This window comes from Oncorhynchus gorbuscha, unplaced genomic scaffold (genome assembly GCF_021184085.1).
Source record: "Oncorhynchus gorbuscha isolate QuinsamMale2020 ecotype Even-year unplaced genomic scaffold, OgorEven_v1.0 Un_scaffold_1409, whole genome shotgun sequence".
NCBI classification, from domain to species: domain Eukaryota; kingdom Metazoa; phylum Chordata; class Actinopteri; order Salmoniformes; family Salmonidae; genus Oncorhynchus; species Oncorhynchus gorbuscha.
The window spans coordinates 70,625-142,713 of NW_025746195.1; the positions used below are offsets into that span (position 1 = coordinate 70,625).

The following is a 72,089-nucleotide window of genomic DNA, read 5'->3' on the forward strand; positions in this document are numbered from 1 at the left end:
ACGTGCTGGACCGTTCGCTCATCGATGATTTCCTCCGTTGCCGCCAGGATTCCTCCTCGAGTGCGCCAGGAGGCGCTCGGTGAGTGGGGGGTACTGTCATGTTTGTCATTTATTGTCATGTCTTGTCCCTGTGCTCCCCATGCTATTCGTTTCCCTCTGCTGGTCTTGTTTGGTTCTATCCCTCTCTCTCCCCCTCCCTCTCTCACTCTCTCGCTCTCTCTTCTCTCTGTCGTTCCGTTCCTGCTCCCAGCTGTTCCTAGTCCCCTAATCATCATTTAGTCTTCCCACACCTGTTCCCGATCCTTTCCCCTGATTAGAGTCCCTATTTATTCCTTTGTGATCCGTTCCTGTTCCGTCGGTTCCTTGTATTGTATTCACCATGCCGTGATTGCGTTTCGCCCTGTCCTGTCGTGTTTTTGCCGTGATTGTGTATCACCCTGTCCTGTCGTGTTTTGTGCCTTCATCAGATGCTGCGTGTGAGCAGGTGTCTCAGTCGACTACGGCCTGCGCCTACCCGAAGCGACCTGCAGTCTGTGGCCGCTTCTCCAGTTGTTTCCCCTCTACAAGTCTAGAGGAATTCTGTTATTCCGTTTTGGACTTTAATAAACTCTGTTTCTGTTAAGTCGCTTTTGGGTCCTCTTTTACCTGCATGACAATTTCAATGAAACATGGTGAAGCCCCAAAATTGCCCTCGCTAGAAGCATGTGTTTCAGACATAAGGAAGTGGATGGCTGCGAACTTTCTACTATTAAACTCAGACAAAACAGAGATGCTTGTTCTAGGTCCCAAGAAACAAAGAGATATTCTGTTGAATCTGACAATTAATCTTAATGGTTGTACAGTCGTCTCAAATAAAACTGTGAAGGACCTCGGCTTTACTCTGGACCCTGATCTCTCTTTTGAAGAACATATCAAGACCATTTCGAGGACAGCTTTTTTCCAAATACGTAATATCGCAAAAATCAGAAACTTTTTGTCCAAAAATGATGCAGAAAAATTAAACCATGCTTTTGTCACTTCTAGGTTAGACTACTGCAATGCTCTATTTTCCGGTTACCCGGATAAAGCACTAAATAAACTTCAGTTAGTGCTAAATACGGCTGCTAGAATCCTGACTAGAACCAAAACATTTGATCATATTACTCCAGTGCTAGCCTCTCTACACTGGCTTCCTGTCAAAGCAAGGGCTGATTTAAAGGTTTTTACTGCTAACCTACAAAGCATTACATGGGCTTGCTCCTACCTATCTCTCTGATTTGGTCCTGCCGTACATACCTACACGTACGCTACGGTCAGAAGACGCAGGCCTCCGAATTGTCCCTAGAATTTCTAAGCAAACAGCTGGAGGCAGGGCTTTCTCCTATAGAGCTCCATTTTTATGGAACGGTCTGCCTACCCATGTCAGAGACGCAAACTCGATCTCAACCTTTAAGTTTTTACTGAAGACTCGTCTCTTCAGTGGGTCATATGATTGAGTGTAGTCTGGCCCAGGAGTGGGAAGGTGAACGGAAAGGCTCTGGAGCAACGAACCGCCCTTTCTGTCTCTGCCTGGCCAGTTCCCCTCTTTCCACTGGGATTCTCTGCCTCTAACCCTATTACAGGGGTCACTGGCTTACTGGGGCTCTCTCATGCCGTCCCTGCACGGGGTGCGTCACCTGAGTGGGTTGATTCACTGTTGTGGTCATCCTGCTTGGGTAGGCGCCCCCCCCCCTTGGGTTGTGCCGTGGCGGAGATCTTTGTGGGCTATACTCAGCCTTGTCTTAGGATGGTAAGTTGGTGGTTGAAGATATCCCTCTAGTGGTGTGGGGGCTGTGCTTTGGCAAAGTGGGTGGGGTTATATCCTTCCTGTTTGGCCCTGTCCGGGGGTGTCCTCGGATGGGGCCACAGTGTCTCCTGACCCCTCCTGTCTCAGCCTCCAGTATTTATGCTGCAGTAGTTTGTGTCGGGGGGCTAGGGTCAGGTTGTTATATCTGGAGTACTTCTCCTGTCCTATTCGGTGTCCTGTGTGAATCTAAGTGTGCGTTCTCTAATTCTCTCCTTCTTTCTTTCTCTCTCTCGGAGGACCTGAGCCCTAGGACCATGCCCCAGGACTACCTGACATGACGACTCCTTGCTGTCCCCAGTCCACCTGGCCATGCTGCTGCTCCAGTTTCAACTGTTCTGCCTTACTATTATTTGACCATGCTGGTCATTTATGAACATTTGAACATCTTGGCCATGTTCTGTTATAATCTCCACCCGGCACAGCCAGAAGAGGACTGGCCACCCCTCATAGCCTGGTTCCTCTCTAGGTTTCTTCCTAGGTTTTGGCCTTTCTAGGGAGTTTTTCCTAGCCACCGTGCTTCTACACCTGCATTGCTTGCTGTTTGGGGTTTTAGGCTGGGTTTCTGTACAGCACTTTGAGATATCAGCTGATGTACGAAGGGCTATATAAATACATTTGATTTGATTTAATGAACTTATCCTCTGCAGCAGAGGTAACTCTGGGTCTTCCTTTCCTGTGGCGGTCCTCGGGAGAAACAGTTTCATCATAGCGCTTGATGGTTTTTGCGACTGCAATTGAAGAAACTTTCAAAGTTCTTCAAATGTTCCGCATTGACTGACCTTCATGTCTTAACCTGTTAGTCCTACCCACACCGTATTCGGTAGCGTAATCATAGCCTCAAGCTCATTACCATAACGCAACGTTAGCGATTTCTAAAAATCGCAAATGAAATGAAATAAATATGCCTATCCTCAAGCTTATCCTTTTCTTAACAATCCTGTCGTCTCAGATTTTCAAAATATGCTTTAGAACCAGAGAAAATCAATAATTTGTGTAAGAGTGGTGATAGCTAGCTTAGCATTTAGCGTTAGCATTTAGCACGCAACATATTCACAAAAACCAGCAAAGGGATCAAATAAAATAATTTACCTTTGAAGAACTTCAGATGTTTCAATGAGGAGACTCTCAGTTACATAGCAGATGTCCAGTTTTTCCTGAAAGATGCTTGTGTAGGACACAACGTTCCGTTTTGTTACTATGCATTTGGCTACCAAAACTAACCGAAAATTCAGTCACCTACACGTCAAACTTTTTTCCGAATTAACTCCATAATATCGACTGAAACATGGAAAACGTTGTTTGAATCCATCCTCAAGGTGTTTTGTCATATATCTCTTCATTGAAATGCCATTCCTGGAAGCCTGCATTGTTCTCAGATTCGGATGGAAAAATACTGGTACCTGACTTTTGCGCACCAATTTCCACGCAGACACCGTGCGGGACCCTGGTAAATGTAGTCTCTTATGGTCAATCTTCCAATGATATGCCTACAAATACGTCACAATGCTGCAGACACCTTGGGGAAACGATAGGAAGTGTCCGTTCATTCCTGTCGCATTCACAGCCATATAAGGCGATCATGGAAAACGTTGCCATCAGAAATCCTGTTGATTTCCTGGTCGCTCAAACATCGTGGTTTTGCCTGTAGGTTTTGTTCTAAGGCACTCACAGTAAACATCTTTGCAGTTCTGGAAACGTCAGAGTGTCTTCTTTCCAAAACTATCAATTCCAAGCATAGTCGAGCATCTTTTCGTGACAAAATATTGCGCTAAAAACGGGCACGTCTTTTTATCCAAAAATGAAATACTGCCCCTAGAGTCTTAACCGGTTAAAGCAATGATGGACTGTCATTTCTCTTTGCTTATTTGAGCTGTTCTTGTCAAATAAATGGACTTGGTCTTTTACCAAACAGGGCTATCTACTTTATACCACCCCTACCTTGCCACAACACAACCTCATGAATCTGGATAAGAGAATGCCAAGAGCGTGCAAAGCTGTCATCAAGGCAAAGGATGGCTACTTTGAAGAATCTTAAAATATAAAATATTTTGATTTGTTCAACACTTCTTTGGTTACTACATGATTCCATATGTGTTATGTCATAGTTTTGATGTCGTCATTATTCTACAATGTAGAAAATAGTAAAGAATAAAGAAAAACCCTGGAATGAGTAGATGTGTCCAAACTTTTGACTGCTACTATATATATGTGTGCTCTTTACTTGTCAGTGTTCCAAATGGGGACCTTATTTGTATTTTGACCTAAACACGCAAACACCATCAGATAGAATTAATAGCAAGCAGTGCACTGGGTTAGTCATTTACATTTACATTTAAGTAATTTAGGAGACGCTCTTATCCAGAGCGACTTACAAATTGGTGCATTCACCTTATGACATCCAGTGGAACAGCCACTTTACAATAGTGCAACTAATTATTTTAAGCGGGGGGGGGGGGGGTGAGAAGGATTACTTTATCCTATCCTAGGTATTCCTTAAAGAGGTGGGGTTTCAGGTGTCTCCGGAAGTTGGTGATTGACTCCGCTGTCCTGGCGTCGTGAGGGAGTTTGTTCCACCATTGGGGGGCCAGAGCAGCGAACAGTTTTGACTGGGCTGAGCGGGAACTGTACTTCCTCAGTGGTAGGGAGGCGAGCAGGCCAGAGGTGGATGAACGCAGTGCCCTTGTTTGGGTGTAGGGCCTGATCAGAGCCTGGAGGTACTGAGGTGCCGTTCTCCTCACAGCTCCGTAGGCAAGCACCATGGTCTTGTAGCGGATGCGAGCTTCAACTGGAAGCCAGTGGAGAGAGCGGAGGAGCGGGGTGACGTGAGAGAACTTGGGAAGGTTGAACACCAGACGGGCTGCGGCGTTCTGGATGAGTTGTAGGGGGTTAATGGCACAGGCAGGGAGCCCAGCCAACAGCGAGTTGCAGTAATCCAGAAGGGAGATGACAAGTGCCTTGCAATATGAATATACAGTGAAAAAACATCACAAAATGGACATGATGAAGTCAACACAACGAGTGATGGAAATGTACAACTATCACTGCTCGGCCATCCTGTGTTCATCAGACCAGTCAATTTTGCATTTTTGAGCAAGGTCAAATTTCATATGGTAAATGCACATTGAAACATATTGCAAATGCACCTGCATTTGCAATATGTTTCAATGTGCATTTACCATATGAAATTTGACATGCTCAAAAATCATGCAGAAATGCAAAATTGACTGGCCAGATGAACACAGGATGGCCTGACAGTGATAGTTGCTCCTTTTTCCATCCCGAGTTCATCTGGCCAGTCAATTTTGCATTTCTGCAGGATTTTTGAGCATGTCAAATTTCATATAGTAATTGTCCATTGAACCATATTGCAAATGCACGTGCACTTGCAATATGATTATATAGTGAAAAAACATCACAAAATGGACATGATGAAGTCAACACAACGAGTGATGGAAAGGAACAACTATCACTGCCCGGCCATCCCGAGTTCATCAGGCCAGTCAATTTTGCATTTCTGCAGGATTTTTGAGCATGTCAAATTTCTTATGTCATTTGGCCCACAAAAAAATTCCTTATGCACAATTTAAAAAAATATATAAAAAAATATGATAATAAAATTGGACAAAAGTATATTCATACAGTTCTTACACATGTGTAATTGACAAAAAAATTGAAAGAATTTCAAAAAACGGTCCAGAAAGCACTTTTTTAAGGGTGTGTGAAGTTTTTTACAAAATTTTGACATTTTTGACTTTTGACTTTTGACTTCCTATGAAATCATATTGAAATTGGACAAAACATATTCCTTATGCGCATGTAAAAAAAAAAAAAAAAAATTATGATAATAAAATTGGACAAAAGTATATTCATACAGTTCTTACACATGTGTAATTGACAAAAAAATCGAAAGAATTTCGAAAAACGGTCCAGAAAGCACTTTTTTAAGGGTGTGTGAAGTTTTTTACAAAATTTTGACATTTTTGACTTTTGACTTTTGACTTCCTATGAAATCATATTGAAATTGGACAAAACATATTCCTTATGCGCATGTAAAAAAAAAAAAAATTATGATAATAAAATTGGACAAAAGTATATTCATACAGTTCTTACACATGTGTAATTGACAAAAAATCGAAAGAATTTCGAAAAACGGTCCAGAAAGCACTTTTTTAAGGGGTGATACGTTTTTGACAAAAATTTCATTTTTTCAAAATTTTACTTTTGGACATTGACTTGGGTTACATTTCCAATATGAAAAACCCCGGTGGAGCGCATTCGCCCCCTGTTGAATTTTTTAAGTGTTACAACTGGCAATTGCCATATGGCATTTGCAATACACTTTGCATGAATCAACGCCGAATTGGGTGGTATTGGCCAATGTGTATATGGTTTGTCCGATGCCAATGACTTGCCATTCATTTTTGTCCAATACAGGGGGGACTTCCCTTACTAAATTCATGAACTTCTTTGAGGAAAAGATTCTGATTATTAGAAAGCAAATTACGGACTCCTCTTTAAACCTGCGTATTCCTCCAAACCTCAGTTGTCCTGAGTCTGCACAGCTCTGCCATGACCTAGGATCAAGAGAGACGCTCAAGTGTTTTAGTACTATATCACTTGACACAATGATGAAAATAATCATGGCCTCTAAACCTTCAAGCTGCATACTGGACCCTATTCCAACTAAACTACTGAAAGAGCTGCTTCCTGTGCTTGCCCCTCCTATGTTGAACATAATAAACGGCTCTCTATCCACTGGATGTGTACCAAACTCACTAAAAGTGGCAGTAATAAAGCCTCTCTTGAAAAAGCCAAACCTTGACCCAGAAAATATAAAAAACTATTGGCCTATATCGAATCTTCCATTCCTCTCAACAATTTTAGAAAAGGCTGTTGCGCAGCAACTCACTGCCTTCCTGAAGACAAACAATGTATATGAAATGCTTCAGTCTGGTTTTAGACCCCATCATAGCACTGAGACGGCACTTGTGAAGGTGGTAAATGACATTTTAATGGCATCGGACCGAGGCTCTGCATCTGTCCTCGTGCTCCTAGACCTTAGTGCTGCTTTTGATACCATCGATCACCACATTCTTTTGGAGAGATTGGAAACCCAAATTGGTCTACACGGCATGTTCTGGCCTGGTTTAGATCTCATCTGTCGGAAAGATATCAGTTTGTCTCTGTGAATGGTTTGTCCTCTGACAAATCAACTGTAAATTTCAGTGTCCTCAAGGTTCTGTTTTAGGACCACTATTGTTTTCACTATACATTTTACCTCTTGGGGATGTTATTCGAAAACATAATGTTAACTTTCACTGCTATGCGGATGACACACAGCTGTACATTTCAATGAAACATGGTGAAGCCCCAAAATTGCCCTCGCTAGAAGCATGTGTTTCAGACATAAGGAAGTGGATGGCTGCGAACTTTCTACTATTAAACTCAGACAAAACAGAGATGCTTGTTCTAGGTCCCAAGAAACAAAGAGATATTCTGTTGAATCTGACAATTAATCTTAATGGTTGTACAGTCGTCTCAAATAAAACTGTGAAGGACCTCGGCTTTACTCTGGACCCTGATCTCTCTTTTGAAGAACATATCAAGACCATTTCGAGGACAGCTTTTTTCCAAATACGTAATATCGCAAAAATCAGAAACTTTTTGTCCAAAAATGATGCAGAAAAATTAAACCATGCTTTTGTCACTTCTAGGTTAGACTACTGCAATGCTCTATTTTCCGGTTACCCGGATAAAGCACTAAATAAACTTCAGTTAGTGCTAAATACGGCTGCTAGAATCCTGACTAGAACCAAAACATTTGATCATATTACTCCAGTGCTAGCCTCTCTACACTGGCTTCCTGTCAAAGCAAGGGCTGATTTAAAGGTTTTTACTGCTAACCTACAAAGCATTACATGGGCTTGCTCCTACCTATCTCTCTGATTTGGTCCTGCCGTACATACCTACACGTACGCTACGGTCAGAAGACGCAGGCCTCCGAATTGTCCCTAGAATTTCTAAGCAAACAGCTGGAGGCAGGGCTTTCTCCTATAGAGCTCCATTTTTATGGAACGGTCTGCCTACCCATGTCAGAGACGCAAACTCGATCTCAACCTTTAAGTTTTTACTGAAGACTCGTCTCTTCAGTGGGTCATATGATTGAGTGTAGTCTGGCCCAGGAGTGGGAAGGTGAACGGAAAGGCTCTGGAGCAACGAACCGCCCTTTCTGTCTCTGCCTGGCCAGTTCCCCTCTTTCCACTGGGATTCTCTGCCTCTAACCCTATTACAGGGGTCACTGGCTTACTGGGGCTCTCTCATGCCGTCCCTGCAGGGGGTGCGTCACCTGAGTGGGTTGATTCACTGTTGTGGTCATCCTGCTTGGGTAGGCGCCCCCCCTTGGGTTGTGCCGTGGCGGAGATCTTTGTGGGCTATACTCAGCCTTGTCTTAGGATGGTAAGTTGGTGGTTGAAGATATCCCTCTAGTGGTGTGGGGGCTGTGCTTTGGCAAAGTGGGTGGGGTTATATCCTTCCTGTTTGGCCCTGTCCGGGAGTGTCCTCGGATGGGGCCACAGTGTCTCCTGACCCCTCCTGTCTCAGCCTCCAGTATTTATGCTGCAGTAGTTTGTGTCGGGGGGCTAGGGTCAGGTTGTTATATCTGGAGTACTTCTCCTGTCCTATTCGGTGTCCTGTGTGAATCTAAGTGTGCGTTCTCTAATTCTCTCCTTCTTTCTTTCTCTCTCTCGGAGGACCTGAGCCCTAGGACCATGCCCCAGGACTACCTGACATGACGACTCCTTGCTGTCCCCAGTCCACCTGGCCATGCTGCTGCTCCAGTTTCAACTGTTCTGCCTTACTATTATTTGACCATGCTGGTCATTTATGAACATTTGAACATCTTGGCCATGTTCTGTTATAATCTCCACCCGGCACAGCCAGAAGAGGACTGGCCACCCCTCATAGCCTGGTTCCTCTCTAGGTTTCTTCCTAGGTTTTGGCCTTTCTAGGGAGTTTTCCTAGCCACCGTGCTTCTACACCTGCATTGCTTGCTGTTTGGGGTTTTAGGCTGGGTTTCTGTACAGCACTTTGAGATATCAGCTGATGTACGAAGGGCTATATAAATACATTTGATTTGATTTAATGAACTTATCCTCTGCAGCAGAGGTAACTCTGGGTCTTCCTTTCCTGTGGCGGTCCTCGGGAGAACCAGTTTCATCATAGCGCTTGATGGTTTTTGCGACTGCAATTGAAGAAACTTTCAAAGTTCTTCAAATGTTCCGCATTGACTGACCTTCATGTCTTAACCTGTTAGTCCTACCCACACCGTATTCGGTAGCGTAATCATAGCCTCAAGCTCATTACCATAACGCAACGTTAGCGATTTCTAAAAATCGCAAATGAAATGAAATAAATATGCCTATCCTCAAGCTTATCCTTTTCTTAACAATCCTGTCGTCTCAGATTTTCAAAATATGCTTTAGAACCAGAGAAAATCAATAATTTGTGTAAGAGTGGTGATAGCTAGCTTAGCATTTAGCGTTAGCATTTAGCACGCAACATATTCACAAAAACCAGCAAAGGGATCAAATAAAATAATTTACCTTTGAAGAACTTCAGATGTTTCAATGAGGAGACTCTCAGTTACATAGCAGATGTCCAGTTTTTCCTGAAAGATGCTTGTGTAGGACACAACGTTCCGTTTTGTTACTATGCATTTGGCTACCGAAACTAACCGAAAATTCAGTCACCTACACGTCAAACTTTTTCCGAATTAACTCCATAATATCGACTGAAACATGGAAAACGTTGTTTGAATCCATCCTCAAGGTGTTTTGTCATATATCTCTTCATTGAAATGCCATTCCTGGAAGCCTGCATTGTTCTCAGATTCGGATGGAAAAATACTGGTACCTGACTTTTGCGCACCAATTTCCACGCAGACACCGTGCGGGACCCCTGGTAAATGTAGTCTCTTATGGTCAATCTTCCAATGATATGCCTACAAATACGTCACAATGCTGCAGACACCTTGGGGAAACGATAGGAAGTGTCCGTTCATTCCTGTCGCATTCACAGCCATATAAGGCGATCATGGAAAACGTTGCCATCAGAAATCCTGTTGATTTCCTGGTCGCTCAAACATCGTGGTTTTGCCTGTAGGTTTTGTTCTAAGGCACTCACAGTAAACATCTTTGCAGTTCTGGAAACGTCAGAGTGTCTTCTTTCCAAAACTATCAATTCCAAGCATAGTCGAGCATCTTTTCGTGACAAAATATTGCGCTAAAAACGGGCACGTCTTTTTATCCAAAAATGAAATACTGCCCCTAGAGTCTTAACCGGTTAAAGCAATGATGGACTGTCATTTCTCTTTGCTTATTTGAGCTGTTCTTGTCAAATAAATGGACTTGGTCTTTTACCAAACAGGGCTATCTACTTTATACCACCCCTACCTTGCCACAACACAACCTCATGAATCTGGATAAGAGAATGCCAAGAGCGTGCAAAGCTGTCATCAAGGCAAAGGATGGCTACTTTGAAGAATCTTAAAATATAAAATATTTTGATTTGTTCAACACTTCTTTGGTTACTACATGATTCCATATGTGTTATGTCATAGTTTTGATGTCGTCATTATTCTACAATGTAGAAAATAGTAAAGAATAAAGAAAAACCCTGGAATGAGTAGATGTGTCCAAACTTTTGACTGCTACTATATATATGTGTGCTCTTTACTTGTCAGTGTTCCAAATGGGGACCTTATTTGTATTTTGACCTAAACACGCAAACACCATCAGATAGAATTAATAGCAAGCAGTGCACTGGGTTAGTCATTTACATTTACATTTAAGTAATTTAGGAGACGCTCTTATCCAGAGCGACTTACAAATTGGTGCATTCACCTTATGACATCCAGTGGAACAGCCACTTTACAATAGTGCAACTAATTCTTTTAAGCGGGGGGGTGAGAAGGATTACTTTATCCTATCCTAGGTATTCCTTAAAGAGGTGGGGTTTCAGGTGTCTCCGGAAGTTGGTGATTGACTCCGCTGTCCTGGCGTCGTGAGGGAGTTTGTTCCACCATTGGGGGGCCAGAGCAGCGAACAGTTTTGACTGGGCTGAGCGGGAACTGTACTTCCTCAGTGGTAGGGAGGCGAGCAGGCCAGAGGTGGATGAACGCAGTGCCCTTGTAGGGCCTGATCAGAGCCTGGAGGTACTGAGGTGCCGTTCTCCTCACAGCTCCGTAGGCAAGCACCATGGTCTTGTAGCGGATGCGAGCTTCAACTGGAAGCCAGTGGAGAGAGCGGAGGAGCGGGGTGACGTGAGAGAACTTGGGAAGGTTGAACACCAGACGGGCTGCGGCGTTCTGGATGAGTTGTAGGGGGTTAATGGCACAGGCAGGGAGCCCAGCCAACAGCGAGTTGCAGTAATCCAGAAGGGAGATGACAAGTGCCTGGATTAGGACCTGAGCCGCTTCCTGTGTGAGGCAGGGTCGTACTCTGCGGATGTTGTAGAGCATGAACCTACAGGAACGGGCCACCGCCTTGATGTTAGTTGAGAACGACAGGGTGTTGTCCAGGATCACGCCAAGGTTCTTAGCGCTCTGGGAGGAGGACACAATGGAGTTGTCAACCGTGATGGCGAGATCATGGAACGGGCAGTCCTTCCCCGGGAGGAAGAGCAGCTCCGTCTTGCCGAGGTTCAGCTTGAGGTGGTGATCCGTCATCCACACTGATATGTCTGCCAGACATGCAGAGATGCGATTCGCCACCTGGTCATCAGAAGGGGGAAAGGAGAAGATGAATTGTGTGTCGTCTGCATAGCAATGATAGGAGAGACCATGTGAGGTTATGACGGAGCCAAGTGACTTGGTGTATAGCGAGAATAGGAGAGGGCCTAGAACAGAGCCCTGGGGGACACCAGTGGTGAGAGCGCGTGGTGAGGAGACAGATTCTTGCCACGCCACCTGGTAGGAGCGACCTGTCAGGTAGGACGCAATCCAAGCGTGGGCCGCGCCGGAGATGCCCAACTCGGAGAGGGTGGAGAGGAGGATCTGATGGTTCACAGTATCGAAGGCAGCCGATAGGTCTAGAAGGATGAGAGGAGAGAGAGTTAGCTTTAGCAGTGCGGAGCTCCTCCGTGATACAGAGAAGAGCAGTCTCAGTTGAATGACTAGTCTTGAAACCTGACTGATTTGGATCAAGAATGTCATTCTGAGAGAGATAACGGGAGAGCTGGCCAAGGACGGCACGTTCAAGAGTTTTGGAGAGAAAAGAAAGAAGGGATACTGGTCTGTAGTTGTTGACATCGGAGGGATCGAGTGTAGGTTTTTTCAGAAGGGGTGCAACTCTCGCTCTCTTGAAGACGGAAGGGACGTAGCCAGCGGTCAGGGATGAGTTGATGAGCGAGGTGAGGTAAGGGAGAAGGTCTCCGGAAATGGTCTGGAGAAGAGAGGAGGGGATAGGGTCAAGCGGGCAGGTTGTTGGGCGGCCGGCCGTCACAAGACGCAAGATTTCATCTGGAGAGAGAGGGGAGAAAGAGGTCAGAGCACAGGGTAGGGCAGTGTGAGCAGAACCAGCGGTGTCGTTTGACTTAGCAAACGAGGATCGGATGTCGTCGACCTTCTTTTCAAAATGGTTGACGAAGTCCTCTGAAGAGAGGGAGGAGGGGGGGATTCAGGAGGGAGGAGAAGGTGGCAAAGAGCTTCCTAGGGTTAGAGGCAGATGCTTGGAATTGAGAGTGGTAGAAAGTGGCTTTAGCAGCAGAGACAGAAGAGGAAAATGTAGAGAGGAGGGAGTGAAAGGATGCCAGGTCCGCAGGGATGCGAGTTTTCCTCCATTTCCGCTCGGCCGCCCGGAGCCCTGTTCTGTGAGCTCGCAATGAGTCGTCGAGCCACGGAGCGGGAGGGGAGGACCGAGCCGGCCTGGAGGATAGGGGGCATAGAGAGTCAAAGGATGCAGAAAGGGAGGAGAGGAGGGTTGAGGAGGCAGAATCAGGAGATAGGTTGGAGAAGGTTTGAGCAGAGGGAAGAGATGATAGGATGGAAGAGGAGAGAGTAGCGGGGGAGAGAGAGCGAAGGTTGGGACGGCGCGATACCATCCGAGTAGGGGCAGTGTGGGAAGTGTTGGATGAGAGCGAGAGGGAAAAGGATACAAGGTAGTGGTAGGAGACTTGGAGGGGAGTTGCAATGAGGTTAGTGGAAGAACAGCATCTAGTAAAGATGAGGTCGAGCGTATTGCCTGCCTTGTGAGTAGGGGGAAGTTGAGAGGGTGAGGTCAAAAGAGGAGAGGAGTGGAAAGAAGGAGGCAGAGAGGAATGAGTCAAAGGTAGACGTGGGGAGGTTAAAGTCGCCCAGAACTGTGAGAGGTGAGCCATCCTCAGGAAAGGAGCTTATCAAGGCATCAAGCTCATTGATGAACTCTCCGAGGGAACCTGGAGGGCGATAAATGATAAGGATGTTAAGCTTGAAAGGGCTGGTAAGTGTGACAGAATGGAATTCAAAGGAGGCGATAGACAGATGGGTAAGGGGAGAAAGAGAGAATGACCACTTGGGAGAGATGAGGATCCCGGTGCCACCACCCCGCTGACCAGAAGCTCTCGGGGTGTGCGAGAACACGTGGGTGGACGAAGAGAGAGCAGCAGGAGTAGCAGTGTTATCTGTGGTGATCCATGTTTCCGTCAGTGCCAAGAAGTCGAGGGACTGGAGGGAGGCATAGGCTGAGATGAACTCTGCCTTGTTGGCGCAGATCGGCAGTTCCAGAGACTACCGGAGACCTGGAACTCCACGTGGGTCGTGCGCGCTGGGACCACCAGATTAGGGTGGCCACGGCAACGCGGTGTGGAGCGTTTGTATGGTCTGTGCAGAGAGGAGAGAACAGGGATAGACAGACACATAGTTGACAGGCTACAGAAGAGGCTACGCTAATGCAAAGGAGATTGGAAGGACAAGTGGACTACACGTCTCGAATGTTCAGAAAGTTAAGCTTACGTAGCAAGAATCTTATTGACTAAAATGATTAAAATGATACAGTACTGCTGAAGTAGGCTAGCTGGCAGTGGCTGCGTTGTTGACTTTGTAGGCTAGCTGGCAGTGGCTGCGTTTGTAGGCTAGCTGGCAGTGGCTGCGTTGTTGACACTACACTATTTGATTAAATATAACAGAACAGATGAACTGGCGCGACACTCACTCTCATGGGATGGGTTGCCAAAAAGAACTGAAAGCCACACTCCCAGATCTGTTTATGCTGTTCTGTCAATGCTATCACTGTTTTGGTTTACAGCAAAAATACAGTTGAAGTGCAGCTGATATTTTGATGCTTCTATATCCCTGGATATCACCTGCAGGAATAAGTTAAGCTCATTCCTACCCTGCTCATGTATTTTTTTCCAAACATCGACCGGTAGCATTGAGATGATAGAATTTTCCTTTGGAAAAATGTGAGGCTTTTTGACACTGGCTTGAGCGGGTCTTAGCAGAGTATGTGTATATAAGCATCAACAAGCCTTGTTACCATATACCCTTTGAGAATGAATGAACAAATTGTTACTTCACACAAACATATGTACCAGATTCCTTTTGGGAAATTCATTTGGGTAGTTTTCTTTGCACATTGGAGGACCCCTGCAAAACCAAGCGTGATGTAATGGCAATGATGTCATGTGTGCTATCCACATCCTGGTGCTGAACTGTGAAACGTCATGCGGTGCTGAACAATTTGAATCAGCTTGGCTCGTGTCTTGTGGAATCAAAACTGATACATTAATGAAATCGTTGCACTAAATGAATTATTTGGAAACTAGAATCTGATTAAGGGAAAGTTACACACTTTGTTCTGTGAGCGCAATTAACAACCTATTTGTGCATGAACATTGTGGTGCGGGGACTGCCATATTGTGTCATCATTTTGCCATAAGGTGTAGAGACATTTTTGCGGTTTTAAAGCCAATTTCCAGTAATTGTACACATTTTGCTATATGAGTGAGAGACTAATACATTCAATGGGGGCCTGTCATGCCAAATACTGTCCCCCACTGCTTCACAATGGGATTCGATCGACTATTGGCGTCCATTGCTATATCGACGGAGTGATTAGAATTTGAGATCACAGCCTAAATTGTGTTCTTTTCTTCGTCGCTATGCAAACAAGGCTGATTTCTGCGACAATTTAGCTGTTTAAACAAACTCTGTTTAGCTTGTAACATGGAAACGTTCATTCAAACTACTTTTTGGGGTACCTCGTCAACATTACAACATGAAATCCATGTCTTAAGCGTTGCTACGTTTCGGGAAATGGAAAAGAAAACGTGTATTCTGCTTCACACATTAAAGTTACTTACCTTACAGATCACAAAGTAAGCTGATGTCCACTCCATTCAGATGTAAATCCTTTTGATTCAGTCACTGTTGTCTGGCTGTCATGTTTTTATTTAACCTGCCCTCATCTACACTGAAGTAATACCATATCAGTAGTCCTCTATTATGATTCACCCCCCTCTCTCATTTAATACACCCTGGTGGATGAATATATAATCATCTGGTGTAGGTCCAAGGATTCAACAATGAATAACCTGGAACAAATAAATGCCATCAAAGGATACCTTACAGCTTCCAATAATGAACACCTTGTGAAACCCAACCTGTCAATATATTTTCATACATAAACTTTAATCGTTTTTGGTACAGTTGTGTCGTGAACTTTTTCAACTGATTTTCTGTACACTCACATGGCAATCATAGATAAAATACTGAATTCTGGTTTGTGGAATATAGAGGTGGTTGCTGTGTGGGTGGGAGGTTCTGCCTGTCCCTTGTTCTCAACAGGCAGCCAGTCTCGGAAGGGGGACTGCAAAGTCCAGGCACTGCTGCTCTCTTGAGAAACACTTGAGCGTCTCTCTTGATCCTAGGTCCTGGCAGAGTTGTGCAGACTCAGGACAACTGAGGTTTGGAGGAATACGCAGGTTTAAAGAGGAGTCCGTAATTTGCTTTCTAATAATCATAATCTTTTCCTCAAAGAAGTTCATGAATTTATCACTGCTAAAGTGAAAGTCATCCTCTCTTGGGGAATGCTGCTTTTTAGTTAGCTTTGCGACAGTATCAAAAAGGAATTTCGGATTGTTCTTATTTTCCTCAATTAAGTTAGAAAAATAGGATGATCGAGCAGCAGTAAGGGCTCTTCGGTACTGCACGGTACCGTCTTTCCAAGCTAGTCGGAAGACTTCCAGTTTGGTGTGGCGCCATTTCCGTTCCAATTTTCTGGAAGCCTGCTTCAGAGCTCGGGTATTTTCTGTGTACCAGGGAGCTAGTTTCTTATGAGAAATGTTTTTAGTTTTTAGGGGCGCAACTGCATCTAGGGTATTGCGCAAGGTTAAATTGAGATCCTCAGTTAGGTGGTTAACTGATTTTTGTCCTATGGCGTCCTTGGGTAGACAGAGGGAATCTGGAAGGACATCGAGGAATCTTTGTGTTGTCTGTGAATTTATAGGACAACTTTTGATGTTCCTTGGTTGGGGTCTGAGCAGATTATTTGTTGCAATTGCAAACATAATAAAATGGTGGTCCGATAGTCCAGGATTATGAGGAAAAACATTAAGATCCACAACATTTATTCCATGGGACAAAACTAGGTCCAGCTTATGACTGTGACAGTGAGTGGGTCCAGAGACATGTTGGACAAAACCCACTGAGTCGATGATGGCTCCGAAAGCCTTTTGGAGTGGGTCTGTGGACTTTTCCATGTGAATATTAAAGTCACCAAAGATTAGAATATTATCTGCTATGACTACAAGGTCCGATAGGAATTCAGGGAACTCAGTGAGAAACGCTGTATATGGCCCAGAAGGCCTGTAAACAGTAGCTATAAAAAGTGATTGAGTAGGCTGCATAGATTTCATGACTAGAAGCTCAAAAGACGAAAACGTAATTTTTTTTGTAAATTAAAATTTGCTATCGTAAATGTTAGCAACACCTCCGCCTTTGCGGGATGCACGGGGGATATGGTCACTAGTGTAGCCAGGAGGTGAGGCCTCATTTAAAACAGTAAATTCATCAGGCTTAAGCCATGTTTCAGTCAGGCCAATCACATCAATATTATGATCAGTGATTAGTTCATTGACTATAATTGCCTTTGAAGTAAGGGATCTAAAAATTAAGTAGCCCTATTTTGAGATGTGAGGTATTATCTCTTTCAATAATGACAGGAATGGAGGTCTTTATCCTAGTGAGATTGCTAAGGCGAACACCGCCATGTTTAGTTTTGCCCAACCTAGGTCGAGGCACAGACACGGTCTCAATGGTGATAGCTGAGCTGACTACACTGACTGTGCTAGTGGCAGACTCCACTATGCTGGCAGGCTGACTAACAGCCTGCTGCCTGGCCTGCACCCTATTTCATTGTGGAGCTAGAGGAGTTAGAGTTACCAGCCTCAGAAATTGCAGCCCAAATAAATGCTTCACAGAGTTGAAGTAACAGACACATCTAAACATCAACTGTTCAGAGGAGACTGCGTGAATCAGGCCTTCATGTCAAACTGCTGCAAAGAAACCACTCCTAAAGGACACCGATAAGAACAAGAGACTTGCTTGGGCCAAGAAACACGAGCAATGGACATTAGACCGGTGGAAATCTGTCCTTTGATCTGATTAGTGTCTTTGTGAGACGCATAGTTGGTGAACGTATGATCTCCGCATGTGTGATTCCCACCGTGAAGCATGGAGTAGGAGGTATGATGGTGCTTTGCTGGTGACACTGTCTGTGTTTTTTTATTTAGAATTCAAGGCACTCTTAACCAGCATGGCTACCACAGCATTCTGCAGCGATACACCATCCCATCTGGTTTGAGCTTAGTGGGACTATCATTTGTTTTTCAACAGGACAATGACCCAACATACCTCCAGGCTGTGTACGGGCTATTTTACCAATAAGGTAGAGTGATGTAGTGCTGCATCAGACCGACCTGGCCTCCACAATCACCCAACCTCAACCCAATTGAGATGGTTTGGGATGAGTTGGACCGCAGAGTTAAGGAAAAACAGCAAACAAGTACTCAGCATATGTGGGAATTCCTTTAAGAATGTTGGAAAAGCATACCAGGTGAAGCTGGTTGAGAGAAGTCCAAGAGTGTACAAAGCTGTCATCAAGTTAAAAGGTGGCTACTTTGAAGAATCTAACATATATTTGGTTTTGTGTAACACTTTTTTTGGTTACCTCATGATTCCATATGTGTTATTTCACAGTTCTGATGTCTTCACTGTTATTCTACAAAGAAAATAGTAAAAATAAAGAAAAAGCCTTGAATGCGTAGGTGTGTCCAAACTTTTGACTGGTACTGTATATATGTATATGTTAACTTTTTATAGATTTGTTACATTTTCACAAAAGTTGTGCTATAATAGTGGACCAATAGAGCATCTGTAGCCCAGGCAAAGATATGGGCTACAGGCAATTCAAAATAACATTCATTAAAGTTGAAAATAACATTCATTAAAAGTACCCTGCACCACCAAACTTCTTCCCGTGGCTACACATTTTGGTTTTTGCCCTAACACAACACAGCTGATTCAAATGATAAAAGCTTGATGATTAGTTGATTATTTGACCGGTTAAAGGATGAGAGAGGGAGGGGTCTGACTGGATGGGTCCTTAAAAAAGGAGAGCAGGAAGCAGTAGAACCCATCTCACAAACAGAGCGCTGACATGACCAGACTACAGGTGAGAGTTCAACATAGTCATCTAGTGCTGTATCTGCTTTCATCCCAAATGGTAACCTATGTGGTGCACTACTTTTGACCAGGACCCATTGGGCATATGTGACCCTATTCAAATGTGGTGCGTTACATAGGGCAGGGGTCTCCAACAGGTCATAGTAGTAGTAAATATTTTTTCACGTGTTCAACTGTCAAACAAATCTCGAGTATTAAACACTGCAAGTTACTAAATCAACGCGACTTGACGTTATCCCACCTCTGGTTAGTCAACTATTGGCTTAAAACGTCACATTTAAAACCATGTCTAGGGTGCTGTTTTGGGGAGAAACCAAGAGCATAGACTTCTCCTTATTCCCGTGTGCCAGGCTAATCTACTCTGTGGTGGAAGAGATGATGACTGGTATTCCTTAGCCCTTCATTAGTTGAATGTGTTAAGTGGACTTGCTGGGGTACTCGAGGAGAGGTTGGGGAAACACTGATGGCTTATCTCGTGTGTGTGTGTGTGTGTGTGTCTCTCAGGAGACTATCACCATGGCGATGTTGACCCTTCTACTGCTTCTCTGCGCTGCCTTTACACTGGGCGACAGAATGACTGCGCGCATAGCAAGTAAGAGTCAGCCTCACACTTTACATCACGAGTGTCAAACGCATTCCACGGAGTCTCTTGCATCTGCAGTTGGCTTACCTTTCAATGAAGACCTAGACAACCAGGTGAGGGGAGTTCCTTACTAATTAGTGACCTAAATTGATCAATAGAGGGAGGAGCGAAAACCTGTAGACACTCTGTGCTCTGTGGAATGAGTTTGTGCTTTACATCATTGATTGTGTATGTTTTGTTGTAGTGTGGTATGACTGATCTCCAAATGTTATTTTTGATGCAAGGGTCAGTCTGGACTATCCTTTAAAGTCTGCTGCAATTTCGGAACCCTCCCTGTCTTCTACTTTCAGATGATTTGGTGACATTTGCAGCAGACCAAAGAAACCCATGCCCCAGAGGCTGGTTCCATTTTAATTCACGCTGCTTCATGTTTGTCAAAACGGCAAGGACATGGCCCAATGCGGAGGTATAATGCTTGCTTTCTACAATTGAAGTCAACTTAGTTTTTTGAGTTTAAGGTGCTTTGGCCTTATTTTAACAGGCGCCTCATGTAAAATACTGAACCTCCCCTTAATATGCTGTAATTGCAATTTTCTATAGGCTTTTCAATATTGTGTGGAGTTGGGCCCTCTTGTATATTAGAACCCTCAAGGCATGGGTTAAGACTGAGATGAACTAATTCCTATTTTGAGAGTCCAGAAGACAAATTCTCAGACTGGACAACTGACTAATACTTCCATTATGACATGTCTTTGTCTCTGTGTACTGCTTGCTCTAGCGCCACTGTCAGTTACTTGGAGAAAAACTGAAGCCTGTGTACAACACTGTAAAGTACCTTGGCGCAAACCTGGCATCTGTGCACAGCTATGAAGAGTCCCAATTTGTACAGGCGGTGGTGTTGATCACGACTGGCAGTTTCCCTCTTACCTGGATTGGCGGATTTGATGCTGTTCAAGCAAAGGTGGAAAAGGTGACTTAAGACTAATAAAACCATCAGCTCGGAGTAGGTGTTAAGACACTGGTCAGACAACTCTGTGCCAGGAGTAATCAACTCTCCAGTTTCTCAGCTGGTAATGACCACAGTTTGAGGTACCGCAGAGGAAAGATTGACATTCGCAACTTGAGTTCTACATGGAATTTGGATATTACCATTATATCCACACTCCCATTTTAATAACTGTAAATTGCTTTGGCACAGTAGGCATGAAGTTACTTGCCGACCTTTTAACCAATGTCATCTCTTTAAACTGATATTAATGTCATTTTAAGTATTTAGGCATGTGACCTATGCCTCGTGTGAAGTCATTGTCAAAAGCAAAATAAATACTGTTGGTTGTAGGTCTAGATTTGAGTTGAGCATCTCGAAATATCCAGAGCAATTGCCACAGATGATCCATTAGATGAACCAGATACTCCATTGGCCTCTAACGATGTGAAGAGTCTGCAATGTCGGTCAGATTCGAGGGACAGGCACAACTCAGAGAAATGTTTTTCTCAGTTTCTGGCATGTCATGTGTGCTACTTGTATCAGTACTCGTAACAACCTAAGCATTACAAAACGTATATTTGCTCAAATAAGCCATTATGTTTTTCGTTAATGAAATTCGACATCTTATTGACGGCCATACATTTAACATTTACATTTAAGTCATTTAGCAGACGCTCTTATCCAGAGCGACTTACAGACGACAAGGAAAAACGCTACCCGCTTGAAGGCAGATGTTGGGCTTTGTTATCCTTCTCGCTTCACCTCTTCCTCTTTGCTATGGCGCAGAAACAACTTACTAGCTGTCTTTTTCTATTTTGGGGATTTCTAGAAATGTGGCTGTAGTATCAACACTTGTGTATTTTTTTTCTCACCCAACAGTTCCATTGTCAGTCTGCATGTTTTGGTAGTGGTGGCTTTTATTGTTTTGTTGGAGGAAAGACCATGAGTGTTGTATTTTAGAAATTGTTCAGCAAGCACATGTAACATTTGATACTGAGATCTCACTACTTCCACACAGGACAGGCTATGGTTCTGGAGTGACGGCTCCAAATTTGATCACGAGAGCTGGGCTGAAGGGGAGCCGAATAACCACAAGGGTCGCAGAGAGCCATGTATTCAGATCAACTTTGGAGGTACATTATCATTCATCAAATTAAACTTTTGAGTAAGTTTAAGAAATAAATGTGACCTACTTTTCTCTTTTCGTGTGTACATCGAGAGGTAATTTCTATTTCGTTTTTCCTCTTAAGCTGAAAACGGCTGGAACGATGAATCATGTGGAGAGAGCTATCCCTCCGTGTGCTCCATAAGAACCTGTTGAATCCTTCAAACTGTCAATTGAAACCAAAAATGCTACTCTGGTGTCAGCATCCTAACTGCAAATGTTTCATGTTATAGTGAATTACTTTGAAGGTATTTGTTGCTGTAAATTACATTTGACTTGTGTAGTTATTGTAGCTTGTTGTCAATAAAACGGGTGTACGTATTTAATCTCATGAGTGGTTATTAAACACTGCTTCACTTTGTTTCTTGAAGATGCAGTCTGGGTGTCTGTTCAGTGGGCATTTAAAGTCTTTGATATTGTTGCTCCATTGTTTCTTGAAGAATAGAATTACCTTAGGACCTGAAGTTGTCTGACTCCACAAACATTAACGTAAATGAACAGTGTATGTAGCTTTAAAATAAGTAGAAAATGATCATATGTTGAGTTTGCTGCAATTTACCACGTTTTAAATATTTATGAACATGAGCTTCAGCAGACCTAAACAAGTTCCACAAATGGAATGTTTCTCTGAATGAGGGGGGGGGGTCAAAAGTAAGTCAGTATCTGGTGTGGCCACCAGCTGCATTAAGTACTGCAGTGCATCTCCTCATGGACTGCACCAGATTTGTTAGTTCTTGCTGCAAGATGTTACCCCCGCTCTTGCACAATGGCTCCTGCAAGTTCCCGGACAATTCTGGGGGGAAATGGCACTTTACCCTCAGATCCAACAGGACCCAGACGTGCTCAATGGGATTGAGGTCCTGGCTCTTTACTGGCCATGTCTGAACACTGGCATTCCTGTCTTGCTAGTAGCCTAGCATCTCTCTCCAGTGAATACAGGCGGTTGACTTCCGGCGCCGACTGAGATGGCCGCCTCGCTTCGCGTTCCTAGGAAACTATGCAGTTTTTTTACGTGTTATTTCTTACATTAGTACCCCAGGTCATCTTAGGTTTCATTACATACAGTCGAGAAGAACTACTGAATATAAGATCAGCGTCAACTCACCATCAGTACGACCAAGAATATGTTTTCCGCGACGCGGATCCTGTGTTCTGCCTTACAAACAGGACAACGGAATGGATCGCATGCAGCGACCCAAGGAAACGACTCCGAAAAAGAGGGAAACGCGGCGGTGTTCTGGTCAGACTCCGAAAAAGGGCACATCGCGCACCACTTCCCAGCATTCTTCTTGCCAATGTCCAGTCTCTCGACAACAAGGTTGATGAAATCCGAGCAAGGGTGGCATTCCAGAGGGACATCAGAGACTGCAACGTTCTTTGCTTTACGGAGACATTGCTTACTGGGAAAACGCTATCCAGGGCGGTGCAGCCAACGGGTTTCTCCACGCATCGCGCTGACAGAAACAAACATCTCTCTGGTAAGAAGAGTGGCGGGGGCGTATGCCTCATGACTAACGGGACATGGTGTGATGAAGGAAACATACAGGAACTCAAATCCTTCTGTTCACCTGATTTAGAATTCCTCACAATCAAATGTAGACCGCATTATCTTCCAAGAGAATTCTCTTCGATTATAATCACAGCCGTATATATCCCCCCCCAAGCAGACACATCGATGGCTCTGAACGAACTTTATTTAACTCTTTGCAAACTGGAAAACATTTATCCGGAGGCTGCATTCATTGTAGCTGGGGATTTTAACAAAGCCAATCTGAAAACAAGACTCCCTAAATTTTATCAGCATATCGATTGCGCAACCAGGGGTGGTAAAACCTTGGATCATTGTTACTCTAATTCCGCGACGCATATAAGGCCCTGCCCCGCCCCCCTTTCGGGAAAGCTGACCACGACTCCATTTTGCTGATCCCTGCCTACAGGCAGAAATTAAAACAAGAGGCTCCCACGCTGAGGTCTGTCCAACGCTGGTCAGACCAAGCTGACTACACTCCAAGACTGCTTCCATCACGTGGACTGGGACATGTTTCGTATTGCGTCAGATGGGAATATTGACGAATACGCTGATTCGGTGTGCGAGTTCATTAGAACGTGCGTCGAAGATGTCGTTCCCATAGCAACGATAAAAACATTCCCTAACCAGAAACCGTGGATTGATGGCAGCATTCGCGTGAAACTGAAAGCGCGAACCACTGCTTTTAATCAGGGCAAGGTGTCTGGCAACATGACTGAATACAAACAGTGCAGCTATTCCCTCCGTAAGGCTATTAAACAAGCTAAGCGTCAGTACAGAGACAAAGTGGAATCTCAATTCAATGGCTCAGACACAAGAGGCATGTGGCAGGGTCTACAGTCAATCACGGACTACAAGATGAAATCCAGCCCAGTCACGGACCAGGATGTCTTGCTCCCAGGCAGATTAAATAACTTTTTTGCCCGCTTTGAGGACAATACAGTGCCACTGACACGGCCTGCAACGGAAACATGCGGTCTCTCCTTCACTGCAGCTGAGGTGAGTAAGACATTTAAACGTGTTAACCCTCGCAAGGCTGCAGGCCCAGACGGCATCCCCAGCCGCGCCCTCAGAGCATGCGCAGACCAGCTGGCCGGTGTGTTTACGGACATATTCAATCAATCCCTATACCAGTCTGCTGTTCCCACATGCTTCAAGAGGGCCACCATTGTTCCTGTTCCCAAGAAAGCTAAGGTAACTGAGCTAAACGACTACCGCCCCGTAGCACTCACTTCCGTCATCATGAAGTGCTTTGAGAGACTAGTCAAGGACCATATCACCTCCACCCTACCTGACACCCTAGACCCACTCCAATTTGCTTACCGCCCAAATAGGTCCACAGACGATGCAATCTCAACCACACTGCACACTGCCCTAACCCACCTGGACAAGAGGAATACCTATGTGAGAATGCTGTTCATCGACTACAGCTCGGCATTCAACACCATAGTACCCTCCAAGCTCGTCATCAAGCTCGAGACCCTGGGTCTCGACCCCGCCCTGTGCAACTGGGTACTGGACTTCCTGACGGGCCGCCCCCAGGTGGTGAGGGTAGGCAACAACATCTCCTCCCCGCTGATCCTCAACACGGGGCCCCACAAGGGTGCGTTCTGAGCCTTCTCCTGTACTCCCTGTTCACCCACGACTGCGTGGCCACGCACGCCTCCAACTCAATCATCAAGTTTGCGGACGACACAACAGTGGTAGGCTTGATTACCAACAACGACGAGACGGCCTACAGGGAGGAGGTGAGGGCCCTCGGAGTGTGGTGTCAGGAAAATAACCTCACACTCAACGTCAACAAAACTAAGGAGATGATTGTGGACTTCAGGAAACAGCAGAGGGAACACCCCCCTATCCACATCGATGGAACAGTAGTGGAGAGGGTAGCTAGTTTTAAGTTCCTCGGCATACACATCACAGACAAACTGAATTGGTCCACTCACACTGACAGCGTCGTGAAGAAGGCGCAGCAGCGCCTATTCAACCTCAGGAGGCTGAAGAAATTCGGCTTGTCATCAAAAGCACTCACAAACTTCTACAGATGCACAATCGAGAGCATCCTGGCGGTCTGTATCACCGCCTGGTACGGCAACTGCTCCGCCCTCAACCGTAAGGCTCTCCAGAGGGTAGTGAGGACTGCACAACGCATCACCGGGGGCAAACTACCTGCCCTCCAGGACACCTACACCACCCGTTGTTACAGGAAGGCCATAAAGATCATCAAGGACATCAACCACCCGAACCACTGCCTGTTCACCCCGCTATCATCCAGAAGGCGAGGTCAGTACAGGTGCATCAAAGCTGGGACCGAGAGACTGAAAAACAGCTTCTATCTCAAGGCCATCAGACTGTTAAACAGCCACCACTAACACTGAGTGGCTGCTGCCAACACACTGTCATTGACACTGACCCAACTCCAGCCATTTTAATAATGGGAATTGATGGGAAATGATGTAAATATATCACTAGCCACTTTAAACAATGCTACCTTATATAATGTTACTTACCCTACATTATTCATCTCATATGCATATGTATATACTGTACTCTACATCATCGACTGCATCCTTATGTAACACATGTATCACTAGCCACTTTAACTATGCCACTTTGTTTACTTTGTCTACACACTCATCTCATATGTATATACTGTACTCGATACCATCTACTGTATGCTGCTCTGTACCATCACTCATTCATATATCCTTATGTACATGTTCCTTATCCCCTTACACTGTGTATAAGACAGTAGTTTTGGAATTGTTAGATTACTTGTTGGTTATCACTGCATTGTCGGAACTAGAAGCACAAGCATTTCGCTACACTCGCATTAACATCTGCTAACCATGTGTATGTGACAAATAAAATTTGATTTGATTTGATTTGATTTGCAGGAAATCACACTCAGAACGAGCAGTATGGCTGGTGGCGTTGTCACGCCTCTCAGCCTATTGCGGACAGTCTGAGCACTGATGGAGGGATTGTGCCTTCCTTGTGTAGCTTGGGCAGTTGCCATCCTGTCCCGCAGGTGTTACCCGTGGGCTGCCACTGCAAGGACGATCAGCTGTCGGTCCTGTCTCCGTAATGCCTCCTTGCAGCATGCCTAAGGCACGTTCATGCAGATGAGTAGGGACCCTGGGCTTCTTGTCTTTCAGAGTCAGAAAAGCCTCTTTAGTGTGCATTTTCCTGACTGCCCTTACTTGCCTGTAAGCTGTTAATGTCCAAATGACCTTTCCACAGGTGCATGTTCATTAAGTCATTAACAAGCGCCGGGAAAGTGTTTAAACCTTTTACAATGAAGATCTGATGTTAATTTGTAAATTTCCAATTTTCTTCAAAAGACATGGTCCTTGTAAAAGGGATGTATTTTTTTGGTGAGTTTATTGCTCCACAACCTGTGTAGCTTTAAAAGTAGAACATTTCACGTGGATGTCAGCGTGCTGTCTGAATATTAGTGTTACATTTCCTTACCTCAGCCGTTCCCTGTAGACTATGTAGTGAGGCAGCTGTTTGGTGGTTCGAATCCCAGAATGTAGCTTTGCGTTTCCACACTCGCTGGTTAAAGACGTGTGTACGTACAAGATGTATTTATTAAAGCCAACTGGTTTCAATTGTTCTGCCTGCGGATATGGAACATGGACCTGTTCATCGGACATGCTGTTTTCGTCTCTCTCGACCTCAATGCTCGGCTATGAAAAGCCAACTGACGTTTACTCCTGATGTGCTGACCTGTTGCACCCTCTACAACCACTTATTTGACCGTGCTGGTCAACTTGAACGATCTGGCCTTAATGGCAATGTACTCTAATCTCCACCCGGCACAACCCCTCAGAGCATGGTTCCTCTCCAGCTAGTTCAGCGGAGGCTGCTTAGGGGAGGATGGTTCATGTCTGGAATGGTATCAAACACTTGATTAACTTTATTGCAACAACACTATTACACATCAATACAGGGACGTGTCTGTGAATACAATGGGGGAAAATGAAGAGAACCTTTTGTGCCAGATATCATTTACAGGGTAAATGGGGAAAAATATTTTAATGAGTTTCTTAAACTTTTGGGATAACATGACAAGGTAGTCTCTTGACCATAGCATGGGTTGGTCAGTTCCATAGCAATATGTTGAATTATAATCACCCAAAATGACTTAATTGCCAATCACTTCCACTTATTGTTGCATTTTTGTAAATCCAAAATATTCAAGTCATTCATTTGTTAACTTGGAAAAAAGAGAACCTCAGTGTTAAGTCATAGTAAAGGAAGTTAAATTTCTTTGCAAACCATGTATTTTCTCTGAGTAATATTAACCTGAGATTTATCGAGGAACTCATCAAACGTCAAACTCCCCAGTGTTGTCTACCAAATCACGTGAAAAATGAATACCCTTGTCAAACCAAAGGCCTTTGAAAATGGAATTCCTATTAATTTGATTAACTCTTATTCCAAGTCAATGTTTTGTTGGGGGAAAAATTATGCTTGAATATCATTTTCTAGAAAAATAACATTTGCTGGTGAAACTCAGACAATTTCACAGGTAATTATAAGAATGAAATCATATTTCATTAGGATTTCAAGTCCAAGTTTATTAAACTGACTGTTAGGGATATGATACCACATAGAGCTAGGATTAGATAGACAATTTCAACCAGTTAATTCTAAAAGCACCCACTAACGACTCAAAATCAACAGCCTGTAAACCTCCACGATCGTAGTCTTTCCCTAATTGTGATTTCTGAATATAATGCATTTTATTCCTCCAAACAATTGACATTTTTGTGTTACTCGAAGAAAGAAAAAGGGACTGACTTGGGTAAATGATTCTAAATAAACCATCTGTCTTGGACAAAAGAATACGACCCGGAATTTAGATATCACGTTGCAGCCACTGACTTAATGAAGCTCTCATGGAATGAGTCCTATTATCGATGTTTAAAGATTCTCTATCTGGAACGTTTCTAGTGATAACAATTCCTAAATATTTAACTTCCTTTTAACCAGGTATGGTCACAGCAATAAATTGGCCTGAGATCACATTTGTTAAGTTTGATCAAAATGGTGCCGGAGCAGAAGGCATACGTTTTACGTGCCCCCAACAGATTGTTTTTCGTTCGTTTATCTGCATTGTTTGTAACTTTAATAAAAAAATGTAAACAATTTTTGAACGTAACGTTGTCCAAAAATTCTTATGACCGAAAATAAGTTATTGACTTCAGGACTGCGATTACTCACCATGGACTCGCAGAATCTTTTTTCTTCTTCCGCTACTCTGACGAGCCCAAGGCGGAGGATGTACGGCTCCCTCGGGAACAGGCCGGCCACGACCCCAGTGATCTGTGTGAAGAGGCGGAGAAAGAGAGGCTGGAGGGCGGGCTGCCTTCTGAGGAGTAGGGGCGATTGAATAAACCCCCACTCTCCTCAATTCTGCTCGCAAACATGCAACCTTTGGACAATAAAATGGACAAGTTATTGGGAGGATTAAACTACCAACGGACATTAAAAACTGTAACATCTTAAGCTTCACAGAGTCGTGGCTGAACAAGGACAATATCAACATACAACATAGCTGGCTGGTTGTACAATGTACTGGCAGGATAGAACAGCGGCATCTGGAAAGACAAGGGGCGGCGGTCTAATGTATTTTTGTAAACAACAGCTGGTGCACAATATCTAAGGAAGTCTCGAGCCATTGCTCGCCTAAGGTAGAGTTTCTCATGATAAGCGGCAGACCACATTACCTGCCGAGAGAGTTTTCATCTATATTCTTTGTAGCTGTTTACATACCACCACAGTCAGAGGCTGGCACCAAGATAGGATTGAATGAGATGTATTCCACCTTAAGCAAGCAAGAAAATGCTCATCCAGAGGCTGCGCTCCTAGTAGCCGGGGACTTTAATGCAGGGAAACTTAAATCAGTTTTACCTCGTTTCTGTCAACATGTTACGGAGCCACTCCTTAGTTGCCCTGGCTGTGTGTGTCGGGTCGTTGTCATGCTGGAAGACCCAGCCCCTTACTGAGCCCCTTACTAAGAGAAGGAGGTTGTTGGCCAAGATCTCGCGATACATAGCCCCATCCATCCTCCCCTCAATCCGGTGCAGTCGTCATGTCCCCTTTTCAGAAAAGCATCCCCAAAGAATGATGTTTCCACCTCCATGCTTCACGGTTGGGGTGGTGTTCTTGGGGTTGTACTCATCCTTCTTCTTCCTCTAAACACGGCGAGTGGAGTTTAGACCAAAAAGCTCTATTTTTGTCTCATCAGACCACATGACCTTCTCCCATTCCTCCTCTAGATCATCCAGATGGTCATTGGCAAACTTCAGACGGGCCTGGACATGCGCTGGCTTGAGCAGGAGGACATTGCGTGCGCTGCAGGATTTTAATCCATGACGGCGTAGTGTGTTACTAATGGTTTTCTTTGAGACTGTGGTCCCAGCTCTCTTCAGGTCATTGACCAGGTCCTGCCGTGTAGTTCTGGGCTGATCCCTCACCTTCCTCATGATCATTGATGCCCCAGACCGAGGGTGATAGACCGTCATCTTGAACTTCTTCCATTTTCTAATAATTGCGCCAACAGTTGTTGCCTTCTCACCAAGCTGCTTGCCTATTGTCCTGTAGGCCATCACAGCCTTGTGCAGGTCTACAATTATCCCTGATGTCCTTACACAGCTCTCTGGTCTTGGCCATTTTGGAGAGTTTGGAGTCTGTTTGAGTGTTTAAAGTGGCTAGTGATATATTTTTTACATCAATTTCCATTATACCTTCCAAAAGTGTTGAAGTACATATCTCCCTTGTAACACTGCACCAAATTCTAATCACTCCGTCGATATAGCAATGGACACTAATAGTCGATCGAATCCCATTGTGACGCAGTGGGGGACAGTATTTGGCACGACAGGCCCCCATTGAATGTATTAGTCACTCACTCATATAGCAAAATGTGTACAATTACTGGAAATTGGCTTTAAAACCGCAAACATTTCTCTACAACTTATGGCAAAATGATGACACAATATGGCAGTCCCCGCACCACAATGTTCATTCCGTTGGGCATGCACAAATAGGTTGTTGATTGCGCTCACGGAAAAAAGTGTGTAACTTTCCCTTAATCAGATTCTAGTTTCCAAATAATTCATTTAGTGCAACGATTTCATTAATGTATCAGTTTTGATTCCACAAGACACGAGCCAAGCTGATTCAAATTGTTCAGCACCGCATGACGTTTCACAGTTCAGCACCAGGATGTGGATAGCACACATGACATCATTGCCATTACATCACGCTTGGTTTTGCAGGGGTCCTCCAATGTGCAAAGAAAACTACCCAAATGAATTTCAAAAAAGGAATCTGGTACATATGTTTGTGTGAAGTAACAATTTGTTCATTCATTCTCAAAGGGTATATGGTAACAAGGCTTGTTGATGCTTATATACACATACTCTGCTAAGACCCGCTCAAGCCAGTGTCAAAAAGCCTCAAATTTTTCCAAAGGAAAATTCTATCATCTCAATGCTACTGGTCGATGTTTGGAATAAAATACAGGAGCAGGGTAGGAATGAGCTTAACTTATTCCTGCAGGTGATATCCAGGGATATAGAAGCATCAAAATATCAGCTGCACTTCAACTGTATTTTTGCTGTAAACCAAAACAGTGATAGCATTGACAGAATAGCATAAACAGATCTGGGAGTGTGGCTTTCAGTTAGTTCTTTTTGGCAACCCATCCCATGAGAGTGAGTGTCGCGCCAGTTCATCTGTTCTGTTATATTCAATCAAATCTGACTAACCCAGTGCACTGCTTGCTATTAATTATATCTGATTGTATTTGCATGTTTAGGTCAAAATACAAATAAGGTCCCCATTTGGAACACTGACAAGTAAAGACCATACATATATATAGCAGCAGTCAAAAGTTTGGACACACCTACTCATTCCAGGGTTTTTCTTTATTCTTTACTATTTTCTACATTGTAGAATAATAACGACGACATCAAAATTATGACATAACACATATGGAATCATGTAGTAACCAAAGAAGTGTTAATCAAATCAAAATATTTTTATATTTGAGATTCTTCAAAGTAGCCACCCTTTGCCTTGACAGCTTTGCACGCTCTTGGCATTCTCATATCCAGATTCATGATGTAGTCACCTGGAATGCAATTCAGTTAACAGGTGTGCCTTGTTAAAACTGAATTTGTTGAATTTCATTCCTTCTTAATGTGTTGAGCCAGTCAGTTGTGTTGTGGCAAGGTAGGGGTGGTATACAGAAGATAGCCCTATTTGGTAAAATACCATTTATTTGACAAGAACAGCTCAAGTAAGCAAAGAGAAATGACAGTCCATCATTGCTTTAAGACATGAAGGTCAGTCAATGAGGAACATTTCAAGGACTTTGAAAGTTTCTTCAATTGCAGTCGCAAAAACCATCAAGCGCTATGATGAAACTGGCTCTCCTGAGGACCGCCACAGGAAAGGAAGACCCAGAGTTACCTTTGCTGTAGAGGATAAGTTCATTAGAGTTACCAGCCTCACACTGTCACCAAGATGGCATAGCAGTCAGACGTCTTTTGTCTTCGTCTTGTCGTGTCCCGTATATATATATATATATATATATATATATATATATATATATATATATATATATTTACAATTTTCTTCGCTTACCTTTTTATATATATTTTTTATTTTCCATAAACTCAACTTCAAAACACTCTCCTGCAACCCGCCTCACCAATTTATAAAAATAAAAGAAAGTATTATTTCCCTCATCTGTAATCCACCATAGAAGCTAACCAGAAGCTAGCCAGAAGCTAGCCAGAAGCTAGTTAGCTTCTTTACTGGCTAATCGTTAGTATTAAGCTAACCACGGTTTGTGTTCATCAGCTATCCTTTAGCTCGAAAATCTATCGCCAGTTTTGTACGGAGCGGCTCGGACCGGAACACACCGGACCTATTTTTCTCTCCATGTTCCCGGATTTCAATCGCAAGCTCTGGACATTTATACCTGGATCTCGCAGCTAGCTAGCTGCTATCCGTGTGACTATCGGCTTACTTCGATCCCGGAGCAAACATCAATTATTCCGGAGCTAGCCAGCTGAAGAGTTCCATCAGCCACTCCTGGGCTACAATCACCTATCCGGACCCGTTTTACTGCCCCACCGGGACATCACAACTGGACTTCTGATGTTATCTGCCCGAGGGAGTTATCCAGCTGGCTCCTCCGTCGCGTCGTTACCTGAACGCCCATCTGCGGTCCGCTAATCGTTAGCTGTCTTATCGGCTGCTATCTGAAAAGATCTGTCGGACAATTATTTTCTTTTTCTTGGGCCTCTATAACTGTATCTATTTTTTTGCGAATTGGATTGATCCCCTCTACCACACGGAACCCCACTAATCCTACCGACGGAAACGCACGAGGTGGCTAAAAACAGACCTCCATCCTATGCTAGCTTGCTACCGATGGCCCGGCTAGCTGTCTGAATCGCCGTGACCCCAACCAACCTCACTACCCTGCAGTGGCGGCAGGGTAGCCTAGTGGTTAGAGCGTTGGGCTAGTAACCGGAAGGTTGCAAATCTGTCGTTCTGCCCCTGAACAGACAGTTAACCCACTGTTCCTAGGCCGTCATTGAAAATAAGAATTTGTTCTTAACTGACTTGCCTGGTTAAATAAAGGTAAAATGAAAATAAATAAATAAATACTCACTGAACCTTTTTGATCACTCGACTAAGCATGCCTCTCCTTAATGTCCATATGCCTTGTCCATTGCTGTTCTGGTTAGTGTTTATTGGCTTATTTCACTGTAGAGCCTCCAGTCATGCTCACTATACCTTATCCAACCATTTAGTTCCACCACCCACACATGCAATGACATCTCCTGGTGTCAATGATGTTTCTAGAGACAATATCTCTCTCATCATCACTCAATACCTAGGTTTACCTCCACTGTATTCACATCCTACCATACCTTTGTCTGTACATTATACCTTGAAGCTATTTCATCGCCCCCAGAAACCTCCTTTTACTCTCTGTTCCAGACGTTCTAGACGACCAATTGTCATTGCTTTTAGCCATACCCTTATCCTCCTCTTTTCCTCTGGTGATGTAGAGGTGAATCCAGGCCCTGCAGTGCCTAGCTCCACTCCTATTCCCCAGGCGCTCGCTTTTGATGACTTCTGTAACCGTTATAGCCTGGGTTTCATGCATGTTAACATTAGAAGCCTCCTTCCTAAGTTTGTTTTATTCACTGCTTTAGCACACTCTGCCAACCCGGATGTTCTAGCTGTGTCTGAATCCTGGCTTAGGAAGACCACCAAAAATTCTGAAATTTTCATCCCGAACTACAACATTTTCAGACAAGATAGAACTGCCAAAGGGGGCAGTGTTGCAATCTACTGCAAAGCAGAGTTCTGTCCTACTATCCAGGTCTGTACCCAAACAATTTGAACTTCTACTTTAAAAAATCCACCTCTCTAAAATTTAGTCTCTCACCGTTGCCGCCTGCTATAGACCACCCTCTGCCCCCAGCTGTGCTCTGGACACCATATGTGAACTGATTGCCCCCCATCTATCTTCAGAGCTCGTTCTGCTAGGCGACCTAAACTGGAACATGCTTAACACCCCAGCCATCCTACAATCTAAGCTTGATGCCCTCAATCTCACACAAATGATCAATGAACCTACCAGGTACCCCCCCAAAGCCGTAAACACGGGCACCATCATAGATATCATCCAAACCAACTTGCCCTCCAAATACACCTCTGCTGGGTCAGCGGTCAAACGACCTCCACTCATCACTGTCAAACACTCCCTGAAACACTTCAGCGAGCAGGCCTTTCTAATCGACCTGGCCGGGGTATCCTGGAAGGATCTGGATCTCATCATGCCAGGTTATTTTTTTTAAATGTCTTCCTAACCATCTAAAATAAGTATGCCCCAATCAAGAAATTTAGAACCAAGGAACTGATATAGCCCTTGGTTCTCCTCAGACCTGACTGCTCTTAACCAACACAAAAACATCCTATGGCGTTCCGCATTAGCATCGAACAGCCCCCGTGATATGTAGCTTTTCAGGGAAGCTAGAAACCATTATACACAGGCAGTTAGAAAAGCCAAGGCTAGCTTTTTCGAGCAGAAATTTGCTTCCTGCAACACTAACTCCAAAACGTTCTGGGACACTGTAAAGTCCATGGAGAATAAGAACACCTCCTCCCAGCTGCCCACTGCACTGAAGATAGGAAACACTGTGACCACTGATAAATCCACTATAATTGAGAATTTCAATAAGCATTTTTCTACGGCTGGCCATGCTTTCCACCTGGCTACCCCTACCCCGGTCAACAGCACTGCACCCCCCACAGCAACTCGCCCAAGCCTTCCCCATTTCTCCTTCTCCCAAATCCAGTCAGCTGATGTTCTGAAAGAGCTGCAACATCTGGACCCCTATAAATCAGCCGGGCTAGACAATCTGGACCCTTTCTTTCTAAAATGATCTGCAGAAATTGTTGCCACCCCTATTACTAGCCTGTTCAACCTCTCTTTCGTGTCGTCTGAGATTCCCAAAGATTGGAAAACAGCTGCGGTCATCCCCCTCTTCAAAGGGGGACACACTCTTGACCCAAACTGCTACAGACCTACAGACATCACTACTCTGGACGGTTCTGACTTAGAATACGTGGACAACTACAAATACCTCGGTGTCTGGTTAGACTGTAAACTCTCCTTGCAGACCCACATGAAACATCTCCAATCCAAAGTTAAATCTAGAATTGGCTTCCTATTTCACAACAAAGCATCCTTCACTCATGCTGCCAAACATACCCTTGTAAGTCGCTCTGGATAAGAGCGTCTGCTAAATGACTTAAATGTAAATGTAAAACTGACCATCCTACTAATCCTGGACTTCGGCAATGTCATTTACAAAATAGCATCCAATACCCTACTCAACAAATTGGATGCAGTCTATCACAGTGCCATCCGTTTTGTCACCAAAGCCCCATATACTACCCACCACTGCGACCTGTACGCTCTCGTTGGCTGGCCCTCGCTTCATACTCGTCGCCAAACCCACTGGCTCCATGTCATCTGCAAGACCCTGCTAGGTAAAGTCCCCCCTTATCTTAGCTCGCTGGTCACCATAGCATCACCCACCTGTAGCACGCGCTCCAGCAGGTATATCTCTCTGGTCACCCCGAAATATCCCACCTATAATTTAACCCAAACAACTACCTCTTTCCCTACTGTATTTGTTTTATTTATTTATTTATTTTGCTCCTTTGCATCCCATTATTTTTATTTCTACTTTGCACATTCTTCCACTGCAAATCTACCATTCCAGTGTTTTACTTGCTATATTGTATTTACTTTGCCACCATGGCCTTTTTTCACCTTTACCTCCCTTATCTCACCTCATTTGCTCACATCGTGTATAGACTTGTTTCTACTGTATTACTGACTGTATGTTTGTTTTACTCCATGTGTAACTCTGTGTTGTTGTTCAGTGGGGCAAAAAAGTATTTAGTCAGCCACCAATTGTGCAAGTTCTCCCACTTAAAAAAATGAGAGAGGCCTGTAATTTTCATCATAGGTACACTTCAACGATGACAGACAAAATGAGAAGAAAAAAATCCAGAAAATCACATTGTAGGATTTTTAATGAATTTATTTGCAAATTTTGCTCCGCTGTATGTGTCAAACTGCTTTGCTTTATCTTGGCCAGGTCGCAATTGTGAATGAGAACTTGTTTTCAACTTGCCTACCTGGTTAAATAAAGGTTACATTTAAAAAGAAAAGAAAAGAAATGGCAGCCCAAATAAATGCTTCACAGAGTTCAAGTAACAGACACATCTCAACATCAACTGTTCAGAGACTGTGTGAATCAGGCCTTCATTTGTTATTTCACAGTTTTGATGTCTTCACTATTATTCTACAAAGAAAATAGTGAAAATAAAGAAAAAGCCTTGAATGAGTAGGTGTGTCCAATATATATATATATATGTTAACTTTTTATAGATTTGTTACATTTTCACAAAAGTTGTGCTATAATAGTGGACCAATAGAGTGCCTGTAGCACAGGCAAAGATATTTTTCCAGCACCCCAATTGAAAATAGCATTCATTAAAAGTACCCTGCACCAGCAAACTTCTTCCCGTGGCTACACGTTTTGGTTTTTGCCCTAACACAACACAGCTGATTCAAATGATAAAAGCTTGATGATTAGTTGATTATTTGACCGGTTAAAGGATGAGAGAGGGAGGGGTCTGACTGGATGGGTCCTTAAAAAAGGAGAGCAGGAAGCAGTAGAACCCATCTCACAAACAGAGCGCTGACATGACCAGACTACAGGTGAGAGTTCAACATAGTCATCTAGTGCTGTATCTGCTTTCATCCCAAATGGTAACCTATGTGGTGCACTACTTTTGACCAGGACCCATTGGGCATATGTGACCCTATTCAAATGTGGTGCGTTACATAGGGCAGGGGTCTCCAACAGGTCATAGTAGTAGTAAATATTTTTCACGTGTTCAACTGTCAAACAAATCTCGAGTGTTAGACACTGCAAGTTACTAAATCAACGCGACTTGACGTTATCCCACCTCTGGTTAGTCAACTATTGGCTTAAAACGTCACATTTAAAACCATATCTGCCAATTAATTTCCAGCAATATTGCCTTGTCGCTCACTCCCTGTGTAGCCAGTTGATGCCTAGTGGGTTGCCAGATTCTTTCACAACTAAGTATTAACTGCAAGGTATACTTGTCAAAAGTATAGAAATTGTATCTATTGTTATTTGCAAACCTTGCCATGAAATGAGCAAGCAATACAGAACCATCGCTAGACTGGCACATTCGACCACGCATTGCTTTCTCATGTGTTACTTTTCTTCCAGACATAAAATAAATGGTTTTCTGATGTGATTTAAGCACTGCCTTGGACTCAGAACATTACATTTGGTTCTCCATTACCAATTGTAATTGAGTGTCAAACCAGGAAATTGAACTGAGAACATTTATGACAATGGCTGTAATTTGGGGTTTAAAATCACAGCTTTTTTATAGGGCCCCTTTAGTTTATTACTCATTTTACTGTGTCTATTGCCAGAACGGTACACTGAAGAGTTGTAGGGCAGAGAAGAATGAGCCTATTTGAAAGAAGTCGCTTGCGACGTGTGTATTAATAAAAGGTAGCTCATGCCAGGCAAGTTGCGTCTCCTGCTCTAGAAAAATGCTTTCAATTTCAGCAAAAAAAATGTACTGTTATCTTTTGGGGAGAAACCAAGAGCATAGACTTCTCCTTATTCCGTGTGCCAGGCTAATCTACTCTGTGGTGGAAGAGATGATGCCTGGTATTCCTTAGCCCTTCATTAGTTGAATGTGTTAAGTGGACTTGCTGGGGTACTCGAGGAGAGGTTGGGGAAACACTGATGGCTTATCTCGTGTGTGTCTCTCAGGAGACTATCACCATGGCGATGTTGACCCTTCTACTGCTTCTCTGCGCTGCCTTTACACTGGGCGACAGAATGACTGCGCGCATAGCAAGTAAGAGTCAGCCTCACACTTTACATCACGAGTGTCAAACGCATTCCACGGAGTCTCTTGCATCTGCAGTTGGCTTACCTTTCAATGAAGACCTAGACAACCAGGTGAGGGGAGTTCCTTACTAATTAGTGACCTAAATTGATCAATAGAGGGAGGAGCGAAAACCTGTAGACACTCTGTGCTCTGTGGAATGAGTTTGTGCTTTACATCATTGATTGTGTATGTTTTGTTGTAGTGTGGTATGACTGATCTCCAAATGTTATTTTTGATATGCAAGGGTCAGTCTGGACTATCCTTTAAAGTCTGCTGCAATTTCGGAACCCTCCCTGTCTTCTACTTTCAGATGATTTGGTGACATTTGCAGCAGACCAAAGAAACCCATGCCCCAGAGGCTGGTTCCATTTTAATTCACGCTGCTTCATGTTTGTCAAAACGGCAAGGACATGGCCCAATGCGGAGGTATAATGCTTGCTTTCTACAATTGAAGTCAACTTAGTATTTTGAGTTTAAGGTGCTTTGGCCTTATTTTAACAGGCGCCTCATGTAAAATACTGAACCTCCCCTTAATATGCTGTAATTGCAATTTTCTATAGGCTTTTCAATATTGTGTGGAGTTGGGCCCTCTTGTATATTAGAACCCTCAAGGCATGGGTTAAGACTGAGATGAACTAATTCCTATTTTGAGAGTCCAGAAGACAAATTCTCAGACTGGACAACTGACTAATACTTCCATTATGACATGTCTTTGTCTCTGTGTACTGCTTGCTCTAGCGCCACTGTCAGTTACTTGGAGAAAAACTGAAGCCTGTGTACAACACTGTAAAGTACCTTGGCGCAAACCTGGCATCTGTGCACAGCTATGAAGAGTCCCAATTTGTACAGGCGGTGGTGTTGATCACGACTGGCAGTTTCCCTCTTACCTGGATTGGCGGATTTGATGCTGTTCAAGCAAAGGTGGAAAAGGTGACTTAAGACTAATAAAACCATCAGCTCGGAGTAGGTGTTAAGACACTGGTCAGACAACTCTGTGCCAGGAGTAATCAACTCTCCAGTTTCTCAGCTGGTAATGACCACAGTTTGAGGTACCGCAGAGGAAAGATTGACATTCGCAACTTGAGTTCTACATGGAATTTGGATATTACCATTATATCCACACTCCCATTTTAATAACTGTAAATTGCTTTGGCACAGTAGGCATGAAGTTACTTGCCGACCTTTTAACCAATGTCATCTCTTTAAACTGATATTAATGTCATTTTAAGTATTTAGGCATGTGACCTATGCCTCGTGTGAAGTCATTGTCAAAAGCAAAATAAATACTGTTGGTTGTAGGTCTAGATTTGAGTTGAGCATCTCGAAATATCCAGAGCAATTGCCACAGATGATCCATTAGATGAACCAGATACTCCATTGGCCTCTAACGATGTGAAGAGTCTGCAATGTCGGTCAGATTCGAGGGACAGGCACAACTCCGAGAAATGTTTTTCTCAGTTTCTGGCATGTCATGTGTGCTACTTGTATCAGTACTCGTAACAACCTAAGCATTACAAAACGTATATTTGCTCAAATAAGCCATTATGTTTTTCGTTAATGAAATTGACATCCATACAAAAACGAGTTGCTTGGTGACCAGGAAAACGCTACCCGCTTGAAGGCAGATGTTGGGCTTTGTTATCCTTCTCGCTTCGCCTCTTCCTCTTTGCTATGGCGCAGAAACAACTTACTAGCTGTCTTTTTCTATTTTGGGGATTTCTAGAAATGTGGCTGTAGTATCAACACTTGTGTATTTTTTTCTCACCCAACAGTTCCATTGTCAGTCTGCATGTTTTGGTAGTGGTGGCTTTTACTGTTTTGTTGGAGGAAAGACCATGAGTGTTGTATTTTAGAAATTGTTCAGCAAGCACATGTAACATTTGATACTGAGATCTCACTACTTCCACACAGGACAGGCTATGGTTCTGGAGTGACGGCTCCAAATTTGATCACGAGAGCTGGGCTGAAGGGGAGCCGAATAACCACAAGGGTCGCAGAGAGCCATGTATTCAGATCAACTTTGGAGGTACATTATCATTCATCAAATTAAACTTTTTTGAGTAAGTTTAAGAAATAAATGTGACCTACTTTTTCTTTTCGTGTGTACATCGAGAGGTAATTTCTATTTCGTTTTTCCTCTTAAGCTGAAAACGGCTGGAACGATGAATCATGTGGAGAGAGCTATCCCTCCGTGTGCTCCATAAGAACCTGTTGAATCCTTCAAACTGTCAATTGAAACCAAAAATGCTACTCTGGTGTCAGCATCCTAACTGCAAATGTTTCATGTTATAGTGAATTACTTTGAAGGTATTTGTTGCTGTAAATTACATTTGACTTGTGTAGTTATATTAGCTTGTTGTCAATAAAACGGGTGTACGTATTTAATCTCATGAGTGGTTATTAAACACTGCTTCACTTTGTTTCTTGAAGATGCAGTCTGGGTGTCTGTTCAGTGGGCATTTAAATTCTTTGATATTGTTGCTCCATTGTTTCTTGAAGAATAGAATTACCTTAGGACCTGAAGTTGTCTGACTCCACAAACATTAATGTAAATGAACAGTGTATGTAGCTTTAAAATAAGTAGAAAATGATCATGTGTTGTGTTTGCTGCAATTTACCACGTTTTAAATATTTTTATGAGCTTCAGCAGACCTAAACAAGTTCCACAAATGGAATGTTTCTCTGAATGAGGGGGTCAAAAGTAAGTCAGTATCTGGTGTGGCCACCAGCTGCATTAAGTACTGCAGTGCATCTCCTCATGGACTGCACCAGATTTGTTAGTTCTTGCTGCAAGATGTTACCCCGCTCTTGCACAATGGCTCCTGCAAGTTCCCAGACAATTCTGGGGGGAAATGGCACTTTACCCTCAGATCCAACAGGACCCAGACGTGCTCAATGGGATTGAGGTCCTGGCTCTTTACTGGCCATGTCTGAACACTGGCATTCCTGTCTTGCTAGTAGCCTAGCATCTCTCTCCAGTGAATACAGGCGGTTGACTTCCGGCGCCGACTGAGATGGCCGCCTGCTTCGCGTTCCTAGGAAACTATGCAGTTTTTTTACGTGTTATTTCTTACATTAGTACCCCAGGTCATCTTAGGTTTCATTACATACAGTCGAACAACTACTGAATATAAGATCAGCGTCAACTCACCATCAGTATGACCAAGAATATGTTTTCCGCGACGCGGATCCTGTGTTCTGCCTTACAAACAGGACAACGGAATGGATCGCATGCAGAGACCCAAGGAAACGACTCCGAAAAGAGGGAAACGCGGCGGTGTTCTGGTCAGACTCCGAAAAAGGGCACATCGCGCACCACTTCCCAGCATTCTTCTTGCCAATGTCCAGTCTCTCGACAACAAGGTTGATGAAATCCGAGCAAGGGTGGCATTCCAGAGGGACATCAGAGACTGCAACGTTCTTTGCTTTACGGAGACATGGCTTACTGGGAAAACGCTATCCAGGGCGGTGCAGCCAACGGGTTTCTCCACGCATCGCGCCGACAGAAACAAACATCTCTCTGGTAAGAAGAGTGGCGGGGGCGTATGCCTCATGACTAACGGGACATGGTGTGATGAAGGAAACATACAGGAACTCAAATCCTTCTGTTCACCTGATTTAGAATTCCTCACAATCAAATGTAGACCGCATTATCTTCCAAGAGAATTCTCTTCGATTATAATCACAGCCATATATATCCCCCCCCAAGCAGACACATCGATGGCTCTGAACGAACTTTATTTAACTCTTTGCAAACTGGAAAACATTTATCCGGAGGCTGCATTCATTGTAGCTGGGGATTTTAACAAAGCCAATCTGAAAACGACTCCCTAAATTTTATCAGCATATCGATTGCGCAACCAGGGGTGGTAAAACCTTGGATCATTGTTACTCTAACTTCCGCGACGCATATAAGGCCCTGCCCCGCCCCCCTTTCGGGAAAGCTGACCACGACTCCATTTTGCTGATCCCTGCCTACAGGCAGAAATTAAAACAAGAGGCTCCCACGCTGAGGTCTGTCCAACGCTGGTCAGACCAAGCTGACTCTACACTCCAAGACTGCTTCCATCACGTGGACTGGGACATGTTTCGTATTGCGTCAGATGGGAATATTGACGAATACGCTGATTCGGTGTGCGAGTTCATTAGAACGTGCGTCGAAGATGTCGTTCCCATAGCAACGATAAAAACATTCCCTAACCAGAAACCGTGGATTGATGGCAGCATTCGCGTGAAACTGAAAGCGCGAACCACTGCTTTTAATCAGGGCAAGGTGTCTGGCAACATGACTGAATACAAACAGTGCAGCTATTCCCTCCGTAAGGCTATTAAACAAGCTAAGCGTCAGTACAGAGACAAAGTGGAATCTCAATTCAATGGCTCAGACACAAGAGGCATGTGGCAGGGTCTACAGTCAATCACGGACTACAAGATGAAATCCAGCCCAGTCACGGACCAGGATGTCTTGCTCCCAGGCAGATTAAATAACTTTTTGCCCGCTTTGAGGACAATACAGTGCCACTGACACGGCCTGCAACGGAAACATGCGGTCTCTCCTTCACTGCAGCTGAGGTGAGTAAGACATTTAAACGTGTTAACCCTCGCAAGGCTGCAGGCCCAGACGGCATCCCCAGCCGCGCCCTCAGAGCATGCGCAGACCAGCTGGCCGGTGTGTTTACGGACATATTCAATCAATCCCTATACCAGTCTGCTGTTCCCACATGCTTCAAGAGGGCCACCATTGTTCCTGTTCCCAAGAAAGCTAAGGTAACTGAGCTAAACGACTACCGCCCCGTAGCACTCACTTCCGTCATCATGAAGTGCTTTGAGAGACTAGTCAAGGACCATATCACCTCCACCCTACCTGACACCCTAGACCCACTCCAATTTGCTTACCGCCCAAATAGGTCCACAGACGATGCAATCTCAACCACACTGCACACTGCCCTAACCCACCTGGACAAGAGGAATACCTATGTGAGAATGCTGTTCATCGACTACAGCTCGGCATTCAACACCATAGTACCCTCCAAGCTCGTCATCAAGCTCGAGACCCTGGGTCTCGACCCCGCCCTGTGCAACTGGGTACTGGACTTCCTGACGGGCCGCCCCAGGTGGTGAGGGTAGGCAACAACATCTCCTCCCCGCTGATCCTCAACACGGGGGCCCCACAAGGGTGCGTTCTGAGCCCTCTCCTGTACTCCCTGTTCACCCACGACTGCGTGGCCACGCACGCCTCCAACTCAATCATCAAGTTTGCGGACGACACAACAGTGGTAGGCTTGATTACCAACAACGACGAGACGGCCTACAGGGAGGAGGTGAGGGCCCTCGGAGTGTGGTGTCAGGAAAATAACCTCACACTCAACGTCAACAAAACTAAGGAGATGATTGTGGACTTCAGGAAACAGCAGAGGGAACACCCCCTATCCACATCGATGGAACAGTAGTGGAGAGGGTAGCTAGTTTAAGTTCCTCGGCATACACATCACAGACAAACTGAATTGGTCCACTCACACTGACAGCGTCGTGAAGAAGGCGCAGCAGCGCCTATTCAACCTCAGGAGGCTGAAGAAATTCGGCTTGTCACCAAAAGCACTCACAAACTTCTACAGATGCACAATCGAGAGCATCCTGGCGGGCTGTATCACCGCCTGGTACGGCAACTGCTCCGCCCTCAACCGTAAGGCTCTCCAGAGGGTAGTGAGGACTGCACAACGCATCACCGGGGGCAAACTACCTGCCCTCCAGGACACCTACACCACCCGTTGTTACAGGAAGGCCATAAAGATCATCAAGGACATCAACCACCCGAACCACTGCCTGTTCACCCCGCTATCATCCAGAAGGCGAGGTCAGTACAGGTGCATCAAAGCTGGGACCGAGAGACTGAAAAACAGCTTCTATCTCAAGGCCATCAGACTGTTAAACAGCCACCACTAACACTGAGTGGCTGCTGCCAACACACTGTCATTGACACTGACCCAACTCCAGCCATTTTAATAATGGGAATTGATGGGAAATGATGTAAATATATCACTAGCCACTTTAAACAATGCTACCTTATATAATGTTACTTACCCTACATTATTCATCTCATATGCATATGTATATACTGTACTCTACATCATCGACTGCATCCTTATGTAACACATGTATCACTAGCCACTTTAACTATGCCACTTTGTTTACTTTGTCTACACACTCATCTCATATGTATATACTGTACTCGATACCATCTACTGTATGCTGCTCTGTACCATCACTCATTCATATATCCTTATGTACATGTTCCTTATCCCCTTACACTGTGTATAAGACAGTAGTTTTGGAATTGTTAGATTACTTGTTGGTTATCACTGCATTGTCGGAACTAGAAGCACAAGCATTTCGCTACACTCGCATTAACATCTGCTAACCATGTGTATGTGACAAATAAAATTTGATTTGATTTGATTTGATTTGCAGGAAATCACACTCAGAACGAGCAGTATGGCTGGTGGCGTTGTCACGCCTCTCAGCCTATTGCGGACAGTCTGAGCACTGATGGAGGGATTGTGCCTTCCTTGTGTAGCTTGGGCAGTTGCCATCCTGTCCCGCAGGTGTTACCCGTGGGCTGCCACTGCAAGGACGATCAGCTGTCGGTCCTGTCTCCGTAATGCCTCCTTGCAGCATGCCTAAGGCACGTTCATGCAGATGAGTAGGGACCCTGGGCTTCTTGTCTTTCAGAGTCAGAAAAGCCTCTTTAGTGTGCATTTTCCTGACTGCCCTTACTTGCCTGTAAGCTGTTAATGTCCAAATGACCTTTCCACAGGTGCATGTTCATTAAGTCATTAACAAGCGCCGGGAAAGTGTTTAAACCTTTTACAATGAAGATCTGATGTTAATTTGTAAATTTCCAATTTTCTTCAAAAGACATGGTCCTTGTAAAAGGGATGTATTTTTTTGGTGAGTTTATTGCTCCACAACCTGTGTAGCTTTAAAAGTAGAACATTTCACGTGGATGTCAGCGTGCTGTCTGAATATTAGTGTTACATTTCCTTACCTCAGCCGTTCCCTGTAGACTATGTAGTGAGGCAGCTGTTTGGTGGTTCGAATCCCAGAATGTAGCTTTGCGTTTCCACACTCGCTGGTTAAAGACGTGTGTACGTACAAGATGTATTTATTAAAGCCAACTGGTTTCAATTGTTCTGCCTGCGGATATGGAACATGGACCTGTTCATCGGACATGCTGTTTTCGTCTCTCTCGACCTCAATGCTCGGCTATGAAAAGCCAACTGACGTTTACTCCTGATGTGCTGACCTGTTGCACCCTCTACAACCACTTATTTGACCGTGCTGGTCAACTTGAACGATCTGGCCTTAATGGCAATGTACTCTAATCTCCACCCGGCACAACCCCTCAGAGCATGGTTCCTCTCCAGCTAGTTCAGCGGAGGCTGCTTAGGGGAGGATGGTTCATGTCTGGAATGGTATCAAACACTTGATTAACTTTATTGCAACAACACTATTACACATCAATACAGGGACGTGTCTGTGAATACAATGGGGGAAAATGAAGAGAACCTTTTGTGCCAGATATCATTTACAGGGTAAATGGGGAAAAATATTTTAATGAGTTTCTTAAACTTTTGGGATAACATGACAAGGTAGTCTCTTGACCATAGCATGGGTTGGTCAGTTCCATAGCAATATGTTGAATTATAATCACCCAAAATGACTTAATTGCCAATCACTTCCACTTATTGTTGCATTTTTGTAAATCCAAAATATTCAAGTCATTCATTTGTTAACTTGGAAAAAGAGAACCTCAGTGTTAAGTCATAGTAAAGGAAGTTAAATTTCTTTGCAAACCATGTATTTTCTCTGAGTAATATTAACCTGAGATTTATCGAGGAACTCATCAAACGTCAAACTCCCCAGTGTTGTCTACCAAATCACGTGAAAAATGAATACCCTTGTCAAACCAAAGGCCTTTGAAAATGGAATTCCTATTAATTTGATTAACTCTTATTCCAAGTCAATGTTTTGTTGGGGGAAAAATTATGCTTGAATATCATTTTCTAGAAAAATAACATTTGCTGGTGAAACTCAGACAATTTCACAGGTAATTATAAGAATGAAATCATATTTCATTAGGATTTCAAGTCCAAGTTTATTAAACTGACTGTTTATGATACCACATAGAGCTAGGATTAGATAGACAATTTCAACCAGTTAATTCTAAAAGCACCCACTAACGACTCAAAATCAACAGCCTGTAAACCTCCACGATCGTAGTCTTTCCCTAATTGTGATTTCTGAATATAATGCATTTTATTCCTCCAAACAATTGACATTTTTGTGTTACTCGAAGAAAGAAAAAGGGACTGACTTGGGTAAATGATTCTAAATAAACCATCTGTCTTGGACAAAGAATACGACCCGGAATTTAGATATCACGTTGCAGCCACTGACTTAATGAAGCTCTCATGGAATGAGTCCTATTATCGATGTTTAAAGATTCTCTATCTGGAACGTTTCTAGTGATAACAATTCCTAAATATTTAACTTCCTTTTAACCAGGTATGGTCACAGCAATAAATTGGCCTGAGATCACATTTGTTAAGTTTGATCAAAATGGTGCCGGAGCAGAAGGCATACGTTTTACGTGCCCCCAACAGATTGTTTTTCGTTCGTTTATCTGCATTGTTTGTAACTTTAATAAAAAATGTAAACAATTTTTGAACGTAACGTTGTCCAAAAATTCTTATGACCGAAAATAAGTTATTGACTTCAGGACTGCGATTACTCACCATGGACTCGCAGAATCTTTTTCTTCTTCCGCTACTCTGACGAGCCCAAGGCGGAGGATGTACGGCTCCCTCGGGAACAGGCCACGACCCCAGTGATCTGTGTGAAGAGGCGGAGAAAGAGAGGCTGGAGGGCGGGCTGCCTTCTGAGGAGTAGGGGCGATTGAATAAACCCCCACTCTCCTCAATTCTGCTCGCAAACATGCAACCTTTGGACAATAAAATGGACAAGTTATTGGGAGGATTAAACTACCAACGGACATTAAAAACTGTAACATCTTAAGCTTCACAGAGTCGTGGCTGAACAAGGACAATATCAACATACAACATAGCTGGCTGGTTGTACAATGTACTGGCAGGATAGAACAGCTGGCATCTGGAAAGACAAGGGGCGGCGGTCTAATGTATTTTTGTAAAGCTGGCTGGTTGTACAATGTACTGGCAGGATAGAACAGCGGCAACATTTTTGTAAACAACAGCTGGTGCACAATATCTAAGGAAGTCTCGAGCCATTGCTCGCCTAAGGTAGAGTTTCTCATGATAAGCGGCAGACCACATTACCTGCCGAGAGAGTTTTCATCTATATTCTTTGTAGCTGTTTACATACCACCACAGTCAGAGGCTGGCACCAAGATAGGATTGAATGAGATGTATTCCACCTTAAGCAAGCAAGAAAATGCTCATCCAGAGGCTGCGCTCCTAGTAGCCGGGGACTTTAATGCAGGGAAACTTAAATCAGTTTTACCTCGTTTCTGTCAACATGTTACGGAGCCACTCCTTAGTTGCCCTGGCTGTGTGTGTCGGGTCGTTGTCATGCTGGAAGACCCAGCCCTTACTGAGCCCCTTACTAAGAGAAGGAGGTTGTTGGCCAAGATCTCGCGATACATAGCCCCATCCATCCTCCCCTCAATCCGGTGCAGTCGTCATGTCCCCTTTTCAGAAAAGCATCCCCAAAGAATGATGTTTCCACCTCCATGCTTCACGGTTGGGGTGGTGTTCTTGGGGTTGTACTCATCCTTCTTCTTCCTCTAAACACGGCGAGTGGAGTTTAGACCAAAAAGCTCTATTTTTGTCTCATCAGACCACATGACCTTCTCCCATTCCTCCTCTAGATCATCCAGATGGTCATTGGCAAACTTCAGACGGGCCTGGACATGCGCTGGCTTGAGCAGGAGGACCTTGCGTGCGCTGCAGGATTTTAATCCATGACGGCGTAGTGTGTTACTAATGGTTTTCTTTGAGACTGTGGTCCCAGCTCTCTTCAGGTCATTGACCAGGTCCTGCCGTGTAGTTCTGGGCTGATCCCTCACCTTCCTCATGATCATTGATGCCCCAGACCGAGGGTGATAGACCGTCATCTTGAACTTCTTCCATTTTCTAATAATTGCGCCAACAGTTGTTGCCTTCTCACCAAGCTGCTTGCCTATTGTCCTGTAGGCCATCACAGCCTTGTGCAGGTCTACAATTATCCCTGATGTCCTTACACAGCTCTCTGGTCTTGGCCATTTTGGAGAGTTTGGAGTCTGTTTGAGTGTTTAAAGTGGCTAGTGATATATTTTTTACATCAATTTCCATTATACCTTCCAAAAGTGTTGAAGTACATATCTCCCTTGTAACACTGCACCAAATTCTAATCACTCCGTCGATATAGCAATGGACACTAATATTGTCGATCGAATCCCATTGTGACGCAGTGGGGGACAGTATTTGGCACGACAGGCCCCCATTGAATGTATTAGTCACTCACTCATATAGCAAAATGTGTACAATTACTGGAAATTGGCTTTAAAACCGCAAACATTTCTCTACAACTTATGGCAAAATGATGACACAATATGGCAGTCCCCGCACCACAATGTTCATTCCGTTGGGCATGCACAAATAGGTTGTTGATTGCGCTCACGGAAAAAAGTGTGTAACTTTCCCTTAATCAGATTCTAGTTTCCAAATAATTCATTTAGTGCAACGATTTCATTAATGTATCAGTTTTGATTCCACAAGACACGAGCCAAGCTGATTCAAATTGTTCAGCACCGCATGACGTTTCACAGTTCAGCACCAGGATGTGGATAGCACACATGACATCATTGCTATTACATCACGCTTGGTTTTGCAGGGGTCCTCCAATGTGCAAAGAAAACTACCCAAATGAATTTCAAAAAGGAATCTGGTACATATGTTTGTGTGAAGTAACAATTTGTTCATTCATTCTCAAAGGGTATATGGTAACAAGGCTTGTTGATGCTTATATACACATACTCTGCTAAGACCCGCTCAAGCCAGTGTCAAAAAGCCTCAAATTTTTCCAAAGGAAAATTCTATCATCTCAATGCTACTGGTCGATGTTTGGAATAAAATACAGGAGCAGGGTAGGAATGAGCTTAACTTATTCCTGCAGGTGATATCCAGGGATATAGAAGCATCAAAATATCAGCTGCACTTCAACTGTATTTTTGCTGTAAACCAAAACAGTGATAGCATTGACAGAATAGCATAAACAGATCTGGGAGTGTGGCTTTCAGTTAGTTCTTTTTGGCAACCCATCCCATGAGAGTGAGTGTCGCGCCAGTTCATCTGTTCTGTTATATTCAATCAAATCTGACTAACCCAGTGCACTGCTTGCTATTAATTATATCTGATTGTATTTGCATGTTTAGGTCAAAATACAAATAAGGTCCCCATTTGGAACACTGACAAGTAAAGACCATACATATATATAGCAGCAGTCAAAAGTTTGGACACACCTACTCATTCCAGGGTTTTTCTTTATTCTTTACTATTTTCTACATTGTAGAATAATAGACATCAAAATTATGACATAACACATATGGAATCATGTAGTAACCAAAGAAGTGTTAATCAAATCAAAATATTTTTATATTTGAGATTCTTCAAAGTAGCCACCCTTTGCCTTGACAGCTTTGCACGCTCTTGGCATTCTCATATCCAGATTCATGATGTAGTCACCTGGAATGCAATCAGTTAACAGGTGTGCCTTGTTAAAACTGAATTTGTTGAATTTCATTCCTTCTTAATGTGTTGAGCCAGTCAGTTGTGTTGTGGCAAGGTAGGGGTGGTATACAGAAGATAGCCCTATTTGGTAAAAGACCATTTATTTGACAAGAACAGCTCAAATAAGCAAAGAGAAATGACAGTCCATCATTGCTTTAAGACATGAAGGTCAGTCAATGAGGAACATTTCAAGAACATTGAAAGTTTCTTCAATTGCAGTCGCAAAAACCATCAAGCGCTATGATGAAACTGGCTCTCCTGAGGACCGCCACAGGAAAGGAAGACCCAGAGTTACCTTTGCTGTAGAGGATAAGTTCATTAGAGTTACCAGCCTCACACTGTCACCAAGATGGCATAGCGGTCAGACGTCTTTTGTCTTCGTCTTGTCGTGTCCCGTATATATATATATATATTTACAATTTTCTTCGCTTACCTTTTTATATATATTTTTTCTTTTCCATAAACTCAACTTCAAAACACTCTCCTGCAACCCGCCTCACCAATTTATAAAAATAAAAGAAAGTATTATTTCCCTCATCTGTAATCCACCATAGAAGCTAACCAGAAGCTAGCCAGAAGCTAGCCAGAAGCTAGTTAGCTTCTTTACTGGCTAATCGTTAGTATTAAGCTAACCACGGTTTGTGTTCATCAGCTATCCTTTAGCTCGAAAATCTATCGCCAGTTTTGTACGGAGCGGCTCGGACCGGAACACACCGGACCTATTTTTCTCTCCATGTTCCCGGATTTCAATCGCAAGCTCTGGACATTTATACCTGGATCTCGCAGCTAGCTAGCTGCTATCCGTGTGACTATCGGCTTACTTCGATCCCGGAGCAAACATCAATTATTCCGGAGCTAGCCAGCTGAAGAGTTCCATCAGCCACTCCTGGGCTACAATCACCTATCCGGACCCGTTTTACTGCCCCACCGGGACATCACAACTGGACTTCTGATGTTATCTGCCCGAGGGAGTTATCCAGCTGGCTCCTCCGTCGCGTCGTTATCTGAACGCCCATCTGCGGTCCGCTAATCGTTAGCTGTCTTATCGGCTGCTATCTGAAAAGATCTGTCGGACAATTATTTTCTTTTTTCTTGGGCCTCTATAACTGTATCAATTTTTTTTGCGAATTGGATTGATCCCCTCTACCACACGGAACCCCACTAATCCTACCGACGGAAACGCACGAGGTGGCTAAAAACAGACCTCCATCCTATGCTAGCTTGCTACCGATGGCCCGGCTAGCTGTCTGAATCGCCGTGACCCCAACCAACCTTACTACCCTGCAGTGGCGGCAGGGTAGCCTAGTGGTTAGAGAGCGTTGGGTTGCAAATCTGTCGTTCTGCCCCTGAACAGACAGTTAACCCACTGTTCCTAGGCCGTCATTGAAAATAAGAATTTGTTCTTAACTGACTTGCCTGGTTAAATAAAGGTAAAATGAAAATAAATAAATAAATACTCACTGAACCTTTTTGATCACTCGACTAAGCATGCCTCTCCTTAATGTCCATATGCCTTGTCCATTGCTGTTCTGGTTAGTGTTTATTGGCTTATTTCACTGTAGAGCCTCCAGTCATGCTCACTATACCTTATCCAACCATTTAGTTCCACCACCCACACATGCAATGACATCTCCTGGTGTCAATGATGTTTCTAGAGACAATATCTCTCTCATCATCACTCAATACCTAGGTTTACCTCCACTGTATTCACATCCTACCATACCTTTGTCTGTACATTATACCTTGAAGCTATTTCATCGCCCCCAGAAACCTCCTTTTACTCTCTGTTCCAGACGTTCTAGACGACCAATTGTCATTGCTTTTAGCCATACCCTTATCCTCCTCTTTTCCTCTGGTGATGTAGAGGTGAATCCAGGCCCTGCAGTGCCTAGCTCCACTCCTATTCCCCAGGCGCTCACTTTTGATGACTTCTGTAACCGTTATAGCCTGGGTTTCATGCATGTTAACATTAGAAGCCTCCTCCCTAAGTTTGTTTTATTCACTGCTTTAGCACACTCTGCCAACCCGGATGTTCTAGCTGTGTCTGAATCCTGGCTTAGGAAGACCACCAACAATTCTGAAATTTTCATCCCGAACTACAACATTTTCAGACAAGATAGAACTGCCAAAGGGGGCAGTGTTGCAATCTAATGCAAAGCAGAGTTCTGTCCTACTATCCAGGTCTGTACCCAAACAATTTGAACTTCTACTTTAAAAAATCCACCTCTCTAAAATCAAGTCTCTCACCGTTGCCGCCTGCTATAGACCACCCTCTGCCCCCAGCTGTGCTCTGGACACCATATGTGAACTGATTGCCCCCCATCTATCTTCAGAGCTCGTTCTGCTAGGCGACCTAAACTGGAACATGCTTAACACCCCAGCCATCCTACAATCTAAGCTTGATGCCCTCAATCTCACACAAATGATCAATGAACCTACCAGGTACCCCCCCAAAGCCGTAAACACGGGCACCATCATAGATATCATCCAAACCAACTTGCCCTCCAAATACACCTCTGCTGTCTTCAACCAAGATCTCAGCGATCACTGCCTCATTGCCTGCATCCATAATGGGTCAGCGGTCAAACGACCTCCACTCATCACTGTCAAACACTCCCTGAAACACTTCAGCGAGCAGGCCTTTCTAATCGACCTGGCCGGGGTATCCTGGAAGGATATGGATCTCATCATGCCAGGTTATTTTTTTAAATGTCTTCCTAACCATCTAAAATAAGCATGCCCCGTTCAAGAAATTTAGAACCAGGAACTGATATAGCCCTTGGTTCTCCCCAGACCTGACTGCGCTTAACCAACACAAAAACATCCTATGGCTTTCCGCATTAGCATCGAACAGCCCCGTGATATGTAGCTTTTCAGGGAAGCTAGAAACCATTATACACAGGCAGTTTGAAAAGCCAAGGCTAGCTTTTTCAAGCAGAAATTTGCTTCCTGCAACACTAACTCCAAAACGTTCTGGGACACTGTAAAGTCCATGGAGAATAAGAACACCTCCTCCCAGCTGCCCACTGCACTGAAGATAGGAAACACTGTGACCACTGATAAATCCACTATAATTGAGAATTTCAATAAGCATTTTTCTACGGCTGGCCATGCTTTCCACCTGGCTACCCCTACCCCGGTCAACAGCACTGCACCCCCACAGCAACTCGCCCAAGCCTTCCCCATTTCTCCTTCTCCCAAATCCAGTCAGCTGATGTTCTGAAAGAGCTGCAACATCTGGACCCCTATAAATCAGCCGGGCTAGACAATCTGGACCCTTTCTTTCTAAAATGATCTGCAGAAATTGTTGCCACCCCTATTACTAGCCTGTTCAACCTCTCTTTCGTGTCATCTGAGATTCCCAAAGATTGGAAAACAGCTGCGGTCATCCCCCTCTTCAAAGGGGGACACACTCTTGACCCAAACTGCTACAGACCTACAGACATCACTACTCTGGACGGTTCTGACTTAGAATACGTGGACAACTACAAATACCTCGGTGTCTGGTTAGACTGTAAAGTCTCCTTGCAGACCCACATCAAACATCTCCAATCCAAAGTTAAATCTAGAATTGGCTTCCTATTTCACAACAAAGCATCCTTCACTCATGCTGCCAAACATACCCTTGTAAAACTGACCATCCTACTAATCCTGGACTTCGGCAATGTCATCAACGATGACAGACAAAATGAGAAGAAAAAAATCCAGAAAATCACATTGTAGGATTTTTAATGAATTTATTTGCAAATTTTGCTCCGCTGTATGTGTCAAACTGCTTTGCTTTATCTTGGCCAGGTCGCAATTGTGAATGAGAACTTGTTTTCAACTTGCCTACCTGGTTAAATAAAGGTTACATTTAAAAAAGAAAAGAAAAGAAATGGCAGCCCAAATAAATGCTTCACAGAGTTCAAGTAACAGACACATCTCAACATCAACTGTTCAGAGACTGTGTGAATCAGGCCTTCATTTGTTATTTCACAGTTTTGATGTCTTCACTATTATTCTACAAAGAAAATAGTGAAAATAAAGAAAAAGCCTTGAATGAGTATGTGTGTCCAATATATATATATGTTAACTTTTTATAGATTTGTTACATTTTCACAAAAGTTGTGCTATAATAGTGGACCAATAGAGTGCCTGTAGCACAGGCAAAGATATTTTTCCAGCACCCCAATTGAAAATAGCATTCATTAAAAGTACCCTGCACCAGCAAACTTCTTCCGGTGGCTACACGTTTTGGTTTTTGCCCTAACACAACACAGCTGATTCAAATGATAAAAGCTTGATGATTAGTTGATTATTTGACCGGTTAAAGGATGAGAGAGGGAGGGGTCTGACTGGATGGGTCCTTAAAAAAGGAGAGCAGGAAGCAGTAGAACCCATCTCACAAACAGAGCGCTGACATGACCAGACTACAGGTGAGAGTTCAACATAGTCATCTAGTGCTGTATCTGCTTTCATCCCAAATGGTAACCTATGTGGTGCACTACTTTTGACCAGGACCCATTGGGCATATGTGACCCTATTCAAATGTGGTGCGTTACATAGGGCAGGGGTCTCCAACAGGTCATAGTAGTAGTAAATATTTTTTCACGTGTTCAACTGTCAAACAAATCTCGAGTATTAGACACTGCAAGTTACTAAATCAACGCAACTTGACGTTATCCCACCTCTGGTTAGTCAACTATTGGCTTAAAACGTCACATTTAAAACCATGTCTAGGGTGCTGTTTTGGGGAGAAACCAAGAGCATAGACTTCTCCTTATTCCCGTGTGCCAGGCTAATCTACTCTGTGGTGGAAGAGATGATGACTGGTATTCCTTAGCCCTTCATTAGTTGAATGTGTTAAGTGGACTTGCTGGGGTACTCGAGGAGAGGTTGGGGAAACACTGATGGCTTATCTCGTGTGTGTGTGTGTGTGTCTCTCAGGAGACTATCACCATGGCGATGTTGACCCTTCTACTGCTTCTCTGCGCTGCCTTTACACTGGGCGACAGAATGACTGCGCGCATAGCAAGTAAGAGTCAGCCTCACACTTTACATCACGAGTGTCAAACGCATTCCACGGAGTCTCTTGCATCTGCAGTTGGCTTACCTTTCAATGAAGACCTAGACAACCAGGTGAGGGGAGTTCCTTACTAATTAGTGACCTAAATTGATCAATCGAGGGAGGAGCGAAAACCTGTAGACACTCTGTGCTCTGTGGAATGAGTTTGTGCTTTACATCATTGATTGTGTATGTTTTGTTGTAGTGTGGTATGACTGATCTCCAAATGTTATTTTTGATGCAAGGGTCAGTCTGGACTATCCTTTAAAGTCTGCTGCAATTTCGGAACCCTCCCTGTCTTCTACTTTCAGATGATTTGGTGACATTTGCAGCAGACCAAAGAAACCCATGCCCCAGAGGCTGGTTCCATTTTAATTCACGCTGCTTCATGTTTGTCAAAACGGCAAGGACATGGCCCAATGCGGAGGTATAATGCTTGCTTTCTACAATTGAAGTCAACTTAGTATTTTGAGTTTAAGGTGCTTTGGCCTTATTTTAACAGGCGCCTCATGTAAAATACTGAACCTCCCCTTAATATGCAGTAATTGCAATTTTCTATAGGCTTTTCAATATTGTGTGGAGTTGGGCCCTCTTGTATATTAGAACCCTCAAGGCATGGGTTAAGACTGAGATGAACTAATTCCTATTTTGAGAGTCCAGAAGACAAATTCTCAGACTGGACAACTGACTAATACTTCCATTATGACATGTCTTTGTCTCTGTGTACTGCTTGCTCTAGCGCCACTGTCAGTTACTTGGAGAAAAACTGAAGCCTGTGTACAACACTGTAAAGTACCTTGGCGCAAACCTGGCATCTGTGCACAGCTATGAAGAGTCCCAATTTGTACAGGCGGTGGTGTTGATCACGACTGGCAGTTTCCCTCTTACCTGGATTGGCGGATTTGATGCTGTTCAAGCAAAGGTGGAAAAGGTGACTTAAGACTAATAAAACCATCAGCTCGGAGTAGGTGTTAAGACACTGGTCAGACAACTCTGTGCCAGGAGTAATCAACTCTCCAGTTTCTCAGCTGGTAATGACCACAGTTTGAGGTACCGCAGAGGAAAGATTGACATTCGCAACTCGAGTTCTACGTGGAATTTGGATATTACCATTATATCCACACTCCCATTTTAATAACTGTAAATTGCTTTGGCACAGTAGGCATGAAGTTACTTGCCGACCTTTTAACCAATGTCATCTCTTTAAACTGATATTAATGTCATTTTAAGTATTTAGGCATGTGACCTATGCCTCGTGTGAAGTAATTGTCAAAAGCAAAATAAATACTGTTGGTTGTAGGTCTAGATTTGAGTTGAGCATCTCGAAATATCCAGAGCAATTGCCACATCTGATCCATTAGATGAACCAGATACTCCATTGGCCTCTAACGATGTGAAGAGTCTGCAATGTCGGTCAGATTCGAGGGACAGGCACAACTCCGAGAAATGTTTTTTCTCAGTTTCTGGCATGTCATGTGTGCTACTTGTATCAGTACTCGTAACAACCTAAGCATTACAAAACGTATATTTGCTCAAATAAGCCATTATGTTTTTCGTTAATGAAATTGACGGCCATACAAAAACGAGTTGCTTGGTGACCAGGAAAAACGCTACCCGCTTGAAGGCAGATTTTGGGCTTTGTTATCCTTCTCGCTTCGCCTCTTCCTCTTTGCTATGGCGCAGAAACAACTTACTAGCTGTCTTTTTCTATTTTGGGGATTTCTAGAAATGTGGCTGTAGTATCAACACTTGTGTATTTTTTTTTCTCACCCAACAGTTCCATTGTCAGTCTGCATGTTTTGGTAGTGGTGGCTTTTACTGTTTTGTTGGAGGAAAGACCATGAGTGTTGTATTTTAGAAATTGTTCAGCAAGCACATGTAACATTTGATACTGAGATCTCACTACTTCCACACAGGACAGGCTATGGTTCTGGAGTGACGGCTCCAAATTTGATCACCAGAGCTGGGCTGAAGGGGAGCCGAATAACCACAATGGTCGCAGAGAGCCATGTATTCAGATCAACTTTGGAGGTACATTATCATTCATCAAATTAAACTTTTTTTGAGTAAGTTTAAGAAATAAATGTGACCTACTTTTCGTGTGTACATCGAGGTAATTTCTATTTCGTGTTTCCTCTTAAGCTGAAAACGGCTGGAACGATGAATCATGTGGAGAGAGCTATCCCTCCGTGTGCTCCATAAGAACCTGTTTAATCCTTCAAACTGTCAATTGAAACCAAAAATGCTACTCTGGTGTCAGCATCCTAACTGCAAATGTTTCATGTTAAAATATGTTTGACTTGTTGTGTAACTATTGTAGCTTGTTGTCAATAAAACGGGTGTACGTATTTAATCTTGTGAGTGGTTATTAAACACTGCTTCACTTTGTTTCTTGAAGATGCAGTCTGGGTGTCTGTTCAGTGGGCATTTAAATTCTTTGATATTGTTGATCCATTGTTTCTTGAAGAATAGAATTCTCTTAGGACCCAAAAAGTTGTCTTACTCTGCAAACATTAACGTAAATGAACAGTGTGTATATAGTTTTAAAATAAGTAGAAAATGATCATGCTGTTGCCAGAGAACCTTCTGTGAATTTTAAGTGTTACATTTCCCTACCCCATCTGTTCCCTATCAATTTTATTTGTCACATACACATGGTTAGCAGATGCTAATGTGAGTGTCGAGAAATGCTTGTGCTTCTAGTTCTGACCATGCAGTAATATCTAACAATTTTGCATATGTACATAAAAAATATGGATGGCCGACCGGCATAGGCAAGATGCAGAAAATGGTTTAGAGTAGTGTATATACCTGAGTATAATGTCGGGTATGTAAACATTATATAAAGTGGCTAGAGGTTGGCAGCAGCCACTCAATGTTAGTGATGGCTGTTTAAAAGTGATGGCCTTGAGAGAGAAGCTGGTTGTCAGTCTCTGTCCCCGCTTTGATGCACCTGTACTGACCTCTCCTTCTGGATGATAGTGGGGTGAACAGGTTGTCCTTGATCTTTTTGGCCTGCCTGTGACATGGGGTGGTGTAGGTGTCCTGGAGGGCAGATAGGTTGCCCCCTCTGGAGAGCCTTACGTTTATGGGCGGCGCAGTTGCCGTACCAGGCGGCGATACAGGATGCTGTCGCTTGTGCGTCTGTAAAAGTGAGTTTCTGGTGACAAGCAGTTTCTTCAGCCTCCCGAGGTTGAAGAGGCGCTGTTGTGCCGCCTGTGTGGATCATTTCAGTTTGTCCGTAATGTGTCCGCCGAGGAACTTTCCACTACCGTTCCGTCGATGTGGATAGGGGGCTGCTCCCTCTGTTTTCTGATGTCACCGATCATCTCCTTTTTTGTTGACTGAGGTTATTTTCCTGACACCACACTCCGAGGGCCCTCACCACCTTCCTGTAGGCAGTCTCGTTGTTGGTAATCAAGCCTACCACTGTAGTGTTGTCTACAAACTTGAGTTGGAGGCGTGCATGGCCACGCAGTCATGGGTGAACAGGGCGTACAGGAGAGGGCTGAGAACGCACCCTTGTGGGGCCCCAGTGTTGAGGATCAGTGGGGTGGAGAAGTTGTTTCCTACCCTCACCACCTGGTGGCAGCCCGTCAGGAAGTCCAGGACCCAGTTGCACAGGGTTGGGTCGAGGCCCAGGGTCTGAACCTATTGGAGTGGAGGTGATATGGTCGTTGACTAGTCTCTCAAAGCTGATGACGCAAGTGAGTGCTACGGGGCGATAGACATTTAGCTCAGTTACCTTAGCTTTCTTGGGAACAGAAACAATGGTGGCCCTCTTGACGCATGTGGGCACAGCAGACATGGAAAGGATTGCTTGAATATGTCCGTGAACACACTAGCCAGCTGGTCTGCGCATGCTCTGAGGACGCGGCTAGGGATGCCGTCTGGCCTGGTAATACGTTTAAGTGTTTTACTCACGTTGGCTGCGGTGAAGGAGAGCCCGCAGGTTTTGGGAGCGGGCCGTGTCGGTGGCACTGTATTGTCCTCAAAGCGAGCAAAGCAGTTGTTTGTCTCGGAGCAAGACACCGTGGTTCGCGACGGAGCCGGTTTTGTTTTTGTAGTCAGTGATTGACTGTAGCCCCTGCCACATACCTCTCGTGTCTGAGCCGTTGAATTGCGACTCTACTTTGTCTCTATACTGACGCTTAGCTTGTTTGCCTTGCGGCGGGAATAGCTACACTGTATTCGGTCATGTTTCCGGTCGCCTTGCCCAGATTTAAAAGCAGTGGTTCGCGCTTTCAGTTTTGCGCGAATGCGTGGAATCTGATTGGTCGGACCAGCTTTGAACAGACCTGAGCACGGGCGTTTCTGTCTATAGGCTGGCAGCACCAAAATGGAGTCGTGGTCAGATTTTCCAAAATGAGGGCGGGTGAGGGCTTTGTATGCGTCGCGGAAGTTAGAATAGAAATGATCCAGGGTTTTGCCAGCCCGGGTCGCGCATTTGATATGCTAATAACATTTAGGGAGCCTTGGTTTCAGATTAGCCTTGTTAAAATCCCCAGCTACTATAACTGCAGCCTCAGGATATGTGGTTTCCAGTTTACATGGAGTCCAATGAAGTTCTTTCAAGGCTGTCGATGTGTCTACTTGGGTGGGGTATCGAAGAGAATTCTCTTGGTAGATAATGCGGTTGGCATTTGATTGGTGAACAAAAGGACTTGAGTTCCTGTATGTAATGATCACACCACGTCTCGTTAATCATAAGGCATACACCCCCGCCCTTCTTCTTGCCAGAGAGATGTTTGCAGAAACCAGGTGGCTGTACCGACTCTTGCTCGGATTTCGTCTACCATGTTGTCAAGAGACTGGACATTGGCGAGTAGTATGCTCGGAAGCGGGTGCACGATTTGACCAGAAGACCGCTCCGTCTGCCCCTTCTACGGCGCCGTTGTTTTGGGTCGCCGGCTGGGATCCGATCCATTGTCCTGGGTGGTGGACCAAACAGAGGAGCCGTTTTGGGAAAGTCGTAATGTTGGGGAGTTGACGTTGCTCTTATATCCAATAGTTCCTCCCGGCTGCATGTAATAAAACTTCAGATTTCCTGGGGTAACAATGTAAGAAATAACACATACCAAGAAGTGGGGCAGCCGTTTGGTGGTTCGAATCCCAGAATGTAGCTTTGCATTTCCAAACTCTCGCTGGGTATAGACGTGTGAGTACAAGATGGAATTTATTAGAGCCAAATCTATTAGACTGGTTTCAACTGTTCTGCCTGCGGATCACCGTGCTTCTACATCTGTATTGCTTGATGTTTGGGGTTCTAAGCTGGTTTTCTGTAGAAGCACTTTGTGTGAAATCTGACCTAAAAAGGGCTTTAGAAATGCATTACATATGGAATCCCATGATGCGCAGTGTGACGTGTTTACTCCCTCCGTGCACAGCTAGCTAGTATAATTACATCACCGTGATCATGGTATTGAACTGAAGGCTGTCACTTTACCAAGTGGGTGTAGGCAATACCCATTAGGGTCAGTAAGGGAAAGAAGAGTACGTGCTTAGCTCTAAATCCCCTTCTGTGAACCAGTAGGTGACTACTGCTATCATTTGACGTCATTTCCGGTCACAACTTGCAGGCTTGTTTTCGAGTTGCTGTGCGTTTTGTTGCCAACCTATTTTGCTACCTGACAACTTTACGGTTTTCACTTTTTAATTACCGTTCATATATATATATTTTTTTCCTCTACTTTTTCACTCCGGACGCTTTATCTGGACACGATTCGTCAGGACCTCCAACAGCCGAAGCTAAGTAGTAACATTAACATGATGCCTTCTAATTGTAGTCGCTGTACTCTCCTTATGGCGAGGATAGCTGTGCTACAAGCCCAGCTTCAGACGCAATCGTTAGGCAAGGGTAATTTCAGTGTAGGAAAGGATGAAATGGCGTCTGTGCCACCAGAAAGTACAGATAGTAGTATAAATCCCCTGGCACAGTCCCCGCAGCCGGACAACTTTCTCACGGTTTCTGGAAGGAAATGCTGTAGGAGAGCTCAACCGGTGTCGCTCATTCAGCCGACAAACTTTCAACCGGTTTTCCCCATTAAGCAGCGGGTCGGAGGCCGAGTCTTCTCTGGTCTCTACTCCTCCCGTTACGGGGTCTGAGACGCCGAAGATTCCCACCATTAGCTCAGACAAATTAAAAACTCTAGTCATTGGCGACTCCATTACCCGCAGTATTAGACTTAAAACGAATCATCCAGCGATCATACACTGTTTACCAGGGGGCAGGGCTACCGACGTTAAAACCACTTAGTCCGCCCCATCCCGCATGCGGGATCGTGACTACAGCCTCAAGTCATTACCATAAGGCAACATTAGCGATTTCTAAAAATTGCAAATGAAATGAAATAAATATGCCTGCTCTCAAGCTTATCCTTTTCTTAACAATCCTGTCTCTCAGATTTTCAAAATATGCTTTAGAACCAGAGAAAATCAATAATTTGTGTAAGAGTGGTGATAGCTAGCTTAGCATTTAGCGTTAGCATTTAGCACGCAACATATTCACAAAAACCAGCAAAGGGATCAAATAAAATAATTTACCTTTGAAGAACTTCAGATGTTTCAATGAGGAGACTCTCAGTTAGTTTTTCCTGAAAGAATCTTGTGTAGGACACAACGTTCCGTTTTGTTACTATGCATTTGGCTACCGAAACTAACCGAACATTCAGTCACCTACACGTCAAACTTTTTTCCGAATTAACTCCATAATATCGACTGAAACATGGAAAACGTTGTTTCAATCAATCCTCAAGGTGTTTTGTCATATATCTCTTCATTGAAATGCCAGTCCTAGAAGCCTGCATTCTTTTCTGATTCGGATGGGAAAATACTGGTAGGTGACTTTTGCACACCAATTTCCACACAGACACCGTGCGGGACCCCTGGTAAATGTAGTCACTTATGGTCAATCTTCCAATGATATGTCTACAAATACGTCATAATGCTGCAGACACCTTGGGGAAACGCTAGAAAGTGTCCGTTCATTCCTGTCGCATTCACAGCCATATAAGGAGATCATGGAAAACGTACCCTCAAAAATCCTGTTCATTTCCTGGTCGCTCAAACATCTTGGTTTTGCCTGTAGCTTTAGTTCTATGGCACTCACAGTGAAAATCTTTGCAGTTCTGGAAACGTCAGTGTCTTCTTTCCAAAACTATCAATTCCAAGCATAGTCGAGCATCTTTTCGTGACAAAATATTGCGCTTAAACCGGGCACGTGTTTTTATCCAAAAATGAAATACTGCCCCTATAGGACTAACGGGTTAAGGCTAATCTGAAGATGGTGCTGGCTAAAGCTAAAAATGGCGAGTGTAGAGAGTATAGAGATATTGTTATCCACGTCGGCACCAACGATGTTAGGATGAAACAGTCAGAGATCACCAAGCGCAACATAGCTTCTGCGTGCATATCAGCTAGAAAGATGTGTCGGCATCGAGTAATTGTCTCTGACCCCCTCCCAGTTAGGGGGAGTGATGAGCTCTCAGCAGAGTCTCACAACTCAATCGCTGGTTGAAACCGTGTCTGCCCCTCCCAAAAGATAGAATTTGTAGATAACTGGCCCTCTTTCTGGGACTCGCATCTCAAAACAGGACCAAGCCTGACCTGCTGAGGAGTGACGGACTCCATCCTAGCTGGATGGGGTGCTCTCATCTTATCTACCAACATAGACAGGGCTCTAACTCCTCTAGCTCCACAATGAAATAGGGTGCAGGCCAGGCAGCAGGCTGTTAGCCAGCCTGCCAGCATAGTGGAGTCTGCCACTAGCACAGTCAGTGTAGTCAGTTTCAGCTATCACCATTGAGACCGTTTGTCTGTGCCTCAACCTAGGTTGGGCAAAACTAAACATGGCGGTGTTCACATTAGCAATCTCACTAGGATAAAGACCTCAGTGGGTTTTGTCCAACATGTCTCTGGACAGTCCATTCCTGTCATTATTGAAAGAGATACCTCACATCTCAAAATAGGGCTCTTAATGTTAGATCCCTTACTTCAAAGGCAATTATAGTCAATGAACTAATCACTGATCATAATATTGATGTGATTGGCCTGACTGAAACATGGCTTAAGCCTGATGAATTTACTGTTTTAAATGAGGCCTCACCTCCTGGCTACATTAGTGACCATAACCCCTAACTGAGGATGCATCCCGCAAAGGCTAGGAGGTGTTGCTAACATTTACGATAGCAAATTTCAATTTACAAAAAAAAATGACATTTTCGTCTTTTGAGCTTCTAGTCATGAAATCTATGCAGCCTACTCAATCACTTTTTATAGCTACTGTTTACAGGCCTCCTGGGCCATATACAGCATTTCTTTTTCACTGAGTTCCCTGAATTCCTATCGGACCTTGTAGTCATAGCAGATAATATTCTAATCTTTGGTGACTTTAATATTCACATGGAAAAGTCCACAGACCCACTCCAAAAGGCTTTCGGAGCAGGATCATCGACTCAGTGGGTTTTGTCCAACATGTCTCTGGACCCACTCACTGTCACAGTCAGAACAAGCTGGACCTAGTTTTGTCCCATGGAATAAATGTTGTGGATCTTAATGTTTTTCCTCATAATCCTGGACTATCGGACCACCATTTTATTATGTTTGCAATTGCAACAAATAATCTGCTCAGACCCCAACCAAGGACCATCAAAAGTCGTGCTATAAATTCACAGACAACACAAAGATTACTTGATGCCCTTCCTAAATTCATGAACTTCTTTGAGGAAAAGATTCTGATTATTAGAAAGCAAATTACGGACTCCTCTTTAAACCTGCGTATTCCTCCAAACCTCAGTTGTCCTGAGTCTGCACAGCTCTGCCATGACCTAGGATCAAGAGAGACGCTCAAGTGTTTTAGTACTATATCACTTGACACAATGATGAAAATAATCATGGCCTCTAAACCTTCAAGCTGCATACTGGACCCTATTCCAACTAAACTACTGAAAGAGCTGCTTCCTGTGCTTGCCCCTCCTATGTTGAACATAATAAACGGCTCTCTATCCACTGGATGTGTACCAAACTCACTAAAAGTGGCAGTAATAAAGCCTCTCTTGAAAAAGCCAAACCTTGACCCAGAAAATATAAAAAACTATTGGCCTATATCGAATCTTCCATTCCTCTCAACAATTTTAGAAAAGGCTGTTGCGCAGCAACTCACTGCCTTCCTGAAGACAAACAATGTATATGAAATGCTTCAGTCTGGTTTTAGACCCCATCATAGCACTGAGACGGCACTTGTGAAGGTGGTAAATGACATTTTAATGGCATCGGACCGAGGCTCTGCATCTGTCCTCGTGCTCCTAGACCTTAGTGCTGCTTTTGATACCATCGATCACCACATTCTTTTGGAGAGATTGGAAACCCAAATTGGTCTACACGGCATGTTCTGGCCTGGTTTAGATCTCATCTGTCGGAAAGATATCAGTTTGTCTCTGTGAATGGTTTGTCCTCTGACAAATCAACTGTAAATTTCAGTGTCCTCAAGGTTCTGTTTTAGGACCACTATTGTTTTCACTATACATTTTACCTCTTGGGGATGTTATTCGAAAACATAATGTTAACTTTCACTGCTATGCGGATGACACACAGCTGTACATTTCAATGAAACATGGTGAAGCCCCAAAATTGCCCTCGCTAGAAGCATGTGTTTCAGACATAAGGAAGTGGATGGCTGCGAACTTTCTACTATTAAACTCAGACAAAACAGAGATGCTTGTTCTAGGTCCCAAGAAACAAAGAGATATTCTGTTGAATCTGACAATTAATCTTAATGGTTGTACAGTCGTCTCAAATAAAACTGTGAAGGACCTCGGCTTTACTCTGGACCCTGATCTCTCTTTTGAAGAACATATCAAGACCATTTCGAGGACAGCTTTTTTCCAAATACGTAATATCGCAAAAATCAGAAACTTTTTGTCCAAAAATGATGCAGAAAAATTAAACCATGCTTTTGTCACTTCTAGGTTAGACTACTGCAATGCTCTATTTTCCGGTTGCCCGGATAAAGCACTAAATAAACTTCAGTTAGTGCTAAATACGGCTGCTAGAATCCTGACTAGAACCAAAACATTTGATCATATTACTCCAGTGCTAGCCTCTCTACACTGGCTTCCTGTCAAAGCAAGGGCTGATTTAAAGGTTTTTACTGCTAACCTACAAAGCATTACATGGGCTTGCTCCTACCTATCTCTCTGATTTGGTCCTGCCGTACATACCTACACGTACGCTACGGTCAGAAGACGCAGGCCTCCGAATTGTCCCTAGAATTTCTAAGCAAACAGCTGGAGGCAGGGCTTTCTCCTATAGAGCTCCATTTTTATGGAACGGTCTGCCTACCCATGTCAGAGACGCAAACTCGATCTCAACCTTTAAGTTTTTACTGAAGACTCGTCTCTTCAGTGGGTCATATGATTGAGTGTAGTCTGGCCCAGGAGTGGGAAGGTGAACGGAAAGGCTCTGGAGCAACGAACCGCCCTTTCTGTCTCTGCCTGGCCAGTTCCCCTCTTTCCACTGGGATTCTCTGCCTCTAACCCTATTACAGGGGTCACTGGCTTACTGGGGCTCTCTCATGCCGTCCCTGCAGGGGGTGCGTCACCTGAGTGGGTTGATTCACTGTTGTGATCATCCTGCTTGGGTAGGCGCCCCCCCCCCCTTGGGTTGTGCCGTGGCGGAGATCTTTGTGGGCTATACTCAGCCTTGTCTTAGGATGGTAAGTTGGTGGTTGAAGATATCCCTCTAGTGGTGTGGGGGCTGTGCTTTGGCAAAGTGGGTGGGGTTATATCCTTCCTGTTTGGCCCTGTCCGGGGTGTCCTCGGATGGGGCCACAGTGTCTCCTGACCCCTCCTGTCTCAGCCTCCAGTATTTATGCTGCAGTAGTTTGTGTCGGGGGGCTAGGGTCAGGTTGTTATATCTGGAGTACTTCTCCTGTCCTATTCGGTGTCCTGTGTGAATCTAAGTGTGCGTTCTCTAATTCTCTCCTTCTTTCTTTCTTCTCTCGGAGGACCTGAGCCCTAGGACCATGCCCCAGGACTACCTGACATGACGACTCCTTGCTGTCCCCAGTCCACCTGGCCATGCTGCTGCTCCAGTTTCAACTGTTCTGCCTTACTATTATTTGACCATGCTGGTCATTTATGAACATTTGAACATCTTGGCCATGTTCTGTTATAATCTCCACCCGGCACAGCCAGAAGAGGACTGGCCACCCCTCATAGCCTGGTTCCTCTCTAGGTTTCTTCCTAGGTTTTGGCCTTTCTAGGGAGTTTTTCCTAGCCACCGTGCTTCTACACCTGCATTGCTTGCTGTTTGGGGTTTTAGGCTGGGTTTCTGTACAGCACTTTGAGATATCAGCTGATGTACGAAGGGCTATATAAATACATTTGATTTGATTTAATGAACTTATCCTCTGCAGCAGAGGTAACTCTGGGTCTTCCTTTCCTGTGGCGGTCCTCGGGAGAACCAGTTTCATCATAGCGCTTGATGGTTTTTGCGACTGCAATTGAAGAAACTTTCAAAGTTCTTCAAATGTTCCGCATTGACTGACCTTCATGTCTTAAAGCAATGATGGACTGTCATTTCTCTTTGCTTATTTGAGCTGTTCTTGTCAAATAAATGGACTTGGTCTTTTACCAAACAGGGCTATCTACTTTATACCACCCCTACCTTGCCACAACACAACCTCATGAATCTGGATAAGAGAATGCCAAGAGCGTGCAAAGCTGTCATCAAGGCAAAGGATGGCTACTTTGAAGAATCTTAAAATATAAAATATTTTGATTTGTTCAACACTTCTTTGGTTACTACATGATTCCATATGTGTTATGTCATAGTTTTGATGTCGTCATTATTCTACAATGTAGAAAATAGTAAAGAATAAAGAAAAACCCTGGAATGAGTAGATGTGTCCAAACTTTTGACTGCTACTATATATATGTGTGCTCTTTACTTGTCAGTGTTCCAAATGGGGACCTTATTTGTATTTTGACCTAAACACGCAAACACCATCAGATAGAATTAATAGCAAGCAGTGCACTGGGTTAGTCATTTACATTTACATTTAAGTAATTTAGCAGACGCTCTTATCCAGAGCGACTTACAAATTGGTGCATTCACCTTATGACATCCAGTGGAACAGCCACTTTACAATAGTGCAACTAATTCTTTTAAGCGGGGGGTGAGAAGGATTACTTTATCCTATCCTAGGTATTCCTTAAAGAGGTGGGGTTTCAGGTGTCTCCGGAAGTTGGTGATTGACTCCGCTGTCCTGGCGTCGTGAGGGAGTTTGTTCCACCATTGGGGGGCCAGAGCAGCGAACAGTTTTGACTGGGCTGAGAGGGAACTGTACTTCCTCAGTGGTAGGGAGGCGAGCAGGCCAGAGGTGGATGAACGCAGTGCCCTTGTTTGGGTGTAGGGCCTGATCAGAGCCTGGAGGTACTGAGGTGCCGTTCTCCTCCTCACAGCTCCGTAGGCAAGCACCATGGTCTTGTAGCGGATGCGAGCTTCAACTGGAAGCCAGTGGAGAGAGCGGAGGAGCGGGGTGACGTGAGAGAACTTGGGAAGGTTGAACACCAGACGGGCTGCGGCGTTCTGGATGAGTTGTAGGGGGTTAATGGCACAGGCAGGGAGCCCAGCCAACAGCGAGTTGCAGTAATCCAGAAGGGAGATGACAAGTGCCTGGATTAGGACCGGAGCCGCTTCCTGTGTGAGGCAGGGTCGTACTCTGCGGATGTTGTAGAGCATGAACCTACAGGAACGGGCCACCGCCTTGATGTTAGTTGAGAACGACAGGGTGTTGTCCAGGATCACGCCAAGGTTCTTAGCGCTCTGGGAGGAGGACACAATGGAGTTGTCAACCGTGATGGCGAGATCATGGAACGGGCAGTCCTTCCCCGGGAGGAAGAGCAGCTCCGTCTTGCCGAGGTTCAGCTTGAGGTGGTGATCCGTCATCCACTGATATGTCTGCCAGACATGCAGAGATGCGATTCGCCACCTGGTCATCAGAAGGGGAAAGGAGAAGATTAATTGTGTGTCGTCTGCATAGCAATGATAGGAGAGACCATGTGAGGTTATGACGGAGCCAAGTGACTTGGTGTATAGCGAGAATAGGAGAGGGCCTAGAACAGAGCCCTGGGGGACACCAGTGGTGAGAGCGCGTGGTGAGGAGACAGATTCTTGCCACGCCACCTGGTAGGAGCGACCTGTCAGGTAGGATGCAATCCAAGCGTGGGCCGCGCCGGAGATGCCCAACTCGGAGAGGGTGGAGAGGAGGATCTGATGGTTCACAGTATCGAAGGCAGCCGATAGGTCTAGAAGGATGAGAGGAGAGAGAGTTAGCTTTAGCAGTGCGGAGCTCCTCCGTGATACAGAGAAGAGCAGTCTCAGTTGAATGACTAGTCTTGAAACCTGACTGATTTGGATCAAGAATGTCATTCTGAGAGAGATAACGGGAGAGCTGGCCAAGGACGGCACGTTCAAGAGTTTTGGAGAGAAAAGAAAGAAGGGATACTGGTCTGTAGTTGTTGACATCGGAGGGATCGAGTGTAGGTTTTTTCAGAAGGGGTGCAACTCTCGCTCTCTTGAAGACGGAAGGGACGTAGCCAGCGGTCAGGGATGAGTTGATGAGCGAGGTGAGGTAAGGGAGAAGGTCTCCGGAAATGGTCTGGAGAAGAGAGGAGGGGATAGGGTCAAGCGGGCAGGTTGTTGGGCGGCCGGCGGTCACAAGACGCAAGATTTCATCTGGAGAGAGAGGGGAGAAAGAGGTCAGAGCACAGGGTAGGGCAGTGTGAGCAGAACCAGCGGTGTCGTTTGACTTAGCAAACGAGGATCGGATGTCGTCGACCTTCTTTTCAAAATGGTTGACGAAGTCCTCTGAAGAGAGGGAGGAGGGGGGGGGATTCAGGAGGGAGGAGAAGGTGGCAAAGAGCTTCCTAGGGTTAGAGGCAGATGCTTGGAATTGAGAGTGGTAGAAAGTGGCTTTAGCAGCAGAGACAGAAGAGGAAAATGTAGAGAGGAGGGAGTGAAAGGATGCCAGGTCCGCAGGGAGGCGAGTTTTCCTCCATTTCCGCTCGGCCGCACGGAGCCCTGTTCTGTGAGCTCGCAATGAGTCGTCGAGCCACAGAGCGGGAGGGGAGGACCGAGCCGGCCTGGAGGATAGGGGGCATAGAGAGTCAAAGGATGCAGAAAGGGAGGAGAGGAGGGTTGAGGAGGCAGAATCAGGAGATAGGTTGGAGAAGGTTTGAGCAGAGGGAAGAGATGATAGGATGGAAGAGGAGAGAGTAGCGGGGGAGAGAGAGCGAAGGTTGGGACGGCGCGATACCATCCGAGTAGGGGCAGTGTGGGAAGTGTTGGATGAGAGCGAGAGGGAAAAGGATACAAGGTAGTGGTAGGAGACTTGGAGGGGAGTTGCAATGAGGTTAGTGGAAGAACAGCATCTAGTAAAGATGAGGTCGAGCGTATTGCCTGCCTTGTGAGTAGGGGGGGAAGTTGAGAGGGTGAGGTCAAAAGAGGAGAGGAGTGGAAAGAAGGAGGCAGAGAGGAATGAGTCAAAGGTAGACGTGGGGAGGTTAAAGTCGCCCAGAACTGTGAGAGGTGAGCCATCCTCAGGAAAGGAGCTTATCAAGGCATCAAGCTCATTGATGAACTCTCCGAGGGAACCTGGAGGGCGATAAATGATAAGGATGTTAAGCTTGAAAGGGCTGGTAAGTGTGACAGAATGGAATTCAAAGGAGGCGATAGACAGATGGGTAAGGGGAGAAAGAGAGAATGACCACTTGGGAGAGATGAGGATCCCGGTGCCACCACCCCGCTGACCAGAAGCTCTCGGGGTGTGCGAGAACACGTGGGTGGACGAAGAGAGAGCAGCAGGAGTAGCAGTGTTATCTGTGGTGATCCATGTTTCCGTCAGTGCCAAGAAGTCGAGGGACTGGAGGGAGGCATAGGCTGAGATGAACTCTGCCTTGTTGGCCGCAGATCGGCAGTTCCAGAGACTACCGGAGACCTGGAACTCCACGTGGGTCGTGCGCGCTGGGACCACCAGATTAGGGTGGCCACGGCAACGCGGTGTGGAGCGTTTGTATGGTCTGTGCAGAGAGGAGAGAACAGGGATAGACAGACACATAGTTGACAGGCTACAGAAGAGGCTACGCTAATGCAAAGGAGATTGGAAGGACAAGTGGACTACACGTCTCGAATGTTCAGAAAGTTAAGCTTACGTAGCAAGAATCTTATTGACTAAAATGATTAAAATGATACAGTACTGCTGAAGTAGGCTAGCTGGCAGTGGCTGCGTTGTTGACTTTGTAGGCTAGCTGGCAGTGGCTGCGTTTGTAGGCTAGCTGGCAGTGGCTGCGTTGTTGACACTACACTATTTGATTAAATATAACAGAACAGATGAACTGGCGCGACACTCACTCTCATGGGATGGGTTGCCAAAAAGAACTGAAAGCCACACTCCCAGATCTGTTTATGCTGTTCTGTCAATGCTATCACTGTTTTGGTTTACAGCAAAAATACAGTTGAAGTGCAGCTGATATTTTGATGCTTCTATATCCCTGGATATCACCTGCAGGAATAAGTTAAGCTCATTCCTACCCTGCTCATGTATTTTTTTCCAAACATCGACCGGTAGCATTGAGATGATAGAATTTTCCTTTGGAAAAATGTGAGGCTTTTTGACACTGGCTTGAGCGGGTCTTAGCAGAGTATGTGTATATAAGCATCAACAAGCCTTGTTACCATATACCCTTTGAGAATGAATGAACAAATTGTTACTTCACACAAACATATGTACCAGATTCCTTTTGGGAAATTCATTTGGGTAGTTTTCTTTGCACATTGGAGGACCCCTGCAAAACCAAGCGTGATGTAATGGCAATGATGTCATGTGTGCTATCCACATCCTGGTGCTGAACTGTGAAACGTCATGCGGTGCTGAACAATTTGAATCAGCTTGGCTCGTGTCTTGTGGAATCAAAACTGATACATTAATGAAATCGTTGCACTAAATGAATTATTTGGAAACTAGAATCTGATTAAGGGAAAGTTACACACTTTGTTCTGTGAGCGCAATTAACAACCTATTTGTGCATGAACATTGTGGTGCGGGGACTGCAATATTGTGTCATCATTTTGCCATAAGGTGTAGAGACATTTTTGCGGTTTTAAAGCCAATTTCCAGTAATTGTACACATTTTGCTATATGAGTGAGAGACTAATACATTCAATGGGGGCCTGTCATGCCAAATACTGTCCCCCACTGCTTCACAATGGGATTCGATCGACTATTGGCGTCCATTGCTATATCGACGGAGTGATTAGAATTTGAGATCACAGCCTAAATTGTGTTCTTTTCTTCGTCGCTATGCAAACAAGGGTGATTTCTGCGACAATTTCGCTGTTTAAACAAACTCTGTTTAGCTTGTAACATGGAAACGTTCATTCAAACTACTTTTTGGGGTACCTCGTCAACATTACAACATGAAATCCATGTCTTAAGCGTTGCTACGTTTCGGGAAATGGAAAAGAAAACGTGTATTCTGCTTCACACATTAAAGTTACTTACCTTACAGATCACAAAGTAAGCTGATGTCCACTCCATTCAGATGTAAATCCTTTTGATTCAGTCACTGTTGTCTGGCTGTCATGTTTTTATTTAACCTGCCCTCATCTACACTGAAGTAATACCATATCAGTAGTCCTCTATTATGATTCACCCCCCTCCCCTCTCTCATTTAATACACCCTGGTGGATGAATATATAATCATCTGGTGTAGGTCCAAGGATTCAACAATGAATAACCTGGAACAAATAAATGCCATCAAAGGATACCTTACAGCTTCCAATAATGAACACCTTGTGAAACCCAACCTGTCAATATATTTTCATACATAAACTTTAATCGTTTTTGGTACAGTTGTGTCGTGAACTTTTTCAACTGATTTTCTGTACACTCACATGGCAATCATAGATAAAATACTGAATTCTGGTTTGTGGAATATAGAGGTGGTTGCTGTGTGGGTGGGAGGTTCTGCCTGTCCCTTGTTCTCAACAGGCAGCCAGTCTCGGAAGGGGGACTGCAAAGTCCAGGCACTGCTGCTCTCTTGAGAAACACTTGAGCGTCTCTCTTGATCCTAGGTCCTGGCAGAGTTGTGCAGACTCAGGACAACTGAGGTTTGGAGGAATACGCAGGTTTAAAGAGGAGTCCGTAATTTGCTTTCTAATAATCATAATCTTTTCCTCAAAGAAGTTCATGAATTTATCACTGCTAATGTCATGTTTGTCATTTATTATCATGTCTTGTCCCTGTGCTCCCCATTCTGTTCGTTTCCCTCTGCTGGTCTTATTGGGTTCTTTCCCTCTTTCTATCCCTCTCTCTCCCCCTCCCCCTCTCACTCTCTCGCTCTCTCTTCTCTCTATCGTTCCGTTCCTGCTCCCAGCTGTTCCTATTCCCTAATCATCATTTAGTCTTCCCACACCTGTTCCCGATCCTTTCCCCTGATTAGAGTCCCTATTTATTCCTTTGTGTTCCGTTCCTGTCCCGTCGGTTCCTTGTTTAGTATTCACCATGCTGTGATTGCGTTTCGCCCTGTCCTGTCGTGTTGTTGCTGTGATTGTGTATCGCCCTGTCCTGTCGTGTTTTTTGCCTTCATCAGATGCTGCGTGTGAGCAGGTGTCTCTGTCTACTACGGCCTGCGCCTACCCGAAGCGACCTGCAGTCTGTGGCCGCTTCTCCAGTTATTCCCCTCTACAGACTAGAGGATTTCTGTTTTTCCCTGTTTGGACTTAAATAAACTCTGTTTCTGTTAAGTCGCTTTTGGGTCCTCTTTCACCTGCATGACAGAAGGAACCGACCAAGGAATGGACCC

At 44.3% G+C, this 72,089-nt stretch overlaps 3 protein-coding genes across 3 annotated transcripts; all 3 read left to right on the forward strand.

Moving 5' to 3' along the window:
- Positions 1–18,458: 18,458 nt before the first annotated feature.
- On the forward strand, positions 18,459–21,599 carry LOC124022744 (ladderlectin-like). Its single transcript, XM_046337433.1, has 6 exons — positions 18,459–18,531; positions 19,047–19,134; positions 19,476–19,591; positions 19,904–20,095; positions 21,132–21,246; positions 21,364–21,599. The coding sequence occupies exons 1-6, from the start codon at positions 18,517–18,519 to the stop codon at positions 21,432–21,434; spliced, it is 597 nt and encodes a 198-aa protein (XP_046193389.1). The 5' UTR covers positions 18,459–18,516; the 3' UTR covers positions 21,435–21,599.
- A 14,476-nt stretch (positions 21,600–36,075) lies between these two features.
- Positions 36,076–39,754, forward strand: LOC124022748 (ladderlectin-like). The gene is made up of 6 exons (XM_046337437.1): positions 36,076–36,148; positions 37,254–37,341; positions 37,685–37,800; positions 38,113–38,304; positions 39,286–39,400; positions 39,519–39,754. Exons 1-6 carry the CDS (start codon positions 36,134–36,136, stop codon positions 39,587–39,589), a joined length of 597 nt encoding a protein of 198 aa, XP_046193393.1. The 5' UTR covers positions 36,076–36,133; the 3' UTR covers positions 39,590–39,754.
- A 13,769-nt stretch (positions 39,755–53,523) lies between these two features.
- LOC124022745 (ladderlectin-like) lies at positions 53,524–56,578 on the forward strand. The gene is made up of 6 exons (XM_046337434.1): positions 53,524–53,596; positions 54,108–54,195; positions 54,537–54,652; positions 54,965–55,156; positions 56,142–56,256; positions 56,368–56,578. The coding sequence occupies exons 1-6, from the start codon at positions 53,582–53,584 to the stop codon at positions 56,457–56,459; spliced, it is 618 nt and encodes a 205-aa protein (XP_046193390.1). The 5' UTR covers positions 53,524–53,581; the 3' UTR covers positions 56,460–56,578.
- The last annotated feature ends 15,511 nt before the right edge of the window (positions 56,579–72,089 follow it).

Bases quoted from the DNA above. Each gene is read 5' to 3' on its own strand.
- LOC124022744 (XM_046337433.1), top strand. The intron at 20,096-21,131 runs GTGACTTAAGAC...ACTTCCACACAG, and splicing joins TTCAAGCAAAGGTGGAAAAG to GACAGGCTATGGTTCTGGAG. The intron at 21,247-21,363 runs GTACATTATCAT...TTTCCTCTTAAG, and splicing joins TATTCAGATCAACTTTGGAG to CTGAAAACGGCTGGAACGAT.
- LOC124022748 (XM_046337437.1), top strand. The intron at 37,801-38,112 runs GTATAATGCTTG...TGCTTGCTCTAG, and splicing joins GGACATGGCCCAATGCGGAG to CGCCACTGTCAGTTACTTGG. The intron at 39,401-39,518 runs GTACATTATCAT...TTTCCTCTTAAG, and splicing joins TATTCAGATCAACTTTGGAG to CTGAAAACGGCTGGAACGAT.
- LOC124022745 (XM_046337434.1), top strand. The intron at 55,157-56,141 runs GTGACTTAAGAC...ACTTCCACACAG, and splicing joins TTCAAGCAAAGGTGGAAAAG to GACAGGCTATGGTTCTGGAG. The intron at 56,257-56,367 runs GTACATTATCAT...TTTCCTCTTAAG, and splicing joins TATTCAGATCAACTTTGGAG to CTGAAAACGGCTGGAACGAT.